This window comes from Diplotaxodon limnothrissa, linkage group LG20 (assembly GCF_057381915.1).
Source record: "Diplotaxodon limnothrissa isolate DT_005_m linkage group LG20, D_limnothrissa_male_GT1.1, whole genome shotgun sequence".
NCBI classification, from domain to species: domain Eukaryota; kingdom Metazoa; phylum Chordata; class Actinopteri; order Cichliformes; family Cichlidae; genus Diplotaxodon; species Diplotaxodon limnothrissa.
Window position 1 is genome coordinate 21,679,423 of NC_140615.1, and position 68,292 is coordinate 21,747,714.

Below are 68,292 nucleotides of genomic sequence, written 5' to 3' on the forward strand. Positions count from 1 at the left end.
TTCACTCTGCTGCCCGATGTTTTTGAGGCTGTTTGAGTTAAACGTAAATGTGTAGCTGCACAAGCTGAGCATAGACTTGTAGTAAGAGGACAAAAGCTGAAACAAAGACAATAATTTTACAGTTAAAGAAATATTACCATTTAATTCCATCTTTACTTATTAGGAACGACAAATTTCCGGTCACAGTAACCCAAATCTATTGAGCCTCCATGCCCACCGGCCTTGAATTCAAAAAGTGTAACTCCCTCTCTGTGTTTGCTCCTTCTAGCCTGACTATTATTAACAAAGTGAAATCCTGTCGAGTGTTTAAGAGGAAGACAATGCTGCCTGACAGAAGCTTACATTCCTGACATACTCAGACCTACAAACTGACTCAAGTAGAGACGGGAAGAACTCGGAGGAGAGAAAATGTCACATTTAGCGCCTTTTAGGCATCTCTGAGAAGTAGTGCAAGAGCATGATGAATACTTACTTAAAGGATTAGCTAAACATTTTGGGAAATATGCTTATTTGCTTTCTTGCCGAGAAGATCAGCACGACTTTCATGCCTGCAGAGGTTTGTAAATCCTTCTACAAGCATTTTTAAAGCTTATTAATTAGCATTTTATAACTAATTTGTTTAATTTACACAGAAAATAACAGAAGAATGAACTTGTTGTGGTTAGCAAGTCTCCAGGAAGTCGTGGTGTCCAGCTCATAAACTGATGTTACACAAACATCATGTAAATTTAGAATCTATAAACATGCTATACCCTCTCACTGAACAAATTTTAGTGTGTTATTAATTTTCTTATGTAATCATCAGAAACAAATGTTGAACTATTCCTTTACCTGCCTTTATATTTTTAAATTAAACTTCAGATTTGTCTTTTCCTTGTTTTCAGTGATGTAAAGAGCAAGAAACTAAGTACAGCCTTACTGGTTCTATAGGAATTAAGAGGGACAGTAGGAGCCAGGTGCTATTAATCAAATGTAAGTGATTGATTGATGATCAGCACGCTATAAAAGCAGAGGTTTTGATAGTTTGCTGTTCTGGACCTTACAGGTATGTTAACAAAATGCCAAAGTATTGTAGGCAAATTTCTGCCAATTTGCCGTGCAGTTGGAGGGAATTTGTTGGGACAACCAAGGTCAGACTGAGCAACGCTCATGAAACTACAAAAAACCTAGAAGCTACAGACTCTACGGGCCTCAGTTGGTATGTCAAGTTCAAGTTTGTAACAGTAAAATCAGAAAAAGGCTGAACAAGTACCGAGAGTTGCTGGGAAAAATCACCTTCTTTGTAAAAATGACACAGCAGCATGGCTTAAACTTCTGGAACAATGTGCTTTGGACAAATGAGACCAGTTTGGAGATGTTTGGTCATAATTCACAGCCAAACACAGCAGATCAGCACAAACACCTCATACCAGCTGTCAGCACAGTGGTGAGGAGCGATGACGTGAACTTGTTCTGCAGTCACTAGATCTGTGCACCATCGACCACGAACTCCTCAAACATGAGGCCACCTGTCCGACAGCTAAAACACAGAAGCACATCTACAACACACTGACTGAAGAAAAGAATCAAGGTTACGATGGCCGAGTCAGAGTCCAGACCTCAACATGACTGAAATGCTGTTGAATGTTAACGGAGCAAAAGTGAATCCCCGCAAACCTCAAAGAACTGAAGCGACTTTGTAAAGAAGAGGGGGCCAAAAGTCATGTGAGAGACATGCGAAACACCGTTACACTGTTACTTCAAGTTACTGAATGAAGTTATTGCAACCCCCACTGACCTGCTGTTCAAATCAGTCAATGAGAGGAAAGTTGGCCTGCGTTCTTTCTCATGTCCAGCAGGAGGTGACTCCCCTGGTTTTAATAAAAATAATAATAATTTTGTGTAGAAATATCTAAAAAAAATTTAAAAAGATTCTTTGGCTAACTTTCTTGATGAGTTTATGGTTTTAGTCTGTAGTTCTGTAGCCAAGTTCTTATTTAATACAGTTAGATGAATTATAAATCAGGCAAAGCTACTGTTGGAGTCAAAGGACAAAAATATGGAGCTGGAAATGTTCATCATCAATGTAATGTAGAAAAAGTTTTTTTCTTTAATATGTTTATTAAATTTCACACAGTTGTGGTTAAAACCAAAAACCAAAAGAAAGAAAGAAACATAAACACAAAGACGTCTCGATGCATTCTTAATCATCAAGGTAAGGACATTTAGTTTTGCAGACTGAAGAAGTCACTTGGATGAAGGACGAAACATTTCTCCCACTAAACAGCTACGTCCAGATGAACAGAATCGACTTTTTGGGACAAATACAAAGAAGTTCGCTCCAGAAAATCTTAACCTAGTAAACTATCACTGTTTGTCTTGTGTGTGTGATCAAACTCTTATTTTTATTTCTTAGAGCTCTTTGAAGAAGAAAAGCATCAGATCGACGGCCAGCAGGGCAGAGAAGAGGCTCTCTCAGCAGATTGAGGTTTGTATATTTGTTTCTAAACATGGCTGCATCCGTGAGTTATTTCATGTCATCATGACTGTCGTCACTGCTGTTTGATTTGCCAAAAGGATGACAGCGCCGATCTCAAGTGCCAACTCCACTTTGCCAAAGAGGAATTAGCTCTCATGTGCAAGAAGCTCACCAAATTGGTATCAGAGAGTGAGGTGATGCGCGAGGAGCTGGCCAAATACCGCTCAGCCTACGGTGACGTGGACGCCGCCCAATCACCTGAAGGCAAGCAAAGCTACGCCCACGCCAGGGAGGCGGAGGTCAAAGTTCATCTTAAACTGGTGGAAGAGGAGGCCACACTTCTGAGCCGGCGCATCGTTGAACTGGAGGTGGAGAACCGTGGTCTGCGAGCAGAAATGAGCGACCTCAGGGAGAAAATTGGAGGTGGAGGAGGAGGGGAAGAGCCAGATGAAGAGAATCGGGATGTTTCGGAGGGAAATATGACAGCGAGTGTTGCGATGAAGGACACAGATGGAAAGGAGAAAAGCATAAAAATGGGACCCGTGATGTACGAGCTGGGTCAGGATGAAGGGTCAGAGAAAAGAAAAGGCGATGAGGAGACTGAAAGGATGATCACTCGAGAGGGTCCTGTGGGAGGCGAGTGGGATCCCTCAGACAGTCAAGAGAGTGATGACAACAAAAAACTCCAAGAGATGACTTTGAAGGACTACGAAGCTCTGCTTGCTCTCAGAGACCATGCCTGCATTTTGAGTTCAGCCATACAGCTCCTGATTACATCACCCAAAAATGGCCACAGCTCGTCTCCCTCGCGCACGTTCGCCTCGCCAATAGACTGTAACGGAAAGGCACAGAAGATTTCTCTGAATGAGGCTTTGGAACTTTTAGAGGCGATGCTGTTGGCTTTCATCGGGCGGGTGGAGATGCTTCTAACAGCCAAAGATACACAGTTAAACTCAGTTAAGAAGGTCTGGGACTCCTACAGTTTCCCTTTCCTCTGTGGAAATCCTGACGTGGAGTCAGAGAGTAAGCAGGAGTGTGGAGAGCCGAAGAAGACAGAAAAACAAACGAGGAAAGCACCTTCTGTTCAATGGGGCCTCGGTGAGAAGTGCAGGGATCCAAGAACGCAGCTTTCATTGCAGATTCTTTGGATCCTCCATCAGTGGTGTCAAGTCAAAGGACCTGACATAGAAGGAAAACAGGTACAGTGAAAGATGGCATAAATAAACTCTGCTCATGCTCATTATGACACTTAAAAAAACACGCAAAGCTGTCGAATATTCAAATATATTTGGGCTTTTTTATTCAGGATAGAGAGAAAGCAATGTCAGTGCTGAAAGGATTGTTGCAAGACCTCGCTGCAGAGCTTCAGGATGAGCGGATTGAATGTGACAGTAAGGCCAAGGCCACGCCGGGCAAGCCAGCTGAGGTAAGGATGGTGTTTACGCCTCAGGCATGTGTGCCCCGCTGTGTGTGAGGCTGTGTGTGAGGTTGCGTGATACAGCGGGAAGTCCTGCCGATGATCTGTCTCCCTGGCCTTGTGTCCGCCTGACAGTCGGTTCAGCGGGCATCATGAAAACACTCATGCCAGAGTATTTAGGCTAATCTTTTGAAGGGGGCTGCAGCCAAACAGGACAGGCATTTTCAAACATGCAGCACGAAAACGCTCAAACGATTCTCTGCAGTCCTTCAAGTTCTCCTGAATGATCATTTCCATCTCCTTTGTTATTCAATAAAGAAAAGCAGTTTCGATGCACAGCATGATTTAGGATCAGATTTATTATTTCAACAGTTTTTTTCCTTCTTAACCCACTGACTGGACTGTAATCCCTATTTTACTCTTAACTCTTTTACTTAACATTTAGTTTGAAGTGATGAAAAAAATAAAGACTCTACAGGCTCTCCAGCAGCTTTATTAGGCTTTATTGAAGACTTATTGGAGCCTATATGTCTCTGGGGTTATCTCTGTTATGAGTTTACAATGCTTTGTCCAGATAACGAACAGCAAATTCAAATGTTTCTGAAGGTTTGGTTAGTTAATAACACAGACGTGCCAAAATACCAAACAACTATAGATGCGTGATATTAATTATTAAACCCTAACGTAATTGTTAGTGTTAAATTATCAAGAGCAAATAAGGGGAAGCGACGGAAACATTATTGATTTTGCAGACAATGGGCTTTAAAGCGACAGTTCACCCAAAAGAGACAGCTTAGATTTTTTTGTGTCAGCTGCCCAGTTTTGGAGCACTGACGCTCACATCGCGGCAAAACAAAGCATCAACACTTCTTTGCAGAAATCATGGCCTGGTTTCTCATAAATATCCAGGACCCTTGTTGTGAGCAGTGGTTTTTAGATGTTATATAATTTTATATTATTTCCCCCTAAAATAAGGTTTAAAAAGCTTTTTTTTTCTTGCAAGTTTCACTCTTACACCACATTCAATTAGATGACAATATAGCTTTAATAATGAGAGTGGCCACATGATCAACACCAACCACAAAAGTAAAGTTAAGTTCACCTTACATCCGGTTAGCCATGCAAGCATCAATAGAACAGTAGAATCTGACTGACAGCACAAGGTTAAAACTGTGTAAACCTCAACTGTGCAAGCATCTGTGAAACAACATGATTGGTTCTTTTGTCTCCCAGTGGTGATTGGCTATTTTGTAGAAGGATCAGGACCACTGCAACTTTCACCATTTCACATTTCTGTCTCTTTTAATCATCGTGTCAGATGCTCTGTTTGTTCTGTACAGTGACGCAGTGGCGGATGAACACACTAAAGAGAAATAGTCCCTACATAAAATTGCTTACAACAAGTTTGTGCATTTTTTTCTTGGGTTTTAGTTTCTGAAGTATCTGACGTAATGTTTGGTGACATTTTCCTTCTCTCTTGGCTCAGCGTCGTGTTGGGGGTGTTTTTCAATGTGGTCGACACCGTGAAGCTGACAGGTCTGTGTTGTTCCACAAACTGTCATATGTTTTTCATAAGTTCACTGAAGTTGTAACTCATACATCACCTGGTGTCTTTGTGGTTTTTTTACAAAAAAATCTGAACCTGCAGCTCGACAGGAAAAAGACTCAGACGGCAGTTTCCTCCGTGCAGCTCTCAGAGGAAGAACTGGTGCTATCTGAGCCAAGAGGCTGCCCAGCTTGACCGAGAGGACCCAGTTAAGACGTGGGACCATCTAATCATGCCGCTTAGCTTCCCTGATCTTGACTTTGAGCAGATGTCCTTGGACAGAAGCCATACTGCTCCAGAGAAGTCTACCGTCCGCATCTACTACAGCCCCCCGTCAGCCCGCAGAGTCCAGCTGGCTCAGCTGAAGCAAAGCCCAGACAGAGGATCCGTGGACACGCCCTCTCCCTGGTGCACGCCGCCAACCTCCTTCTCACAGCTCTGTCTGGGCTCATCTGCCAATCTGAGCGATGACATGAAGGAAATGACAGCCGGCTGGAGGCAGAAGCGTCAAGACAGCCCACAGGAAAAGAGAGAAAGATTAGCAGGCCGGGGATGGGTGGATGTGTCCTGCTCCGGTACTCAGACCCATATGAAACCACAGATGGTGAGTGTTGGTCAGCAGACAGATGCGACTCAAGGGTTGAGCACCACGAGAAGCAGTCCTTCTCGGGCCCTGAACTCCCCTCTGGTCTCTGCCCGCTCTCACCACATCTCTGCCTCACTGGAGGGCATAACAGGCCGAGGGGAGAGGTCCAGACACTCCACCTCCTCACCTAAACTGTACCGAAGACAGTCTCTCCCCTCTCCCTCCAATCTGAGCTCCCCCTCCTCTGCATCTACCTCTAGAGATCGATCTCTGTGGAACCTGGCACATCAAAATCAGTCCGGCCTCGCGTGGACTCGACAAACCAGCTCCCGAGCAGGTGCTGGGCAGAGCCACGGCTCCCTGAGCAACGCCAAGCTGCCCGCCAAGTCCACCGGAGCCAACCGGTACGGCTTGGTGACAGAGTTCCTGCGTAGGGTGAGCGGGCGGGCAGACAAACCAGTGCCGGGGTCAGGGCAGAAAGCTAAAAGTAGCACGAGGAACCTGGAACGCGTTCCAACGAGGCCTCCCGCCGCCCCGCTCAACAGGAACGACAGCGTGACCAGGATCGTTAACCAGAGGTTCATGAAGCAGAGAGAGGAGGCCACCAAAGTCCAGAAGGAGGAGAAGGGAAGCAGCCTGAACCAGGGTGTCAAAAATGGCCTGAGCACCGTCACAGCAGAGGTGAGTGGAAATTATACAAATTATATTATATAAATACAGACAGGGCTCCCACCAGTTCCTCATACATTCATCTCATTATACAAAACACAGACCATGCTTGATATTAGCATCCTCTGCCCCATCATAACAACATATTAATGACAGAATATAAGACCAGCAGGTCCAAGTCAATACGTTTCTTCTCTCCGTTTGACCAGGAGAGGAGCTACGAGTGTAGCTCCAGCAGCACGCTCACCTTCTGCTTCGCCCGTCCGTCTCGCTCCACGCAGAAACAAACATCAAACCCGACCAAACTCCAAAGGCACAGGTACTCGCCTCCGGTCAGAGCAGCTGCAGACTCCACCTGCAGCTGAACATGATGGGAAACGGCAGCTTTCACACTGACACCACAGACAAATTTAGTTTGTAGGCTCGAAAATGTAAATTCAGCTTTTCGTGGGATGTTTAGGAGAGCTTTGAGAAAACTCATAGAGCTTTTGGTGCAATTAAAGTCACTCATCTTCTTTCACAGATGGGCTTAACCCTTAATTCACTTGCTTATAATTAATTTTGTAATATCTTTACTGTATTTTGTAGATAATAACTTTATGTTATATTCAATAAACAACAAGTTGATTGTGATCTTGTGCGTGTGTTGATTTCACCCTGGTTTCATTTGAGCTTCAGAAACTGGTTGCCTCTGCAGTAACCGGCTCCTTCAGGGCAGGGCTGCTGGTTGTTACGTCACATGCTCAAAAAAGAAAACCGCTAAGATGATAATAAGATTTCCTCGCTTGTCGGGACCATGACCCAACCTCGGTTCCTCTCTCTTTAATTGACACATTAAAAAAAACTGAACTGAGCTCATCAAAGATAACTTAAAAATAAAAATGTGTGTTAGCGGCAGCAGGTCTGGCTTTCCTGGAGCAGATCAGCTGCAACACTTCCTCCTTCAGCTGGCAGCCGGCCAATGATGGTGGTGGTCAAGGACAGGGCAGAGGAGGAGGTGCGCAATCACACGGGGGTCACATTTCTGCTAACAACATGTGTTCATCCTCTGTTACCCACAGTACATACACAGCAGTGTCGGCTACGTCCCAAAAGAGTTCAGACGTAATCCACCAGACACAAAATACTCAAAAACACACATGAAAGATTTAAAAAATGCAAAAAACAAATGGTAGAATAACTGCATTTGAGTTTTTAAATGCATTTCTTGCTGTGCAAAAAACAACCCTGCTAAACTCCAATCGATTTGTCTAAGAAATTCTTCATATCCTGTCAATTTGTTTTACCTAATTTGATTACTTGCCTATTTCCTCTGGGAATTCACATTGCTTCACTACACATTATGTTCCTGCAGCAGTTTTTAGTGCTTTCTAGCTAACATTCTGGCTCCAGTGAATGCATCTGGAGCAATTTGAGGGTAAGTGTATTGCCCAAGGTTACTTTGGCATGCAGAGTAAGTAGTAGATGACTTGCTTTACCTTTGAGCCACAGCCAGCCCAACATCCAATCTCATTTACATTTTACATACACTTTACATTTTTATCATAGTCTACATATATTATACTACAGATTATTCTTAGTTACCTAGATTAAATGTGAAAGATATGTATTAAGGTTTTTTTTTCTTCCTATTTGGTTCACATATTCCTAATTTAACAACCTAACAGCAAATAAAGTGGTAAAAATTTGCATGTTGAGTTAAAATGCTTTAATCTCACAGCACTTCTGTATGTGCACTGTGTAACTGCTACCATTTGTACCTGAATAAATGATGGGAACGCCTCTTCCAGCTTTCCTTCGCCCTCATTTTGACTTTGTGGTGCAGTACTGAGACTCACCTGCAGGGGCGCTGCAGCTCATAGCCCTGTTGTTTTGGCCGGGATGTGTTCCCTCTTTGCTGACGCTTGTTGTTACCGGAGGCGGACAGGTCTGCAGCTGCAGGTGTTTTGGTGTTACTTTAGATCAGCTGAGGATGAAGAGTCGGTTATGCTGAGTGAATATGGAGCTCGTTTTTACACGGTTTGACTCGTTTGACTTTGAGGCGGATCAGCGGTTTGTGGACGGTCTGAAGTCCGTAAACAGAACCGAAACCGACCTGCTGGACCTGAAACTGTTCTTCTACAACAGGTAGGAAACACCTGGATCACCCGGTTAATCATTTATGTGTTTATCTACACCCCAGTGTGCACTGATTAGATTGATTAAAAACGAGAAAGTAAAAGCGTTTGAGATTCACGTTAAAAATGTTGTTTTCTGGTTTACTACATTACAGAATGAAAAGTGTTTTGCGCTCCATCCCAGTTTCATGGTTACTGTTAGGATTTTACATCAATGGCAGAATAAACCAGCTGCGCACATACAGCACTTTACCTTTATCTCTGTACGCCTCACATTGGATTACAAGTCAGTCAAGATGTGACTCAACTGCAGACTTTCAGCTTTAATTCAAAGTTTGTTTTTTGTAGTTTTAGCTGTTATTGAATTATGCAAAGTCCCCATTTTCCAAGGCTCAATTTGTAATTGGGCAACTGACTAAGAAGCAGTCTGTCGCCCTGATGAGGCCTGTTGTCTTATTTCATGACAAATGAAGCGAACAAAATATCTGATATTGATTCAACGTGTTTAATTAGTATTTTTATAGCTGCATTTTTAAATAAGAGTCCCAAAGAGATGTCAGTTTCCAAGTGAGAGACTCCATCATTAGGCTGGAAGACGAGATAAACCTATCAGAGAGAGCTAAAACTGTAGAAGTGGTCAAACCGAATAATCTGGGCCATTCTTTAAAAAGGAATGAAGGAATGCGTTGTCCAGCTCGGCATCACCAGAATTATTTCCATGGTTAAGATAAATAATAATATTCAAAGCAGTTCTGATGTCAGGATTATTAGAAATTAAAGAAAAGCAGGACATCCTCGCACTGGAGAAGCTGGAACTGAGAAGAGTTTGCATCTGTGCTTGAGAAACTGCAGACTAATTAATTTGGTGTTACCCAGCATGTTTAGTTTTGTTAATGCAACTCTCCAATGATTTAGTGGAGAAGTGTCTTTGAGGACCTCATGTTTCAACTTGACCCTCTAAAGCCAGAGTCATGAAACATTTGCTAGAATTTTAACCTGAGTGTTTATTGAACCCTTTGATGGATTTAGAAGAAATTAAAAAAAAAAAAAAAATCTATTTGCACAAATGAGTTTGTATTTTTTTACTACAATTTTCCAAAGCACTTTTTTTTTAAAATACAAAGAGATTAGTGTGATTTTTTTGTAACCCTAATGACGTAGAGGTCTCAAAAACTTATATCAGATACGATACACTTCCAAGGTTAAAGATGGTAATCGAGTGAATACAAGGCTCTGCTTTTCCATTGTACCTTGTTAAGATCAATAATCAGCAGTGAATGCGTTAAAGCATTTTGTGATATTTACCTTAATGCCCAAACTTTTTTTTTTTTAATGCCACCCTTCCAAAGAAACAAAATATCAAACACAAACCTCTATTCCCGTTGTCCCCTCACAGGTTTGTCGAGCCCATCGACCGAGCCGGCTACAAACAGTGGAGCTCTTCTTCCGGTATGAGAGGCTGCCCTGTTGAGAAGCTGGACCAGACGGCGTCGTCACATTCAGACTCTGAACTCACAGCAGAAACTTCTGAACCCACAGAGACAAAGCAGCTCTCCTTTGCAGAGGTGATGCAACTGGTTCAGGAGGGAAAGGAGGTTCCCGGAGTGACAAAAGTGGACATAGAGCCGAGCAACCAGAATCCCACTCCCTCTACAATGGAGCGGATGTTAAAACCCTGGGAAACCGCATCATCATCCCCGGAGTGACCTCTGACTCTTTACAGCACTGTGTAGATAAAACTCATAATAAAAAGTATGAAAGGTTGCATTGCAAACAGCCTGCTGTTGTTACAACTGCAGAGCAACAGTCATGTCCCCACAGCAGTCCAACATAAACATACGTACAGCTTGTCATACAAAACAGATCTACATGTCCTACACAGTCACCACTAGAACAGATGGAGTAAATGAAATCTGTGTCTGTTGGTGTTTTCTTTGGAGAAGCTAAACTTTCATTTAATGGAAGTAACTAGAAATCTGTGGTCTGAGGTGTCAGAATGATGGTCTGTGGCTCTGAGAGGAGCCAAATTTCATATACAGTTGTTGTTAAAAGTTTCATTTGGAGCTTTTAATGATTTATTCGAACTGTCCTTTTTCCAGAGTTGAATGATTTTACAGCAAACATCTTTAATTACTTCAAAACAAGATTGGGAGCACGCGTAACTGCAGCAGCTGTGGGTAAAATACTCTCACAGCACAACTTGACAATTTTCTAGTTTGCTCCCATTTTTAAAAACACAAAAATAATAAAAGTGGATTGGTTGGGTGGTTTTGGGTTTGAATGAACCAGCTGATCTGCCTGTGCAGGTTCTCACTCATAGTCCAAGAACCTGCTTATTGGGTTAACTGGTGACTCTAATGTGACCATGACTGGTTGTCTCTGTGATGGATTGGTGACCTTTCGAGTGTGTACCCCACCTCTCGTCTCATGACCTGTTCAGCAGTGCTTAATTGGATAAGTGGAGAAGATGGATTTAAAGATTGCTGCAATTCAGTTTGCATTAGTTGGTGTACTGCAAGCATTTCAGATTATTATGGATTTGACTATTTGAGAAAAAATATGAATGGAATAATTCATCTTTTGGTATTAAAGTTATATTTTAATTGGGTGGTGTTATTGTTTAATTGGGCATGAAACAACACAAAAATGTGTGAGGCAAAGTTTTCAAGACGTGGCTTTGGAAGTCCATCTTGAGGACATAATGGTTTCAGACCCACATTGACAGCATCTGTTATTATTAAAGAGCCCATTGTAAATGTTATGAATTCTCTTTTGCAGCTTTCCTTTACTTCACTGTGTGAAGAAAAAAGACTGGAGCAGGATATCCTGGTTTTGTTGGTCTTTATTTTGTTATCAGTAATACAGATTTTGGCTCAAGGAAAGGCATTTTTGGCTAAATTAGTTCAGACAAATGAAAATAAAAGAAACTTTTTCCTTTAACAGCACCTTTTTTTTGTAATGCCTGAGTAAAATCCCATGAACACTTTTTCATTATGCCCCAACGTTTTTTCCCCCTTCACAAAGATGATTAACTATCATGCTAATATTTTTCTACATCTGTTTCTCATTTGATTAAAACAAAGACACTTGAACATCCGAGCACACTGCAAAACAAAAACCTACACAGTTCACGTTCAACTAATGTCAGCATAAGATGAGGGAAAAAAAAAAGTGTAACAAACATGCAAAGTTAGCACCGTTGCAGTAGCACCATTAGAAATCCCAAAAGAAATGAGGTAAAAATCAACATCTTACTTTCAGCCTCTGTTGTGTGAATACGTTGACAGTACGAAATAATTATGTGATCAAACACAGTGACTCAGGATGAAGGGTGCCACCATTATCGAAATCTTCAGTAAAACTAACATAACATTACAAACTTAAACCTGACACCTGAACAGTATTTCAAAAACAGCACCAAATGTTCAGGTCTGCATCAGTGGTTTGTGTGAAGCATCAGCACTGATGTTACCTGATGTCGCTTTGAAACAGTGCATTTCTATTATTAGTCTCTCCATCATTTACCTGATTAATCAACAAGCAGTTTGGAGAACTGAAAAACGTGATTACAGTACGATTTTCTGCAGCACGACATGACGAGTGTGTTGTCCCCCCCTCGTCCTCAGTCAGCAACATCATCATAATCCCAAAAAAATTAGTGCTGGAAGTAACAATTAATCATTCTACTGATTACACTTTCAAAACAATGAACTGTAGCTTTTGAATTACAGAAAAATGTTACAGAGCATGAATACCACAGACCAGTAATTTTCCCACAAAAGCTATTCAGTTTATATTTGGTTAAAAAAGGGGAGAAAAGAGCAATTTTAGGACCTTGAAACTGAGAACGCGCTTAAAAAAAAAAACATAACTAAAATAAAATAAAAATAATTCTAAACTGTCATTATTTGATTGTTAATTATTATGAATTTATTGTCACCTCAGGGATAGAAAAGCACATTTGAGAAACTGAAACAATCACTGATGATTTCTTTTTTTTTTTTTTGCTTGACACATAACCTGAACAATAGAATTAAAAAAGATTATCATGTAATTTTTCTAGCAAATGGCTGCAGCTGTTAGGCCATGTAATTAGATCAGCAGATTAGCAGACGTTTCAGGTCCTTGTTTGAGGCTGCAGTTTTGATTAAACTTGTAAAACTTATGTCCTGGTGCAGTTTCATGTTTACTGCTTGATAAAAATCAGAAAATATGGATGCTGGACTACAAAATACATACATAAACACTATGAAATTTAAAAAATTGCCACATAATATTGAATCTAACTATGAAACAGTTAAAAGTTACATGAAAAGTTGCACTACTGTACCCCATTTTTTTCTACAATGACAGTCTTATTTTACAGTCTTACACATGAACGCGGCAGATGAATTAACAGTTTATTTTATTTTTCAAATTAAAAATTAATAATTATGCAATTTGTTAACAATGTTTGGCAGCCAGATGCCTCAAAGTACTTTTAGAACTTCCCCTCTGTGAATTTAAACTTTCACCATGAGGGGGCAGCATTTATCAGTGGGTGTGTTGAAATGTTTCTGGATGTGTACTTTGTACACACCCAGAAACATTACCAGGCCAGGACTGTAAATATTAGCAAACTTTGAATGGCCTACGTTGTTAAATAAGGGTTACACTGACCCAGTTTACCATGCTGTGGTACAATGTGGTATTACATTAAAGTCCAGTCCAGCCCCACTTCAACTCCAGTGGATATCCCTTTAACAAAATACAGATTTTGAACATAAAGTCAAAGGTTGTTCCTTCAAATGATGTTAAGGGCTTTAGTTGGTTTCAGAACCTATTAAACTATTCTTTAAAACACAGGAAATTAACTTTTTTTACTGGCCAGAAAAGAAACCACTGGAAATAAAAAGCCGTATTTCCAACTTTAGTAGACACTGCATGTTCTGACAAAGTCTGACTCGTGTGGCTTATTAAAATACTCAACTTGTCGTCAGTAAGTAGATTCAAAATATTTTTGATCTTGTGTAAGTAAAACTCCTTAAAAAAGACAGAATTGTAGCACAAATGCCCACCTGTGGGGTAAAAATCACCACTATTAGAAGCACCATGGTGGGATTCTTCAGACTGAGTTAAAAAAGTGTTTAAAGATTAAAAAATGTAAGTAAAACACAATAAAATTCATCACAGTAAGAATTAGGTCAGACTTAAAATCCCTGCCTGGAGGATTAAACAATAAAAACATGATAAAATACGGATCACGTAGAAACAAAGCAATAATGGTTTGTGTTCACCTGTAGCTGCAGATTTGAAACCATTGCTGAGGTAGTGAGGAGGCCTGCACCATGAAGGGAGTTCAGCGGCTCTCTGGGACCTTGGACCGGGCTGAGGGTCTACATATTTGTGTCTCATTTTTAAGCAAAACAGGCGAAAGAACAAATTAATCCTATAGTGACTGATTTTAGGCCAGGTAAGGCCAGAGTCAGAAAAGCTGAAGCAAAAGATGTCTTTGAAGTCTCAAAAACATGATTCAGCACTTACATAGCACCATTAGTGTTAATGAAGAGTTTATTCTATAATATAGAAAACTATAGAATGATATTGTGCAGGATTTAGTGTGTTTTGGCTCTGCTGTGGGTCCAGAGGGAAATATAATTGGCTCTTGTATACTTCACTGTAGACATGAAGTTACCACTAACCGTGCATGTTATCAGTTTGAAATCGCTGACACTGAACCATAACAGGAACACTTCCCATGCATCTTTTCACATCATACAGAGTAAAAAACCCCAAAAACCCTGACTGTAGCCTGTCAGACAAAAACATTGCAGTCATATTTAATTAAAAACCTAATTAAAATCAATATGTGGATTTGATAAGCGGCTATGATCTTTCCATTCATGATTAAGGTAAGCAAGGAGACTCCACTGATCCATAAAAGCCCAAAGATGGCTCGCAAACCACTTCAGCTCACTTCATGATGCAGGCCTGTGTTCTGAGCAACATAATTGTTTGATTACAGCAACCTTAAAAAAAAAACCAAAAAGTGTCTGTGCCTGCTGGTGGTGGAGGATCACTGATGACTGACAGATAAAACAAAAAAGAAATGAATTCATGAACAAACTATTTCTAAAAGTCAAAGCTACATTCGGTCCTCTAAAGAGAGACCAGAGAGTTTAAACTAACTAGCAAGGCGGGGCAGGATAAGGCATCAGGTTTACCGCTCCAGCTCTGATGCGAGGATTTGCTTCACAGTTGCTATTCACATTCAAAATAATCCTTCAGGGGGGCAAACAGGTGACGAATCACAGGCACACTCCAGGAGCGACCCAGGACTTTCTGCCTTTGCATCCGGCCCATGTTGTTCACGTCAGTGTAGTGTTTGGGGAAACCAAAAACCCTAAAAAAGGGAAACCACATGGATAGGCCTGTATTTTCTTAAATGTCATAACGCTGTTAATGAAAAGCCTTAATGTTAAAAATCCTCAGATTGGTGCAAATTTTTTCTGATTTGGTTTTTATCACACTGCTGTTAGAGACTGTAAAAGCAAATACAGACTAACAGAGAAGAAAACACTCCCTGCGCATTCTGCACAATAACAAGATACCCTAGTTTGATTCTCGTCATATGCAAACAACTGCACACATGATGACAGGTTGGCCTATGCAAACACAGCTGAATCCATTTCCAGTTAATGTGGGCCGACCTGTGCACACTTCCTTTTAACAGCAAAAAGGTGCAGAGTGAAACAGGGCTGTAATTTCCAGGTTTCTCTCATCCAATCAAATTCTCCCTGGTCTTACAATCGCTGATGTCACATCAACAAACTCCCAGAATTAATTTATCTTTGAACGGACTAAAGAAACACGGACTTTAAAAAAAGCATAATTTGACAACTTTGCAGCTCAGGGTCAGAATCAAAGATGCTGCCTTCTTTGAAGTTTACATCATTGCTCACCTGTCTTGTCTCAGGACCAACTACTAAGCCCAAGTTTCATGTTTAATGCTTTAGGATTTTAATATGAGTATATTAGAATTGGCATATCATATCTGGTCTAAAGTTAGGTACAAACTAGAAGTGATTTACAGTGATGTGGTGACCTGACCATAGAAAGTATCAGCAAAAAAAACAAAACTTCATTACAAAAAAACCCAAAACCCCAAACCCTGAAAACTTAGTCGGTGCTCATTTCACTTCCCGTTGGTTATTTCGCAACTACAGTCGTCTGCAAGTGACCAGCTGTCAGCTGTAAAGCGATGTGTACATGCAACTCAACTGCAGTGCATGTAGCTTAATAAACATTATATGTAACTAGCGTGTACTAGTAGCAGCAGCTACACCCATGTGACGCTGAATGGGAAGAGCTGTGTAAACTAGTGCAGCACATCAACGCTTTGTGGTGGTTTATATTGTTTTGCTTTTAGAAACCATTCAGGCATGTACTCAGTCAGATACTATCAGATGACACACATTAAACACACAAGAATGAAGTCATTATACACTGACATCGATAATGTCCCACTGGGAACAAATCGGTAAATAATTTATTATGCTTACTGTTCCATTTCAGTGCACCACAGGTAGTCTTCCTTGCCATTCATGTCGACGGGCAGCGGTCCCATCTTCCCCTGCCTTATTGAGTTAGACTTTGTTGTGATAGTACGGACTTTGTCAAACTGCAGGGAGAAATGTCAAATTAACAGTGTTGAACACAAAATAATAGTCTCACGATTACACAAAAACTAATATTTTAAATTGTTGCCACACTATTAACCTAAAACTAAATCCAAACTAAACATGACCAATAAAAATAAATAAATAAATGATGTTGACCTTTGCCTGGCGTCCGGATTCCAAACAATCCTGCAGAGTCACCTTGTCGTCTAGAGATGTAGCGAGAGGTCTATAAGAAATCCGAGACAAGAGTGTAAACTTGAGGCCAGTTAGCTTCAGGACTTTTTAGTACCACTCAAAACCAAACAATCAAAACCGAAGAAAAATAAATAAATTAAAAAGACATACAAATTATTTGATTATTGTGGGTCTGTTGAGGTTCTAGTTGCACATTAAAATCCTTGCTATGATCTGCAGTAAGTCAACACAAATATTTTAGCCTGTATTGGTACATACCTGTTCATGCCAGGCAGGTTTCCCCAAAAGTAGCGTGCTCTGTGCGCAGGACTGACTTTTATTGCATCGATAAGAATTGGATTACACTGCAATAGAAGGCAGAAAGCATACATTAGGCATTAAAACTTAATGCAGTCTGACCCTCCACCAGGCTGGTAGCTACCTTTACTTAAAGAAACATTACCTCCAGAAATCTGCAGATATCCGATTTGTCATTGGCACTCATGAAAACCACGTTTTCAAACAACCAGAAAAACGGACGGTTGTCGTCCTCTTTCGGCCTCAACAAGGTCAGTATGCGGTAGAACTCGAAAAAGAGTCTTCCAGTACCCTCTGCAGGATCAACAGGGAAACAATTTTATTTAAAAAGATGACAAATAAACCTTTACTGAGTCTTTATTTATTTATAGAAGTTTAGAAGTTGCATACCAAATAATCCTTTTCGAAGAGGGTTCACCATGGACAGGTCGTTACATGGACTGCCTCCAATCAGAAGATCGAAAGGACCCCATTCGGCCAGCTTTAACACACACAAAGAGACAAACTCACTGAGATAAATTAAGCCATCATATACACAGAACTTAAAAAACAGGAAGGAGTTAAAATACATTTTGAGCATTCACATGTGTCTTGCTTGTACTCACATGTTTCCTTGTAATGGTGCGAACGTCATTGACGTATTCAATCTTTCCCTCGTGCTTGACCATCCCTACAGCAATTGAATCGTCACAAATCTCTGAGGCAATGTAGCGCTCGATCTTAAGGCCCAGGTCTTTGAGCACCAGATATCCTGAAATGATGTTAAAGTAAATGAAATCAAGGGAACAATTAGAAATGCACACATTTTGCCAGTTCAACACTTTTCTAGCTCATTCAGGTCAAACCACTGACCTGATTGGTGGACAACCTACTATATTTTTAATTCATGTTAAATAAACCATCTCCTATTACATTAATACAGATGCCAACTGAACCTTCCAAGGCTCTTCATTAGTATGCACAGACAGAGTGTAATGGGTATTGGCTGAGTTTTCCACACAATGTCATAAACTCACCTGTTGCAATGCCATCAAAAAGCGAGAGCACCTTCATTGGCCTGCGCTGATCAGCAGAAATTGAAGGGTAAACTCTGTGAGGCTCCTGTGGTTAAAAAAATGAATTCGAGTAGCATTTAGAAAAAACGAAATGGCATAAACACACAGATTTAACTTAAATCTTCTTTGATTGGCAGAGCTTAAGAAAAACTAATTTCTCACCCTCAGAGAAAAACAAAATCTGAATATTATCTGACACTGAGGATCTGGAGCTGATCATTAAAAACCCTCAAAGAACAGACTGCTCATTCCAGTAATTAAAGGTGAAAGCAGGTCCATTATTAATAAAACTAAGACGCTTTTAATAAATAATTTCATTAAATATTTGATAAACTATGCTTACACACAGCCAAAGGCAACTGTCTAACATCAAATAATTGCCCCTCTTCCAGCCCCACTTCATGCATACAGTAATGTCCAAATACTCAGAAGTAAGAAACTCCCCAGGTGAAGATGATTAGGACTTCTGGGTCATGTGTAACATTAATTTTAACCTTCAGCAAAATCCTCAAAGGTGTCGACACATCTGACCTTTAACTACCATCTTAAAAAAAACAAACCTGCAGTCACTCAGCCTGCAATGCCTGGTTCATAATCAGTCACATAAACCAGGATTAAAAGGTTTTAACCTGAGTTTAACCAAAATACACTTTAACAATTTGCATTTCGTTGAATGCGACGGGATGTTAAAATTAAAAATAATAATAATAATAATAAAAAAAACAACCCCCACTCCCCCCAAATATCATCATATCGTGAAGGCACACACACACCACGAGGTCATTTTCATTCAAATGAGTCATCCTCTAATCTAGAACAAAATCTCAGTGCTGTTAAATTAACTTGTAATTATAGCACATGTTACCATGCTATAATTACAGTTAATATAAAAATATATATTTAAAAACGCTACATTGACTAATTTAACATCACCTGACTCTCAAATGAAGAAAAAGATCTCTGTATGTTGGGATAAGATCAGACCGTTTGCTTATGAAAACAAAAACTGCATTTCTAATTAAAGATAAGAGCAGCACGTACAAACTCCATTGCGCTGTTGTTGACAAAGAAGTCTTGGACCTTCACACTCCAGTCTGCCCTGAGTTTGAGGTTTCCTTCACACTGTGATGGCTTGCATATGTAGCAGCTCCACGGATCGACATCTTTCAGCTTATCAAAGGTTTCTGGGCCCACCAGGATGTTCAGACAGTCCTTACAGTAACATCTGGGAGACAAAAATAAGAACATCAATCTCAGAAAGTTGATTCTGGTTATTTGGATTTAACGTTTTCAGTGTGAGAAACTTTTTGCCACTCATCCAAGTGATGAAGACAGAAGAGAGACTGAAGACTTTTTTTAGAGGCTGACGAATCATAAAATGAAACTCAGGGGTTTGTAAACTGATACAAAGACCTTAAGAGAGGTGAGGGGGTAGGACATGAGATAAAGGGAGAGGTTAGTGAATGACACTTTGACGTACATCTTCTCTCATTTGGTGGACTCACAGGTTTTACTCAATAGTATATACATCCACCATATTAAAAGGCAGTGGACACAACAGACCAGCTGTTGTAAGTTGTTTTTAAAGGCCCCTGTTTTTATTTAAAGTCAGCATAGGCATATTCAGCAGACAAGTGCCACCAAGGTTCAAGGTTCTTTATTTGTCACATGCATAGTTATACAAGTATAACACACAGTGAAATGTAGCCTGACACACTCCTCGACATGTTCAAAAATGGGGGGGGGGGGGGGGGGGGGGGGGGAGTAGAGGAAGAACATTATATAAAATATATATATAGTATATACACTGGGTGAATGTGCAGTAGTAGCAGCAAGCAGGTGAATTCTGTACATTAATATGAATAGTCTGACTATTTTACAGGATAGACAATATAAACATATTTAAAATTAAAGGAATTGAAATGTACATTGTGCCTTGGTTTAGAGTGTCTGGAAGAGTCCTGTCTCAGTCAATTATAGATGATGTGAGAGGGCGGGTGTGTGTGTTTAGGGCCCAGATGGCTTGGGGATAGAAGCTCCACCAAAGACATGTCCAATATCCTCAGTTTCCATGAAAACTAGTTTGTCATACAAAAACATTACTTTTGTAATCCATCCTGATGTCATTGTGCATCACAAAAGAAAAATAAAACAACCTGACATGATGATACTCCTGGATATAGTGACTTGGCATAAAATGAATGACATCAAACTCCTTCTTATGACCACAGAAGTTAAACTTTAAAATTGATACTTTTATTTCTTTCCCACTATTAAATAATCTAGTGATATCCGTCTCTCATAAATGGATATAATAAACAGAAACTGAAAGCAGGACCTAAAGTGAACTATTCATGATGGCGTTTTAGCTGAATAACTGGGTAAAGTATCATGTGGTCAATTAAAATATAAATGACTGAAATAAGCAGTCCATACCGTAGTTGATCACTTCAGCCCTGGAAATATAGTGCACCAATGACAGACTCAAAAATCTGGATTCGCCCAGTTTCAAGTGAACCTGAAGAAGCAACCACATCAACTTAGGTGTGGATAACAGAGCCATCATTCAGGAGAAATAAAAGTGTTTATAACAATATCCATCCATCAAGCCTCCAATGAAGCTAGACTGAAGTAGCAGCAGACTAAGCAGGATATGCTATATGTCCTTCAGTCCAGCAACACTCCTAGGAGATCCTGGAGGATTCTCAGGCCAAATGTCCAATTATGGAGATACATTACCTCTCCAGTAGGGGTGGGCGGTATAAACGGTATACGGTAGAAACGATATGGATTTGGCCAATGGTAGAGATTTTGACTATACCATCTTACTGCGCCTATTTTGGTCGAAAGCATGGCAGCGGCTGCAAGCATGGAGCTTACAGGTCTGTCGACATCGGTCATATGCACCTTGTTTGGGTTTAAGCAGCCGGATGTTGAGCAGAAAAATATCATCTGCAAATTATGCCGGGTGACAGTAATAGCAAAGAGAGGATATACAAGTAATTTGTTTTATCACCTTAAAACCAAGCACGCTTTGGAATATGAGGAAAGCCAAAAACTGTGCCTTCCACAAACGCCCAGTCAGTCAAGTGCAAAGAAAAAAAAGTGGCTGTCGTGGCCCTACGACATTGATATTTTCCAAGCCTTTACCAAATGCACTCCATATGAGAAAACAAATCAGTGGTGGATATCACACATGCCATTACCGTGTACTTGTGGTGCCTTTTCTTACAGTGGAGAAAAGCGGCTTTATGATTAAGACACTTGATCCATGTTATGAGGTACCTGGTAAAAAACATTTATATATATCTATATCTATATACCCACCCAGTCTAACCAGATGCCCAAATCACCTCAGCTGGATCCATTTGACCAGCAAGAGGAGCAGTTCTGCTCCAAGCTCCCATCAAATAGCTGAGCTGCTCACCCTGATGCTGACCATTGCCACCATATACTCTTTCAGTCATTTGGATCTTGTGACCATAGATGAAGGTTTTAATAGACATGGATTCACATCAAAAGCTTTGCCTTTTGGCTCAGCTCTCTTTTTACGATGACAGCACAATACAATGTGTGCAATGTTTGTAGTAGGTAAACGGATGTACACAGAGTGGACCACAGGAAACATTAGTGAAGCCAATGTTACAGGTGAGGTGAACTTAGTGACTTTACTGCAAATATTATAAAAGCTTCCCAATGTCTAAATACCTCTCTTCTGATTATAGTTTTCTGATTCAGAAGAAGCAACAAGGGTTTATCCAGTGTGCTTCGGCCTCTGTGAAATTCTTTTTCATCTCCCCTGCCCTGCAGGAACAATGCCTTTTGTGTATTCTGAGACCACAAAACACATCGGCAGTGTCTCTGTAGCAGGATCAAACAACAAGAACAACATAATTTTGATGAGCAAATGTGAAGTTTTAGTGGTTTAATGATGCCAGGAGGAAGACTTTAAACTACTTGCATGTTTCAAAAGATTATGGAAACTTTAGCCTGATCCAGTCATCTCAAAGTTGTCTCATGGAACAGGCCAATAAAAGTCAGTTTGTCATGAGCAAGTTCATGAATCCATCATCAAGAGGTTCTCTCAGATATTTCTGTAACAGTCTGATATTAACAGCTGAACTTTGTTTTGCTTATTGAAATGTTTTTACCTAAGCGAAAGTCACATCGAGAAACCATAAATATCAATATGTTTGCATGTGAAAAAGAAAACCTGTGGAATTTTTACCTGCAGCAGCTGGGATTGCCACACAGAATGACCTCTAAGCCTGCACAGCACACAGTGCAGTACGACTGGTAGCCGTCGTCATCGTAGCGATACAACGTTTCTGTGAAGTTTGCCTGTAAAAATAAGGTTGTTTTCAGATTTTAATAGAGGACATCCTTCAGATAATGGCTAAATTTAGACACAGCAGGCTGTGGGAGAAACAGAATCTTTGTGTTATTACATTACCTTGCATCTTAGACAAAGACCACCTTTAAATAATGGGTGCTGGACGTCAATATCAGTTGATCCACAACACAAACAAAAATCTAAAAAAAAAAAAAAAAAAAAAAAAAAAAAAAAAAGAGAGAGAAGAAAGTTATGTTTATATCAGTGGTTTGAAATCAAGTGTCTTCCATATTAGCTAGAGAACTTACCTTCGATTGTTTTTCCCTTTTCTTTGACGCCTTCTATTATTGATTCTGTAATGAAATATTCACATGAAATAAAAATAATGATGGCAACAAAATCAGTTGCTTCATTTAGTAGTTTCCTTACAAATATCTCTTTACAAGCACAAAATAAAAAAAATAACATTCACCTTTGTTATAGATGATGGCGGGGACATTTCCCTTATTTTTTAAAACATATTTTCTTTTCGCCGGAGGCGGGACGTCAGACAGAGTCGAGTCAGAGGATTGACCGTGTGGAGAAGAGTCTTTAAGAGGCAGAAAACAAAGAACATTAAATAACTTGGATGTTTTTAAGAAACATATTTGGCACCAAGAAGAGGGAAGAAGGAAAATAAAATATGGTGCTTTATAAAGAAAGTAAGAAAGAATTAAAAATAAACAGACACACCAACAGGTATAAATCCATCAGGTCCTGTTGGCAGAAATCCTTCAAAAGCCCAGTCCAACATCAGTTTCAGCTCTTTTTCTTCATTGCCTTGAGCCTCAGGAAAAGACTTTCCACACCTCTCACCTGCCAACTGCAGATTATACATGTCATCAAAATCTGGAGTATGGTACAAGTACATTAAACAAGGTTCAGCAGCTTGATGCTACGACACATGAAACGGTCACTCTGTTATTTAATTTCCATTGTAATATGCCCTCCTGCTTTTAACCTCATAACATTCACTGACCTGAATATACAGTAAGTAGAGTGAAAACAGACATCATCTGAAAGTGCATCATCGAATGATTCAAACACTTAACATGAGCTCACAGCAGCGATAATTCCCCACTTTGTACCAAGATTGATTACACAGCACAACTGTTTTTAGCGACATCTACAAGGACACATATCTGAGTCCAACAAACACAAGCCTTTAGTGTTTTTGTAATAAAAGGTTGCTCAGTCAGTTTGTTCCTTTTAGCAAATGTTTTGAAATCAAGCCACGGTTTTAACAGACCTACTGAACGAGTAACTTCAATAGATAACCATTTATACCTATACTTGACTTGATGTAGTCTTTTCCTAAGAGTCCAGTCACACCAGTTTGGCGACCCAGTGGTCACTTCGTAAATATCTGCACTCCATGAGCTGTTGGCAAGCGGCTTCAAAGGGGTGCATGCTGTTGTCAGTACAAAGTGCTGCACCAAACACCAACTTTGATTGGTTTGGTCATTAGCAGGTTGATGCAGTGATTCATAATTATGTGTGGAAGATTTCGACTTGTCTGCAAACACACTCTAACTACTCCCTAAGTGGAAGCAGAACTGTGACGAGTACAAGACAAGCCACAAATAGTGACATTTCGCTTTCAAAGTAAAAGCTGTGTCTTTTGAAACGTGTTGGTTTCAGGAGGCACAACTTTCACCTTTCCAAGCTTAGTGGTTAATTAACGAGTGCTTAAAGAGAAGTTGGCGTCTTCCATGCAACTACAGGTGACTGGTGACTATGGCCATCTTCTAGTGACCAAAGCAAACACAGTTGTTTTTGGTGCAGCACCCTCTTCCACTTTCAAAAGGTGACAACCGGCAATCACTCACCAAATGGTTAGGGAATAAATAATGTTGAACCCATGGCAACAGGAGGTTGCCAGGTTGCTCTTTCATGGAGCTCATGAGCATCTGATGAACTAAACCTGAAATGTTATATCAGCCTGAGATGGATAATGAAATTAAGATTTGTGATTTCTTGAGGTTTTAAACTTTTTACCATAAGTTATTCCCCATTAGAACTACATTAGTTTGGTTTAGCAACACAAACTAATATGTCTGAAGGTTCTCAGTCATCCGGGTCATCGTAGTCTAAGGAGCTTGGAAAGAAAAGGGTCTTTGAACAGAGGCGTTGGCTTGTGACACCAAGTCTCTGCCATCTATAATCCAGTTTTGAGATCCCTTCCTAGACGCCTTAATGCCCACCCACATCCTGGGCCAGTTGACCTCAGGAAATCACATCATAGGGTGGGGCAAGGTTTCACAATGAGCTCACCCGATAGCGACCTACACCCGTCTTCACACCTTGGCTCGTGTGATAAGGTAGAGGATCATTAGGGGGTCCATTGTCCCTCTTGGGTGGACACTCCCACAGGGTGTAAATCTGGGACTCTCCACCATTTGACCCTAGAACTGAAGAAGCTTCTCGGATGAGAGGTGAAACGTCTTCAAGCAACTTAAAGAAGTAGTTCAGATGCTTTTCTTTCCAAGCTCCTTAGACAAACTAATATGAATATAATATGAAGATAAATGGAAAATGAAAGACAACACAAAACATAAAGTAGTATAAAACATTTAAGACTACCTCAAGGATTTGGTAGATTGCTTTCTTGTATATGGGCAAGCTGGCAAAGGAGTTTTTGCAGAAGCACCTAGTGAAGGCAGCAAATGGCGTAAGACCCTCAGTGTATACCTGCAACAGAAAGAAAAAATCAGATGTAAACAAAATCTGAGAATTGTTTCTGCATCATGAGCAAATAATGCTCAGCTTACAGTTGTGCATTGTAATTCTAACCTCTGAGAACATCCCATCTCCAAACCACTCCACCCTCCGCATACCCACAGGAGCACACTTGGTTTTCCATGGCACCACCATCCCAGGCCACCAGTTAAACCCCTTAACCTTACCCCACACCAGCACTCCTGTAAGAAACCCTTTACCATCCTGCAGCAAAAATACAAAAACAAAAGCAGATTCACATTTTCTTATAAACAGACACTTTATATGATTCAACTGTCAATGCCTCTGTATGCATCTGTTGTTGGGGTTTTGTGTGTTTCTTTGAAATAAAGCAGCAGTAACATTACCTGGTAGGCCGGTTTACGTCGTGCTCTGGTTGGTGTGTGTTTATTGGGCGTTGAAGAATCTTCCGACTGGAAATCAACCACATTTAGGTAAAAAAAGAAGTCAAAGAAGTAAAAGGTAATGTATATTTTTAGAGGATGAACAGCGTCTTTCTTTAAAAGAAAAACAAAGGTTGTGACTGTAATCATACTAGAATTGCATTTGTGGTACAATGTGTTAAAATGAAGGTACGGAGCAAGTGTTAAGATTCATTCATTCGTTTTGTTTCATGCATCATAATATACTCTAATATGATTACGGTAATTAAATTGTGATTGAGAGTCTTTTACTGTAATTTTAATTTCAATATTATGGAAGGTTTAATAACTGGACAACCTCATTCCCCCTTTAACCTTTTTTCTAATCTGACCTCAGGTGAACAAAGCGAATGATGAAACTGAATGAAATGAAGTTAGATGTGGGACTAGATTCTAATCAGTTTTTCCTCTCAACAATTTCTCTCCCTCAACTTTGTTAGTGCTGTGTTTTTGTTTTTAGTACTCCAAATCACAGATTTGTTTTCCTTTTTCAAATTAAGAGTCCTCTCCAAAATTAGCTGCTACTGACTGACTGACATCTAGTTTCACTGTCAGGTATCAGGAACTGCTGGTGTTCCTTTGTGCTGAAGTTAGTCATAATTGACTTCTGTGCTTTAAAACGTTTCTTTGTCTTCCTCTTCTGCTCTGACGCTGCTAAATATCTCAGTCTATGTGAACTTTACTTTACCAAAGTAAAAGTAAGACTTTTAAAAACCTTTGTAATTTAGGATTTCAAAGAATTTCATCAAATGTATGAGATATGAGTGACAAAATCAAACTTATCAAAAATGTTATAAAATGATACAGTTTTACATTTAACTGAAAATATGCAACTGTTGGGCAAAGAAAAAGAAGCAGAAGAGGCTAAAAGCATGTTTAGTGGAGAGATCATGTTAGTGAGGGCAGCTGAAATCGTTTGGACACATGCAGAGGAGGGATAGTGGATATGCTGGACAAAGGATGTTGAAGCTGGAGCTGCCAGGCAGGAGGAAAAGAGCAAGATGACAGACGAAGCTAGGGATAAAGTGAGATGGAAGCAGATGATCTGTGGTGACTCCTAAAAGGAGCAGCTGAAAAAAGAAGAAAATTATATCTTCATGCTGAAGGTGGGAAATGAATTTCCAAGTGCCCCACCATAATCTCACAATCAGCCGTGTCCGCACAGAAGTAATAAAAGCTGCATTTACACAGCTCTACTTCTGCCCCCACTATGCACCAGAACAGTTTAAGCAGCCAGGCCTAACAACTTTTCTGGCCAAAATCCCCTAACAATAACATGCATACTGAATTCCTATCTATGTCTTTGAATTAAGCAATTTGAACAAAGTCAGGAACATGAGACCAATCATGGGCGTGTATCAGTATAAGCAAGGTAAGGAGGTCCATAACAAGACATCTAGTTAGCTGGCACTAATAAGAAAAGGGATCCATTTTCTAGAATATCGGGAGTGGTTTTCCCATAAAGGATCTCATACTCTCTGTTTACATTCATCCTGTAATTTATTGCCATCTTTTGGCTATTGTCTCTGGATGGAAGCTACCATGAATTTGTTGTTCCTGTAATTTTCGTGGTCATGTCCCGTTTCCTGTTGTCAAAGGCCCATTCTCAGAAAGCTGAAAGTGGAAAGGAGCATTTTTTGCAAGTTCTGACATGCAGAGCGTAGGTAAACTTTTACGGCGGACCAATGGGAGACAAATGTGCTAGTCATACTGCCACCGGCTTAGCTTCCCTGCTCTGTCAATAGTAACACCGCATGTATCTAACGCACAGATCTCTGAGGTAATTAAGCATCTACAAGACACCAGCAGAAATCGAACAAGCAAAATTAACTTAAGGATGCAGTTTGAAGCAGATTTGTATCATTCCTTCAGCACATTAAAAAGGAAGACGCTCACATTTCAGATTAGAAGACGATCAACTCCTTGTTCAAGCGGGAACATTTTTTATTCAATATTATCAATATTCAGATAATTTCGCTCTTACTCAAGTAGATATTTTTGTCAACTAATGTCTGATGTTTTATTACTTTTGAAATTTTAAAATCAGGAAGCTCAAAGTTTTTTTGTTTTTTTTTTGTTCACTTTTAAATTCTAGCATTTTATGGCCCAGTGGTATTTTGGTAGTATACTCGAGTACACCTACCACATCATCTTGGGACCCCAGTTCATTTTTGCTGTCCTTATCAAGACCTACGGGTTTGGACCAGGTGTTATCACCAGCCTGAAACACTGTACGGGTCTTTGGCTTCTGGCGCAAGCTGCTCTCCCAGCCAAAATTCCCCCTAATGGTCCCCTGAGAGACAGCATACTCATTACACACAAAAAACATGCACATGCAAATGTTAACCAAAACACACGCACATACACGCCCTCATATAGGCAAACTCCACTTCATCTTCCTCATTTTGGAAACTATGAAGGGCAACAGGGTGTTAGTACATGACAGGGACTTAAGAGAGAAATGCAAAAATAAAACGTTCAGCTATTATGTCACATTTTAAACTTCACATAATTTACCATTCAAAGGCTGAATAGCCATATCATCTGCCCATAAGTCTAAAATGTTTTAGAGCAGTAGATCAGAAAGCAGAGGATTAACAGAGAGAAAAAAAAATCTTTTACCTCTTTCCATAAGGCACCATTCACTCCAAGTTTATTTTCATATCCATCACCTGGCTCTTTAGAAACAGTATTATATTATTGTTTTTTTTAGTGCACTGCTTTCAATCTACAAAATAAACAACATGATATTTTAAAATGTTGTACATCAGGCAGCTAGAACTGTAAAGTTTTTTTCCCTTTACCTATTTTTGTAAGGCGGACTTCACATGGTTTCACTTTCAAAGGAAGGCCATTCTGACCTAGAACATGAATGCGCAGAGTTAAATATGCAATCACTCCCACTCAACTTCTTTTACATTTAAATCAGATCATCTCAAAGCTGCAGTTGGAAAAGAATTACATCAAAACTTTAGTGTTGTTGATGTTGTTTGATTGTTTCAACTATTAGTGAGGCACCGTGTCTGGACACCAGCTGTATTTGTAAATGCTAGAAAGGTCCAGTCTGCTTTGATACCAGATCAGAAGAGTTCAAAATAAGGGGGAATGCTCATTTGTTTTTTCCTTATAATACATCTCCACCCAGCTCCCTGGAGACCATATCAGAAATACAGTGGGGCAAAAAAGTATTTAACACTTAGAGTCCCCCGAGAGCAGCAGTGCCCAGCCTTCTACCTTTCTACCTTTAAAACCCGCCTTCCAGCCAAATGGCTGGTAGGTGTTTAGCTAGGCTTTAGCTTCAGCCAAGTGGAAGCTAAATTGTCTAGTCATTCATATGTAAATTAGGTAATTAGGTAAATTCTTTACAAATCCTACCATGTGAATTCATGGATTTTTTTTCACATTCTGTCTCTCACAGTTGAAGTGTACCTCTGGTGCAAATTACCGCCCTCTGTCATCATTTTAAGTGGGGGAACTTGCATAATCGGTGGCTGACTAAATACTTTTTGCCCCACTGTATGTTGTAAAACCGGTTTGTGGATTACTCTTGTTTGTTCTTTGTATGTCCACCAGTCTACCAGAGAGAACAGGGAAGTTAAACATACGAAGAGCTGAAGTGAAACCAAATGTGGGGAAAAAGTATCCACTGCAGGCACTCTCCATACTTTCCACACTGTATGTTTTGATGTATTTTAAGACCTCTTTCATTCCTGCTAAACTCCACAAATTAAGCAAATGATTATGATCATCTCGTGCATGAAAGGTTATTTGTTTATGAGGTTATCATTTAAAACTCAAATTAGGTGGAAATTTAACACGCTCCTCTTACCTCGTGTGCGAACTTGATAGTTCTTGCTGCTGTCAGAGAAAGTGTCAGACGTAACATCCAACTCACTTTCTGTTAAGGCTTCACTGTCAGAGACTCCACAAACATGATCATTCTCCAAGGCCTTAAAAACAACATAAAGACAGCACCAAGTGGAAAAAATTAAAAGGAAACGAGTAAATTTTGCACCTTTATTATTCCAGTATGACATTGATATGCTGGCATAATAAAGGTTTTGTTTATAGGCCCTTTTAACCCAGATATTTCCCTCCTAATTCTTAACTTTTATTTATTTTAATGCTGTCAGCGTTAATCTAGTTAAAATAATGTTATCAGCTGTCAATGCATCGTACTAACACGTTGATGCCGCCCAGCCCCACCCACGAGGCGATCCGCAGCAACTCGTTAACAGAGATTTGCTGTGTTATTGCAGTTATGGCGTTAATGTCATTTTAACAAGATTAACGCTTATAGCACTAATTTATTTCTCTTCAATTTATCAATTTATCTTTTCCACCGCTATGTTTTTCAGTTCCTTCTGGGCTATCCAGAAGCATTCCTGAGCCACACAAGCTATAATCTCTCCTCAGAATTCTGGCTCTACCCTGGGATCTCCTCCCAGTTTGTCTGGAAACCTCCAAATGGAGGCTTCCTCCTGATCAGATGCATGGCTGAGTCCTTTTGTTTCAAAGGAGCAGTGATTCTACTCCTCTGAATCAAACCTTAGTTTGATTTGATACCGTTTTAATTCTTGGGGATTTTACCATTTCAACAGTTTTTTTTTTTGTCAAAGGCCCCACTCGTGAATGGGGCCACACATTGGACTGATGTTTTATCGTTTCATTTGCATCTCTGTGATATTCAAATTTGTGCTCTAAACTCTTCTCACCATATGCCTTTCAAAATTGAAACTTCTGCACCCAGAGAACCTGTCAAACCTCTTTGCCTGCATGTAGATCCCGCATGATTATTTCTGCTACGGCTGGACATTTTTATTGCGTATCAGAACACTAATCTTGCCCTGTCTTTGGACAGGTATCTCCCTCAGTTGCCTTCTGTTCATCTGTTTACTTTCCTACTCTACTTGAGTAAATATCCTGTCACTCAGGCTACTGGAAGGATTTGTAGCAGAGCTGATAGGAAATTAAGATTTCCTTTGATATGTTAAAGGAAGCTCTAACAAAAAGATCAAACTTGATTAAATATCATCTCTAACAACTGCCATACACCCCATGTTTGATTTAACACCAGTAATACCATTATCAATCCCACACCAACTAATTCCAGAGAGTCCAGCTATATGTGATATTTTTACTCTGATCTCTGGTCAGTGTTTGCTGTTTTTAAATATACCTATAAATAGTTTGAGGTGAAACTCATTTCAGCCATTTCTATTTGCTACTTTATTCTGTCACAACCCAGAGCTTATAATCACAGGCCAGCTCTACCTTCACCACAACAACAGGTACAACACCCGCATTACTGCAGTGGTGCACAGGTAAAGTGGGTGCAGCACCAGTGTGCCATTCAGTTGCTTTCACATCACTGTAAACAGGACCTTGAGATATTCAAAATCATCCCTTGAGACACCAACTCTTACCCTAAACCCACAGGAAGCAATCCACCATTTTTTCTTAATCACATATACTTTTTCAACTGATTCATGTTTACTTGTTGTGCAGAACTTCGTTAACATTTGTTGTGTGTAAATGTCTATATGAACAAACTTAACTGACTAAACATTCACATACCTGAGTAAAAACCTGCTGCGCATCCAGCGGAGGACATGGGAAAGACAAAAGGATCAAAAGAAGCTTCCTGAAGATTGAGGCTGGCTTGGTGTCATTCAGTATGTTTTCCAGTGAAACCACAGCTGCGCTGCCCTTCCCTCCATCCTCGGCCTCTCCCTCCTGAGCCTTCTGATACTCAAGGAATTCATTCGTGAGCTGTTTGACTTCCTCAGGGAAGTTGCAGATTCCCAGCTTGGTGCCCAGCTCCCCGACTGTTTCCTCTGTCACTTTCAGCCTGCTCTGTGAGTTCAGCAGCTGAGCGATGCCCTTCAGCACTGAGTCATTTAAAGGCAGCTCCTCTGCGATACAACCAGTGAGTGCAATATAAAATGATAATACATCCTCCTGTAATAGTGGCAGTGCCTCAGCAGCTTCAGATGTTTTCAGAAAGTCTTCCACAGTTTTTTTACCCAGACAGAGTTCAGAGCTTGGCAGGTGGAAATTCTTGTTCTTAAGAATTTGGACATCACGTTCAATGAGGAAACGATCAGCAGCCTGTGGACTGAGGAAGTAGGAGGTGTAAATGGAAATCAGACTATTGGCTTCTTCTAGAATAAGCTCAATATTAGTACCAAAAGCTTCCTGTGTTTTCCTCTGAAAACTGTGCAGAGGCTCTAAGGCCTGCTGCAGGAACATAAACATTGCCTTAACTTTGGGATCATTAAGCTGAGAACAGATGGACTTAGTCTTCTCATCTTCATTGCAAGAACTAAAGTACAGTGTGAGATCGGTCCACATTTCCAATATTTTTGTGACCAACAGACAAACTCTAAAGCAGCTGGTGTTGGTGTGAAGCGATGCGCTGTCATTGCTGACATCTGAGTCAAAAAGATCTTTGAGGTTTTCATTCTTTGTAGAGCAGGCAGAGTAGTGTTCATGGAGGTCTACCATCAGTTCTTGAACCTGATTGGAGAGCTCCTTGATGGCAGCACGACAAGCAGCATCAGCGATGGTGTACAGGCCTCCTAAGGTTACGATGTTTGCGTTGAGTTCCCTGAGTTTAGAACAGATTTCCTCTGTGGCTGAACCATTGCCAGTTAGATAAACAGCAGTGAGATTATCAGTGGATAGCCCAAATTTCTTCAAGCTATCCACAACTGCTGCTGCAGACTGATCTCCTGCACCGTCCCCTGCCTGAAGAGCATCCAGAAATCTGATGCAGCGACTAGAGGCTTCAACATCAAAAAACCCAACAAGCAACACAGAGACTGCTTCATCTTTTCCTACAGGTACCCCTCCATAAATGTATAAACAGTAAGGAGTGTTTTCGCAGGCAGATATGATATCTTTGGGGTACTGTGATCCCAGCTTACAACGCACAAAATGTCTATATCCCTGCTGACCTTTAGCAGATCCAGTGTAACAGTGATTGTAAATAAACTGGACAGCTTCATCACTGCAAGGCAGCGACTCAGTGACCTGTGTTCTTGCACCACATCTTTTCTTCGCAGCCCTTTTCCTGTGTTTGGTTGTTTCCACATGGCGCTTAAGTTCAAAAAAGCCTTTGTTAATAGTGCTAAGGTCAGTACCACAGGAGGAACAGTAGGTATAGTTGTCTCCGCGAGAACTGCGCTCAGCCCAAGCAAAAACATCATTCCACTTCTCGCTGTAAGGAAACCTTTTAGTCGTTTTGCTGTTTTCCTCCGTGTCAGACTCTTTAGATCTCTCTGGTAAAACAGAGAAAACAAAAACATCACAGCAGATGTCCTATAACTGTGGTCCTCAAAACACATTACAGAGACTTATTCCTTTACCAAAGTGAAAGAAAATCTTGCATGACAATTACCTGACTTAGGAGACACCAAAATAGGGCTGATATCACAGCTGTCACGAGCTTTCACAGCGTCATAATCATTACTTTTCACATTTTCTGCGTAGAAGCCCTTGAACCACTTGAGGAACTTAATGTTGCTGTTAAAATCCCCTTTTATGAGCTTCTCAACTGGAATTTTCTGTATCAGGACAAAGAAGACAAAATAACATTTATAAACACTATATTGTAAAACTCATTACTGAATAAAGTTTTCTTCAAAAGACATATATCCACTGTTATACTTACAAGGAATTGCACATTTCTTTCATAGCTAGTAATTATTATTATTATTATTAAAACTATTGATGTTTGTGGCACAAGCATGAATAAATTAACAGTTTTAAAAAATATTTTATGTTACAGATATAATATGCTAAGAATTTAGTAAATGTGTATCTTGACATTTTTGGAAAGCTAGACCTTCAATATTTCTGCATATATAAATTTTAAATTTGTAAGCAGAGTGCAAAGAAATTTAGGTAAGAAAGTAGTGATGACTTGCTGATTTGTAGACACAGTGTAAAGACATTAATAGGTAATGACAATGAGAAATTAATAACAAAATGTATTAAAACAAATGCATGAGCTAAGACACTTTAATGCTATTCTAGTAGAGAACTAATGCATACCTACCTTTGTGATACCATTTGTGCTGAAGGCCTCATGGAGTAGTCTGAAATTGTGCTTACAGTCGTCCTCACTTTGTGCATCAAACTTCACCTTGCTCATGTCAATAGATCCAGGAAAAACACAGTCCATCATCTGACAGTGGCACGCACCTATCAGATCACACACATAGACAAGTTATGTTAACAGAGGGAGAATCGTTGTTTTTTTTTTTTAAAAACTACATGGTCCACAGCAGTTATTCTAGCAGAAACAGGCTATTTTTATTTAATGAACAACACTTTATCATCAGCATCTCAGTAACCAATACATGTACACTGTGTTCTCTGGAGTTGCTTCAAAATATGACATAAGCAGTTTAACTTAAGGCCAGTAAAAGCTTGGCGGGGTTACAGAGCTGTTCAGTCTCTCATTTGCACTTAGACTTAATCTAAAGTCTAAGATTAATGTTGCAACCCAGTACCGCGGCAAAATGTGTAAAAGTCACGCCAGTCCATTATTAACACACTTACACATAAATACATATAAGCTGCAGAGCTTATTTGTTTCCAGTAATTGGAATGTACTTAACACATTTTTTGTTCATTACCGACTTCGAGGCTTTTCTCTCCACCTACTGGTAACGCAATTTCTGCATGCAGTAATGGAACTTCTGCATGCATGTCTATTTCACGTTTTTTGGAAAGGCAAAGTGTGGAATGGACACGGTGAAACGGCACATCTATTACATTTTGCTGTGATATCGTGTTGAAGGTTATTAAAGTGGGCTAAGCCAGATGCATAGAAATATATTGGACTATTCATACTGATGAATCACCTGAACCCATCTCCTCCACATTTTTGAAGTTTGTCTTCAGCAGACTGTTGATCCATTTCAAATAAAAATATTTATCAGTTGAGGAGTCTGAGGTCCTGACCACTGTGCTCTCCATCTTGCAGCTCTCTAGAAAAACAAAACAAAAAACACAAAATACATTTGGATAAAGCCAGAGAGAATATTAACACACAAAGATTAGCGCGCCAAAACTAAAACTGTTATAGTATTTCATGGCTATAATCCTTATATTCTTTCTATATACACATTTACCATATACCATAAGTAAAACCAGAGACGTAATAAGACAGAGACATGGAACTCAAAGAATCACGAGCTTAAAGCTACAGGAGAGTTTAGCAGAAGTATTCCTTCCAGAGAATAAGATTTCTTAAAAACAACAACAACAAAAACATATTAATAGGCACAATGTGATACATGTGTGTCCTTTTAATCTTCTGACTTTACTGTTGATTCTAAAAGTACAATATTTATTTTAAATTTCCATTGTTTTATGAGATATTTTGCTTCATTATATCATAACTATATTACTTTATAATTATTTAAATATATTCTTTCACTTTGTGTTTACTTTACCTTCAATTTTTAAAATACATGTGTTGTCAGACTGCACTTTATCCTACTTAAGCTATTTTGTTAGAGGCTGTTTGCCTCAATTCCGGGGAGCTGTAACAGGATCTTTTGGATTACAATACATTTTAAAAAGATGATCATGTGACTGCAGAAAACTTTCTACAGTTGTTTCTTCTCTGCTCAGATACTTGTTGCCATTTCTGTTTGTTTACTTGATCTTTGGTTGTTTCAAGCAGTTTTATTACCTCTATAGACCAGTCGTTAAAAAAAGTAGAAGTTACTTTTTCCTACACCTCTTTAGGGCTACCGGATAACTTAGCCGCTAGCTAAATTAGCAAGTTAGCCGTTAGTGGGGGTAGCCGCAGCGACAGAAGGCGCACAAATGTTTCGTGAATGCTTTGCTTCTCGCCATGTTTTTGTCGGTAGGACGTCTCGATTGTAGAGACGTGTCTGTTGGAGCACACTGTTAAGTCAATTTTAAGCCTATCCGAAGATGCAGTCATTTCATTTAATCTGACTGCAGCTGAACATGTCGGCTTCGTGTTTGAATGAGCTCACTTTCCCCTCAAAGTCCGACCCTCCACTTTCAACAAGGCGAAAGTCTGAATGACCCGGTCATAACAAGAGACACGGCGCACAATATTTAATATTCATGTAAAACAGACTTTGCTTTGACAGCAGTAGGTATGCACAGTAACATTTTATACAACTGACTCGTTTTCTTACCTACAATACAATCAACACACAACACGGGGCCAGCGTGCAACAACGTCATCTACACACAAGGGTGAGAGGGTGACCGTGTCACGTGGCTTTCAATCATTGCTAAAAAGTGATAACCTACTCCCACTGTGACGGACCGCTGACGCTAATGAGCTTAAGACTTTTGGGAAAAACAAAAACTAGGGCCACTTAACACATCATGAGAACAGACGTGTTATGAACGAAACCTAACCTCAACTAAAATTAACGAACAACGCATATGTATTGAGCCCAAGATAGTGGTTTTACAACTTGAGCACACAGGACGATGATCTTGTGATTATCCTTCAATCTACTACTGGAAATCGGAAATCGCAATGCATTCTGGGATGTCGCCCGCCGCCATGTTGTTCACGCAAAACCAAAACAAAGGTAGATGCTAACAGATTATGAAGACTTTGGTTTTTCAGTTATGTAAATCAGTTTAAATTTTTATTTCATAATTTCATAACATAACACTGCATACACATTTATAAAGCGTAAAGTTGTACACAGTACTTAATATTTACTTAATATACGTGCATGCTCTACCAGGTAGTTCTACTTAATTACACAGTGAATCTTAAAAAATAAAAGCGATTCAGACATTAAGTAGTTTTAATGCCATATTGTTTTACTATGACACTTCATTGTCTGGTGCATAAGTAGTTTCTTTGTTGAATAATGGACTGCATTGGTGACATCATGAGCCCAAGATCATGCTAGGTTCTAGTTAAATTGGAAGCCCGATGTCGGAACACTGGAGCGGAAGCACTCCGCTAGATGTCAATAGATTGCAAAATGCAGTCAACATTTCTCTTTTCTTACCCTTCCAAATTAAAGTGCATAATCCTAGCTACAGTGGCTGTTGTAGAACAAGAGATTTTTTTAAAAATGATTTTAGACTGTATCTATGCCCATCTTGTTTCTACTAAAGTATGGAAAATGTTGGGTGAAAGGTCTCCACTCTTATTTACTCAATAGGAGGCTATAAAACTTGGTGAAAGGAATCTGACACAGGTCAGTGAGTCAGAAGCTCACTAGTGACCAATGACAGTGATACTGACATGAGATGTTGAAGATTTGCTGAAATGATGGTAAACGCTGCTTTTTTGCTGTCATTAGCTGCTGTTAGTCAGTGTTAGTTAAACTATTTTTGAAGTGGATCTAACATTACGGGACTCTAACACTAATTAAAAAATAAACTTCATGCGATATGAGCATGTAATGAAACATTAACTACCATAATGTTAGCTTATAACCATCTGTTTGTTTTTTTAGCAGGATTTGTCAGCTATCCAAAGACGGTACGGACACATTCTGATTACCTGATAAAAAGTAGTTGTGACAATATCGATAATAAATGAGCATGTTTTTGTGTTGAGCAGTGACTTCAGTTAAGAAGGTGAGGTTTAAGGTGAGGAGGAAGACAATGAGACTTTCTAAGGATATCCCATCTCCAATGAAAAACATAGGTATGATCTTTCCATTACCTTGAGTCTGATGGTGCAACAAAAATGTTAATAACCCTCCATGACATAGGAACAGCTACGACTTCTCTTTGCCTTTGATATACTAAATATGTGGCCAGTCTCTAGCCACATATGTAAAACACCATGCCTTTTTAACAGATTAATTAAGTTTTGACTGCATGTTGGAAGATATATTTACACACTATGTATATTTATAAGTACAGAATCCCTTTTTCAAATTAATAACCGTGAGAAATTACTGCTTGCCCCTTTAAATCCATCGCTGATGTTAACTCACAAGCTGCAGCTTAGTTTTACCTGAAACTATCTTACCACAATAAAAATTCCTGGAAAGTTATACACACCCCTTGTTTAATATCTAAACAGGTGCAGAACCTAGTAAGATCTTTGTTGTTTTAATTCACTGCTTTTTAATGCATTTATAAAAAATGCAACAAAGCACTACAGAGAGAACAACAGCCTATTTTCTTTATCATTGATTCTTTGTAGTATATACTTTGTAATATATTATTTGTAACACTGTTTTTGTTTGTATTTGTACATCATGTATCATTTCAGCTAAATTATTTATATACTACTAACATATGGTCTGTGCGGTGATCTCAGGTTTGTTCTTCTTAAAAAAGAAAACTTTCATCATGTCATGTTAGTGCCATAGCTGGTGTTTAACCCTTGATGACAGACAGGGAAGGAGGGGGCAGTGAGTGAGACCAAGCTACTTGATTAGCTGACTAATCTTCCTATTGTCTGTCTGTGGAAGATAGAATCTGAGGCTTTCCTCACGTTTACATTTAATTGTTTTCATCTTGTCGTGTGTACATTCAAACGGTAAACGATGTACAAGCTGAGTGCTGCTGGACATTTGAGCCATGTTGCTGCTGATGCTCCCCCCACCCCTCCTTTTCTTCAATGTATAGAAGTCTCGCGTTGTTGTCCATTTTTTTTCCCCGCGAACGACCCAATGCAGAAAACTTTCAGTCTGAGAAACTTGAGCTTTAACGTGCAATCCTCTTACTTTCGCTTTATGCACTCGGAAAGCAAATATAGTCGTGTTGTGACTAACAGGCTGACCGGCTTTCGGTTCAGTAGTCTGGATTTGTTTTCTAACATTTTGGCTAAGCATGCATCGTACTGCACCAAAGGCTGGCTCATTGTTTTGTTTTATTGTAGCAAATGGTTAGGAAATAAGTTACAATCACACACAGGTGTAAGGAAAATGCAATTACAACCGAGTGTGACTACATTAACCGGAATTAAGAAAATCTAATCGGAGGAAATTTGAGCTCTGATAGGAAGTCAAAAACCTCCAAGCTGGTGTTTCCTTGGGATGGTTCAAGCCGGTCTTTGTGTTATGAGGAGCCAGAGTGCTGGATTTCCAAAAACCGAGACAATAAAGACACTAAGAGCCCTAACCTCTTTGTTCGGTAAGGTCCGAAAAGAACGGAAACGGCGTGTTTTTGTATAAATAAAACAAATTACGGGTAACTTACCTCCACCGTTCCCAGTAAGCACAGACTCACAGCGCTTTCTTCAGCATATTCTTCACATGTAGACCTGCCCTGTTGGTCGTCCATTGGCCAGCCACAGATAGGCAGTCCCGGCTAGACCCTATCAACGGGTCTGGATAGTCTTTTCCGACTTTAACGTCAACACTAGCGCCTAGCACAGGCCGAGCAAAGCGCGGAGGATTATAATTGTTCGAAATTGGACGCCATAGCAGTACCTAGCGAACACCGCCCTGTGCGCTAAAATAACTATCCCCACCTAAAGTTAAACTTAAATAAAAATTAAACTTAGACCTAGCCTTCCCCACAGGAAAATAAAGTACGATTAAAAAAAAACAAGAATGCTGGTCTCGGCTCTTCGATCTCCTTTGTTGCTTCGTCAAATTAAGGCTCGCTAGCTATACCCGATGGCCAGTGTAACCAAACAATTCAGGCCAACATCACTGAACCCTACCTACTTAAAAGTAGCACAATTTTCCTACAACTCTAGGTCAATTTAGGAATAACCGTCCTCAAGGTCAAAATCCAACGAGCTGTCCGAAAAAACCGATGTGACCGACAAAATGAGTATGCTAGCAAACATCAACGATTAGGTTTTCATTATGTTTATTTATAACTGCAGTGACAGTGGAAATGTTGTGAACTGTTACACATACCTATTTGACGTGTTCTCTTTAAAAATAAATAACTAAAAACTGTAACAGAGGTTTAAAAAAATATCTGAAACATAACACTAAATTTGGGATAAAGGTGCTTTCTTCTACATGGCCGGTAGAGCTAGCTCGACAGCGAGTTGGTTCAATCTAATATGACTGTTAAACATAAAGCAATGGCGGATGTTTAATCGCGGTTTCCCTATCCTGTCTCTTTTCACTGTGTTGAGTGACGGCGTAATGGCGGCCCAGCAGGTGGAAGAGCATAAGCGCTGCGACATGTGGTTAAGCCATTTTTTTAAATCAAGTACCAAATATATATTTTTAACCTGAACAACCCGGGGGGGGAGCCGAAGGCGCATTTTAACCGCCCGACATACTAATAAACCCACCATAATGGCACAGGCGCTTCATTTCTGCACTCACAAAGGAAGGAACATTAAATATGGCTCTGCTTGGCTCACCTCACCTCCACAGCGAGAATGTGACAATCAGCCATAAGACACGCTGTACGTGAGTTCTGCAAGTATCTACCTGTACAAAGCAGTCTAACATCACCAGGCGTATCTGTGTTTGACAGCTATAGAAGACTTAAAATGCCTTCCACTAACAACATGTGTGGCCATTTTGTTTCTTCCCGGTGGCAGATGTGAAGTCATTACACCATCTCTGCTAGTCCTAATTACCAGTTTGATGGCATATACGCCAAAAACAAAAATGGTAGTGGCCGTTTTGTTTCATCCTCATCAAGTCATATTTGCGTTAATGGGACAGAGCTAAAAAACATCATTAATGAAAAATAAATATACTTATTTACACAGTATGACTATTGTGCATGCTCTCTACATCAGTGGATCCCAAACCCTTCATGTGGGTTTCAAACACCACACAAAAAAGTTTAGGGAATAGCTCAGTTTAGTTTTTGATCTTTCTAACACTCTTTAAATCCATATGTCCATAGTATCCAGAGATTGGGCCATTTTCTACATGGTTGTAGCTGAACTAGTGATGTAGTCCCTATTCTGGGTCTGACATGGCAGCCCAAACAAAGACTGCAAACTCTGGTCTTAGCCAGTGAGGCTGGAAGTCAAGACAGACAGTACTGTGCAGAAGTTTTGAGCCACCATCGATAAATGTCAAATGTTATGAAATTCCAGGCAAAAGGGACCCAAATGCATGCAAGACAACAAAATTAACAAACCTTTATTCAGGCTGATTAGACAGTCCAGAAATTAAAAATGCAACTAACTACAACATATCATAAACAATCAGGGAACAACAGCACGTAAAACTGCTTATAATTCAAACACATTGAGGTCTAATGAGAGGAGTGGAAACACCTGGGTAACAAGACACAGGTGGAAACCGTCGAGACAATCAGGACTATCAAAGTAAAACAAGAAATGAACACAACAGAAACACCTAACACAGAGATCACCACTGGACAATGTGAAAAAAAATACAAGGGGACACTAGGAAGATAGGAGTCAACTGAAACAGAGAGAATAGAATATAAATTACAAGAAGCACTCAGAGAGGGCAGTCTTCTGCTAAAGGAGCCCACTCTAGGCAATATTTACTTGAATGTGCATGACCATACAACTAGACAACAAATTTTCACTATAGACGGTACCAGAGTTCACTTAATCTGATTGTTTTACATTTTAATTGATATCCAATGCCGCTAAATTGTTGTGTCCTAAATCCTATGCAGCCAACCGCCACCAGATCGACCATCTATCTTGAGAAACACCATAAATCTGTTAATCTATATATAATGTTAACACTATTATAATTAGTTCTTTTAAAGATCGTGGATACAAGTGGCAAAAATTAACTTTCTCTGAGGGATGGATGGGCTTTCCCATTGGGTGAAAAGTTGAGTCATTTGAAAGGGGCGGAGTAGGAAGAGTTGAGCCGCTGCTCTTCCACATCGAAAGGAGCCAGCTGATGTGGCTGGGGATGGTGTTCCGGCCGGGCACATCCTACTGGGAGGAGGACCCAGGATAGACCAAGACAAGATGGAAAGATGCTATCTCTCAACTGACCTGGGTACACCTTGATGTATCCCAGGATATGCTGGAAGGAATGTGCTGAGAGGGAAGTCTGGGCTGTTGCCCCTGTGACCCAACGTCAGATAAACAGAAGAAAAGGCTAGATGATGCGTAATTTTTTAACTGAACTTTTATTGAAGTGGTTCGAACAGTGTGCAGCATTCATAATGCATGGCACAATGTGCCACTCGTCAGTTGTAGTTTTAGTTTAGTTTTTCTAATTTGTCATATTTAATAATATGTGAACATCTTTTCTAGTAGCATATTTTCATATCATATATAACTTTGGTTTATTTTAATTGTTTTCCTTCTTTATTGTCTGTTTGGATTATAACATGCAACATTAACAATGCATGGTGCGAGGTATTATAGGCAACATGATCAGTTTTTGACATCAATATGGTTCTTAAGTAAAACTTGATATCTGAGTGTTTCATAGTTTTAGACTAGTCGGTAAGTCTAATTTTTTTTTCCTCGTTTAGTCGACTAAGAAATTACTGGCCTGGAACATCTCTACCTACTATTAATGGAAGTGTTTATTACAGTGTTTTCTTTTTAAATGTATATTAAAATGTTTATAGTGCAGTAAAAGCTTTGGTTCTTTGCTCTGTTGAAACCCATTTTATTATACTTGACATAATTTTAAGTACAACTATTTTCCATTATTTTTTTTAAATGTGGATATAGTCCATGTGTAGCATTCATTCCATTATTTAGTAAAATGTGCTTAAATGTTTACTGGAAAATATTAATTAGAAAAAGTTGTTGATCCTAAATTAAAAAAAAAAAATATTCCATTCAATTCAATTTTATTTATATAGCACCAAATTACAACAACAGTTGCCTCAAGGCGCTTTATATTGTAAGGTATACCCTACAATAATACATACAGCGAAAAACCCAACAATCATATGACCCCCTTTGAGCAGGCACTTTGGCAACAGTGGGAAGGAAAAACTCCCTTTTAACAGGAAGAAACCTCCGGAACCAGGCTCAGGGTGGGGTGGCCATGTGCCGCGACCGGTTAGGGTGAGAGAAAGAAGACAGAATAAAAGACATGCTGTGGAAGAGAGACAGAGATTAATAACAAATGTGATTCAATGCAGAGGTCTGTTAACACATAATGAGTGAGAAACGTGACTGAAAAGGAAATACTCAACTCATAATGGGAATCAAGCAGCCTACGTCTATTGCAGCATAACTAAGGGAGGATTCAGGGTCACCTGGTCCAGCCCTAACTATATGCTTTAGAAAAAAGGAAAGTTTTAAGCCTAATCTTAAAAGTAGAGATAGTGTCTGTCTCCCGAATCCAAACTGGAAGCTGGTTCCACAGAAGAGGGACCTGAAAACTGAAGGCTCTCCCTCCCATTCTACTTTTAAATACTCTAGGAACAACAAGTAAGCCTGCAGTGCGAGAGCAAATTGCTCTAATGGGGTGATATGGTACTACTATTAAGATAAGATGGGGCCTGATTAAATAAGACCTTGTATGTGAGGAGCAGGATTTTGAATTCAATTCTGGATTTAACAGGAAGCCAATGAAGGGAAGCCAATATAGGAGAAATATGCTCTCTGTTTCTAGTCCCTGTCAGTACTCTTGCTGCAGCATTTTGAATTAACTGAAGGCTTTTCAGGGAGTTTTTAGGACATCCTAATAATAATGAATTACACTAGTCCAGCCTAGAAGTAATAAATGCATTAACTAGTTTTTCAGCATCACTGTGAGACAGGATATTTCTAATTAATATAGTTTTTAATTGGCCTTTATAGCATTATTGCCACTTTAGCCTTCAGATGAATCTATTGACCTTGAAGGAGAGGTCAGAGGTCAAGTATAAAAACTGTAGTTTAAATATTTTTTGGTACCTACTATTTGTTGACAATGCACACCACACTTGTAATAATCATAGTTTCTAAGGAATAAGGCTTTTTTCAACTTTCAACCAGTTGACCATGAAGACACTGGTGGACGTTTTGATGGATTGCTAACATGACCCCACTCTACAGTTTGTTCAAAATTCACTAGAATTCTTTTAAAACTATCCTGTCTACAGTCAGAATGACAAGCACACATGCAAATTCTACCAAAGGCAATGATGCTACACAGAAATTAGGATTCCAAAATATCAAGAACTAACTCTAGCTGCAATAAAAAAAAGAAAAAATCTCAAATATGAAAAAATGAGGACTAAAAACAACAACATTCACAGACCATGACATCACACAAGTTGCAGTTTGATTGATAAATAAAATTAATTAATTAAATCTGCATGTCTCAATAATTTGTGACTATAAACTAGACCAGCAAGTTTCATAGCTGATTAAAGGATGTCTGTCTTTTATTCCTTTAAAAAAAAAAAGTGTTTCACATGAATCAGATTCAGTGTGTCATTTCATGATTTCCCTGGTAAAAAAAATAAATAAATAATGTGGCTGAACTGTTTCACACATCTTATAAACCTTCTGTAGAGCAGAGGCATATAGTCCTAACAGCACCATCTGACTGCCCAGCTTTCAGTGAGTAACCCTCTGATAGTACTAGCTGACCAGTCAACAGTAACAGCTGACTCCAACTGGCTGGCTAACAGGCACAGGCTGAGCGGCTAGCAAGGGTGACTGCAGCTCCTAGGATCTGAGAAAGGGGAAGACTGTGGGATTACAATTAAAAGCCTTTGTGCTATTTTTTTTTTTTTTTGTATAAAGAAAAAAGCCTTTGTGCCTGAAGGTGGTCCTAAAGCCTGCCTGTAATTTTGTCCAACTTCGAATAAAATAATACTAGTTAACATATTTGGGAATTAATTGTGTCAGAAGCTAACATTAGCGCGCCAGATAATTGTTAATCCAAGTTTATTCCCATCATAGCTGCAAATGCTAAACTCTAAAGCTAAGCATGCCAAATGCAAAATAAATTCAAATATAGCCAGCTAAAGCTACAGATGGCAGTATTAAATGATACATATTGATATTTAGTCATATTTTGTTCAGTCAAACATAACGGTTGATACTAACAAGAATCTCTCCTGTGTCCTTACTGGCAAAAGTGGCAAAAGCATCAAAAAGTAAAAAATAATTAATTAATTAAAAACAAAAGCAATGCTTGATGTACATGTTGAGAAGTAAAAAAAATTAAAATGATACAAAAGCAGTGTCTGTCATTTGTCATCTGTGACCTCAGATAAGAAAATGAAACACTGACCTCTGCTGCATTAAGATCACATTTGGGCTTTTGTTCTGTTCCACATTAGTTTCTCTCCCTCTTTTTTTATTTGTTTTTTAAATCAAGTTGCACAGTTCTTTACTTCTCACAGCCCAAATGTCCTGGTACTTGTAATTTTTGTGTAATACCACAGTGTAGTCTGCCACAACTAGACTAAAAGCTAACAGACTTTCCAAAATAACAATATGTGTTTTGCTGTATTTATAGACAGGTGAGCAAAAGGACCCATCATGAGTAGAGCAAAGAAATATAGACTGCTCAGGGTGATCCTTGTCATTTTAAAATGACTATAAGAGACTTTAGAGAGCCTGGTTGGAGCTTTTCTGTTTTTATCCCATGTCCCACCACTGGGGCACACAAACCATGGAAACATATAGATTCAACATAACTATGTTAAGATGAAATGTAATTGACATTTAAAGCACAGCATGAAGAAAATATGTCCACCTAACAAAGCAAGGGTTCTAAATCCAGGATAAACACATGCAACCACTGTATTCTGCTGTTATCACCAGGATAGTTTGCATATTGGTGAAGCAGAAAATGTTAATACACTTTACTCCCAGCAATTAGCAAAAAAGGACATGAGTACAATCAAACTAGTTGATGTAACAACCCTGTTTCCCTGCTTTGTAACAGAGCTTAAATGAAAAACTTAAGATTAAAATAGAGTTTTTCCTCTGTTATAACTGATGCACTGTTATTGAATATTGTACTATAAAAGGCATTAATATGACACAATAATGAGTGAAAGAGTTCTTTTATTCTTACATTATTCTTATATTCACAGTTTAAAACTTTAAATATTACAAATGCACTTTGTAAAATTGAAATGAAAGTCCCAATTTTAATAGACTCACACTATTATGCACTGTTTGGATACAATATTGTGGTGATTAATGAGTGTTTTCATATTTTATAGATTTCAAACAATTTTAAAACAATGCTCAGGAGGAAATATCTCAGAGTTACCCCAGTGCGTGTGCTTCATGTGGTCCATGGTGAGTTAAACAGGAATTATTGGCGCCACCGGAGAAATCGGTTGGCCTCACTTCCTCTTTTGCTGCTGTGTCACATGACCTCTTAGTTTCTTGTTCCTTCATGTTGTTTCCTTGCACCATTAGTTTTATTTTGGTTTTGGTTTTGGTCATGTATTTACAACAATGTGAACTAGAAAGCACACTCTCCGGACACAATAAAATATTATCCGGAACTCAGCAGGTTCTAAAATTAGGTAAATAAAACCTCAGACAAAGGTTTTATGACACATGACATATTACAAGGTGGCATTATTCATTTAACAAAAACATGTAGGCAAAGTTCAAAAGGAGTGTGAAAAACTAAGTACATCCGTACTTATACCAAATGACGGTAAGCATCAGCCAGACAATGTTGCACTTGATAAACTGATCAACAGGAGGAAGACGTTTTGTCAGTTTGCTGGTCTGAAGCAGTCAGGTGAGTCTTAACACCTTGACAAGGATGAAAGACAAGAAAATGTTGCTGCTCATGAATCTGAGAAGGTATAAGTAATTTCCAAACAACTGCAAGTCCACAGTTTCCAGTCTTCCCAGGAGTGGATGACCCAACAACTCCACCCCAAGGTTAGACCGCAATGCTCAGAGAAACTGAGGCAGATGAGTAAATCTACAACAGAATGGCTGAAAAACAAAAGAACCAAAGTGTTGCAATGCCCCGGTCAAAGTCCATAAATGCTATGGTGGGACCTCAAGAGAGCAGTGCATAAACGAACGTCAGCAAACCTCAATAAACTGAAGCAATGCTGCCAGGCTTCCTCCACAACAATGTGAGAGACCAATCATTTTAGAACTTGCTAAGGACCAGCTGATTTTTTTTTTTACCTTATCCTGATAAAACAGGGGGGAAAAACCCTTAAAACCCTTTTTCTTTTTCACATAACTGTAAGTTGCTTTTGCTTTTGTATTAACTGATTATTGATAAAATACAGGAAAAACAATTTGTCTTGCCCTTTTGTTATAGCCTTATGAGCCACATTGTGACAGAAGGTAATAAACAAAATAGGGATTAGGATTAAAAACTGCATTTAATGAGAATTTTTACTGCTTAAAGACTGAAAAAAGGCTGTCAGTAAAATAGTCAGGTGACACCACTTGGTGTCTGGTAGAGTAGGACGTTCACATCATTACCATGATGCATTGTTTTTCCAAAATGTCCATTATAGCTCAGTCAATGAAAAGTTGATCTGGTGCTACCATGATCATAGTTTATTCGGTATTGCCTTTTTAGACTTTTAGACTGTAACTGATTGAGTTTTTGGAGGTTGTTTAAGGTGGAAGTTTTGTCCAGAGGTTAATTTCTGTGTCTGATTTTTTGTTGCAATAAATATAAATCAAGTAAAAGGCATAAAGCTAAGGCAGTGTGCCCATGCCGTGTTTTCCGTGGAGCAACAAAATGCTCCTAGTAGCATGTCTTGCCACTTGAGAGGCAACTTAATACTTACTTGTGTTGTTATTTTGAGACTTTTTTCTATATTAATTTTTATTTCATTGGTCACAGGGACATAAAAAGTCCATGTCTAGGATCACCTGTCAAATTTGATTTAAAGAAGGCATAAAAAGGTCTGCTAAAAAGCACATTTTTTCCACCTTAAAATACTCCCAGCACCACCTTTGCAGTTACATATTTCTCCCACAGATTTAAATTCATGATTCTTTGTGTGCCATGGCTCTCTACTATAAAATCTATGTAAAACGCTCTTAAAATGCGAAATATTGTTTTAGTAAGTGAAAACAAGAAATTACCCCTGAAGGGCTTTTTATGAAGGTCTTTGTTGCACCATCTGTGGTGAGCTGTATCCCACAGTGGGGTCACGGGGTCAGGGTAGGCTTTGTTTGTCTTACAACCTCACGGCTAGCCCATCCTCCCAAAGTCGGGGGTTATCGCAGTGGAGAGAAGGAAATCACGGCATTTTCACTTTTCTTTATGTGGTTAATGTCTTAGCAATGTGTTAAATGAGAAGAATGATAAAATGTGAGTTAAAGATGAGCTCATTTGGAGATTTCTTTGTGTATTCACTGTTTGCTGGGTCAAAACAAAGGAAGAGTGTTGATTATAACCGTTCCCACAAAAGGAGCAAAAAGTACCACAAACCCAACAAAAACTACTCAAATATTTCATGGGATGCATGATCAGAGGCGATAGATTTGCTAATCTGATCTAAGAGAAGCATGCTAACAGCAGCTCTTACCTAAATAACATTCCAGCATTTCTGTTTCTTCACACTGTTCCAGCTAATTTATTTTGGCCCTCAAAAGGAAAAAATGTCCCTGCTGCAACTGTTTCGTGACAAGAGTAATTGTAAAAAAGCAAAACAGCACATGTGGAAAAAAGAAGTGGTGTAGGAACAGAAGAAGAGAGGGATTGGTTATCGCTTTCAGCATAGGTTTTAATTTTTGAAAAGTATCTTTTACCCCATGAAAGCGCTCAGAGGTCAGAGACATGTTCCCTGACTTATTCTATTTTTTGTCCGAATAAAAAAAGGAAACTTCAGAATCCTGATTTGTTCGCTTTTCTACATTGCAGCCATCACATACTCCCTTAAAGGCTTATAGACACAACCTCACTCATTCATGTGTACACTTACACATGCAGACACACACACATGCACAAAAACATGAACACACACCAAATGTACCGCCTTCGATTAGATTGCATATACATCTTATTTTAATTTACACTGAACTTTGACTGTACTTGAGATTGTTCATATATTTTTGCATTTAAGAAAATGTTTTCTTTAAAAAATAACATTTTAATATGACATGTAAATGCAATCACAAAGTTTAGTTGTTTTTTATTTTAGTGTTGCTGTATGAAGAAAAACTTTAAAACACTTCAATTTCTAACATTTCTAAAATTCACATTTAATTTTCACTGGAAAACACAGCCAATGTTTATCTTCAGTCTATACATTGTAACCATATTCACACATATACGGAACATCATATCATATTAATGTCATTAATCATGTATATAGATTATTTTAGGGTGTTAAATAATTATCTTATATTTATTTTATTGCTTTAAAACACCTTTTACATTTACAAACATCATTATGTCCATAATCCTGTCATAGTAATGTTCAAATCTGTGACAAACTAGTTAAACTGCTGGACTGAATGATTTGAAGCCTTTGAACCCTGAAAAAAAAAATCTAAATTCAGTCAGTAATAGCTGTGGGTCAAAGTGAATTTATCTCTTGGTTTATCCTACAGTAAAACATTTCTGCCCAATCAGTGCCAAAGATTACTGGAGCTGTTATGGCATATGGCAGCCCAGCACCTTACTAAAGCTTATTCACTGTAGCTATGAGTTTCAGACATTACCATTGCATTAAAGGGTCTTTAACCTGACTAATACAAAATCTGTAATGTAAGATTTGTCCCATGTGAGAAGAGTGCAGGTCATTGTTTGGAGAATTCAGAGCAAGCGAATGGGTGTCTTGTCTGGTCTGCTCTCTGTTTAACCCAGGCTGTACCCTAGCAGACTATTTAATGTAGTGAAAAAACATCTGAAGTAGATTATGTGTTGCTGCATGCTACATGTGAGGAAGGGCAGGACCTACTTGGAGTTAATGCCAAAACGAGCTAAGATTAAAATCAATAAGAATAACTTTAATCATCCCAGAAGGAAATTCATAAAGTTTTAGCTCCTCCCTTAAGCCAGCATTGCTCTGACTGTCTGGGATGAGCATATTAGGGATCTCGCTGACATCATGCAAAGTTAGAAGTAAAAAAAAAAAACTTTTTTAGAGGAGTCTGAAGTGTGAGCTTTTGGCTCATACCGATTATTTATATTCATAAGAGAAAAAATTATCACTTGTTAAATGATCCGGTTTTACAAAACAAAACAAAAAGAAAAAAAAGTGGAAATTGGACCGTTAATATACAGCACCATATTTGGTAAAACAACACAAAGCAACAACAAATAAAACACGGAGCAAATCATATGAGTACAAACACCTCGCACAAACTGTGAAGCACAGTGATTTGGGCTTGTTTTGGGCACCTTGCAGCCACTGAGTTGCCCGTGAACACCTCTGTGGACCGAAGTATTGTGGAATCAGATATAAGGTTGTCTGCCTGACACCTGAAGCTTGGCTCAAACTGGGCTCGGGGGTAAATCTGTAACACAATGGCTGAAAAGGAAAATAGTCAAGGTGTCAAAGTCCAAACCCTAACCCGACTGAAATGCAGTGGTGGGACCTTAAGATCAATACCTGCAAACCTCAGTGAACTGAAACAGCTGTAACAAAGTGGGAGACTGATAAAGTCATACAGAAAACAATTAGCTCAAGCATTTTTTTTTTTTTGCCTTAGTTATTGTTAGAAAAATAACGGCATGGTGTAATGTATCTTATGTAGGTTAAACAATTTGAAGACTTCCAGATGACCAGATATTTTTTTAAATTTTGTCCTGATATGAAGAAACCCAGAATTAAAAAACGGTACACTTTCTTTTTCACATGACTCTACTATGCCACCTACATGATTTCAGATTTTGTCCATGAGCAGCCACCATCATAATCATATGCAGAAAAAAACAAGCAAGCTTATTGGTTGACTTTAAGCTAATTTATATTGTTTTTTTTTAACTGCAGTTTGTTAGCATCTGTAGTTAAATAGTTGAATTTCAATGTGAAAAACACAGTAGGTGAAGGAACTTCAGACACCATATTGTGATGATTTGCTCCGCAGAAATGGACTCCTGCTGTTTCGTGAATAAAATAGCAATACCGACAGAGCGCATGAACTATTACATGCAATCAACAGTCATTACAATAATAATCACTTAATATCAACATGTTTCAGGGGGGATGCTCAAAAGATCTCTCAGAAGAATGTGGGCAGAGAAGAGGGAGTAACAAGTGGTCTGAGAACGAGGAGGAAAAATCTGAAAAGGGGAAGAAAACAGAGACAAAGGTCAGCGGGAGCATTTAGGGGATAAGGCTTAAAAGGACAGAGCCTGACAGGTGCAATCAGATGTGCCACACAGCCGTTGTAAAGTGGATGTCAGTGGAGCTACAGGGGGCCGCCGTAAGCATGTCACAGCCAATCAAGAGGGCTGAATAAGAGCTGTGGAGTGTCTGGGCAACAGGGAGTGTTTGTGCCTCTCCACACTGAGCCTATTACAGCTGAGAAGTATCAGCGTGATCAAGGAACCAAATCCAGGTGGTGCTGATGGATCCCACACATGTTAGAGGGCAGTGGTTGAGTGCCTTGGCCACATGAAAATCGAGGTTTTTGACTGTTCAGATCACGCTTCGGGGGCTTTGCTGTGATGACTGTTGGCTTTTTGACACCCTGTGCTTGTTTATGGCTCGACTTGCAGACTTTGAAGCCACTTTGTTCGTGCCTGTCAATTTAGTAAGCAGATGTTGTGTCACAGATAAAGCTTTAGTTTATGAGCAGTGGTTAGGTCATGCACACAATGTGGCTTTGTGAGGTGATAACAGGCTTCCTCTGGGGCCCCTCGCAGCAGACAGGGAAGTCGCCTGAAAGGGAGGGACAGCGGGTACATAGCTTAAAGACTGTTGTGTAAAAGGGAGCAAGTCATAAATACACAGTTAACTTTTACTTCCTATTAACTGCCACATTTAAACCTGCAGTGAGAAGTTTTTGGGTGGGGCCACTTGGGGGCAGCAGAAACAAGAAAAGATTAATAACTCCAGAACAAACTCTTCTTTTAATCTGTTTTTGGTCTCAACCACCCCCTGATGAAATATCTGGCTCTTTAGCTGCTATGGGTGGTAGCATGTTGTAATGTGGTGGCCTGTGTGTAAAAATGGATGTTCTTCCTAAACATTATTTATGCAGTGGCTTTGTTTACCCTCATTTAATGCTAACAGCCTGCATTCAGTCCCATCCTGACTGATCTACTGACAAAATTACAAAGAAACATTAAAAGCCCACTGTAATTGTCCAAAAACGTATGGGTCTATCTGGAAAAGACAATAAGTTTTGGTGCAGAACAAGAGTTTTCAATTCTCTGTTAGCCTGTTATTGATTATAGCTGTTTAAACACGAACACACACACACACACACACACACACACACACACACACACACACACACACACACACACACACACACACACACACACACACAGAGAGAGAGAGAGAGAGAGAGAGAGAGAGAGAGAGAGAGAAAAGGAAGTTTAATGGCTGCTACTCGCCTCATTTCTCCTCTCCTCGTGCAGTGTGCTCATCCACACCCCCTCATGGATTTGAACAGAAAATGACAGTGAGGAAAGTGTGGACACCCCCCACCCCGCTCCCCTCCAGCTCTCTAATTCCGTGTCAACCCGGCGCACGTGGGGAGGGAGCGAGCTCGCACTTCAGAGCAGAGAGGTCTGCAGAGAGCCAGGGCCCGTCATTGTCCCTCCCTCCTCCCCTCATGATTAGCCACAATCATCCACCCTGCATGGCCCATCGTTTCCTGTTACTTAGTTACCAGTTGCCATGATTTGCCGGGGCCGCTTGTGTTTCCATGGTGCCCGTTCTGCCGTCTCCTGGCTACCTCGCGGCTGCGCTGTCCCGATGGCCTGCCGCCACCCCGGACCCCCGACCCACTGCTCCCTGCCTCACCGCCTCATGGTCCCATAAGGACTGTCAGTGTGACCGTCACCACGCCAGGCTGGTAATGCAACTTCTGGCTTCTGTTCCATGTGGCGGCACACTGAGCAGACAAAGAGGGAATTGATATAATAGAGAGTACATGCAGACAGCCGGCTCCCTCTCTCCTTTACACAGCTTAATCTCATCCCATCTCAGCAGCGTATGAGAAGAATTAGAGACAAAACACTCAAAAAGTATAATGACTGAAGGAATAAATAAATCTTAGTCTTATCCGCTTTCAATAAAATCCCTTTTGAGATCCCTAATTTTTTGGTTTGAATAATACTTTTTATAGTAGCACTACTTGTCCCAGGAATCCATCTCAATGTAAAATATTGTGAGAAATTTGGATTAGGCTTTTTTGTTTGGTTATGTGATTTTTGTCATGCAGGTGTGTTTCCTGGATTCCCCCATCCCTCAAATAAATACACCCAAATAAATATTTTCTGGGTGTATTTATTTTTGATCATTCTTTTAGTCTAGGCTTTTTTTTCTCTTTTCTTTTCTTTTTTTGAAAAACGCAACCAATAGAAAGCATCAGAAATATCCAATCAGCTAATCACATGGAAGCAGCTCAGTCTATTTATGCCTGTCAAGATAACATTCTGATATTCAAACCGAGCATCAGGATGGGAAAGAAAGGTAATTTATGTGACTTTAAACATGAGATGGTTGTTAGTGATGCACAGGCTGGTCTGAGTATTTCAGTAAATACTGCCACTCACTGGAAAAAGCCCATGAGCATGTCTGAAAAAGCCAGAGGAGAATTGCCAGACTGCTTCAGGCTCATACTAAGGCAACAGTAACTCAAATAACCATTCATTAGACACAAGGTATGCATAAGAGCATCTCTGCACAACACTGAAAAAGATGCGGTACATCAGCAGAAGACCACACCAGGTACACGCCAAAATCACCAGTCTTGCCCAGGACATCTTTCTAGCACAGGGATTTTTTAATATTACCCTTTTACCTCAGTTGTGGTGAGAAGAATAAAAATGACAGTAGAGTTTCAACCCTACTTTTTACTTTTAAATCTACTCCATAAACAGTTTGCACCACAGGTTTATGATGCTAACACTGCAGGGGGGTAGAGCGCTGATGGCTGTGACATTTCAAACAATTACATTCAGCATGCAACACACAATGAGACTGAAGTTAAAATAGGTAAAGTAAAAAACTTTCTGTTTATTTAGGAAGCGACTGGTACGATCTGTGTATGTGGTGTCATGATCGGCTTATTTTGAGTTTTCCTTTATTCATTATTCTCTATGGTTTTGTACTGCCTGGTGTTTATTTGAGTTTCACCCTCCCATGTCAAGTCGTTAGATGTTTCCCTGTTTAGTTACTTTGTGTTTTATTTTATTATATTTTATCATTTGCTTCTTGAATCTTGTGTTTAGTTTAACTTCGTTTTGTCATTGCATTGATTAATTTCAGCTGCATCTCGTTTCCCTGGTGTTTCCCTGATTGCCTCTTACGTGCATTTATAGCCTTACTTTCCCTTCAGTCTTTGTCAGAGTGTCTGTTATCCCTCCTTGTGTGTGTTACCAGCCAGTTTCTGGATTCTGTTTGTCTGCCCTTGTGTTTCCCAGTTTATGTCTTCGATTCAGTGGACTGTAGTTGCTTTCTTTGTGGATTTTTTTTCTCATCTTACAGATTTTGGTTTCCAGTTTAAATTAAAGATCAGTTATATGTTTACCTGTTCTGCCTGATAATCCTGCATCTGTGTCCTGTTTCTCACTGAACCATGACATGTAGAGAGGATATTACGTGGCTGTGTGGTCACAAGCATTGCGTAATCAAATAAGGTGTCAATTAAATGCATTAAAAATATGTGAGCAATTCACTTCTTGATTGTGATAATATTTCTTACTTTGTAAAGAGGGCCTGACCTGATCTCCGTGGTATGTGGAAAAAATGATGAACTGTGAAACAACATTGATGATTTAACCATGTTTACTAACATTAAAATTATTTTACAGTAAAAGTACACATATTGAGTATCATATTGAGTCGTCTTAAGAGAAAGTCCACCATTTTCCATTTCTAAGGTTTTACATTTAAGGGTATAATAAATTATATCATTAGTTATTTAACAAAAATTATAACTCAGAAGCAGTGTGTGAAAATCTTCATACACTTTTACTGCTACCATAGGAATTAAGCAGGTAAGTAGCAGCAAAGCGCTGCTAATAATTGATTAACTAATCATCAGCCAGCATGAGCACCTCTATAAAAGTAAAGTCTGGTAGTTGGGTCTGGAGCATTCAGGTGTGTGTTAACACAGCGCTGTGGAGTAAAGACATCAACAGCATCTTAAAGCAGCTGCTGCTGTCCATCAGTCTGGGAAGGGTTATAAGGTCACTTCCAAACAATTTGAAGTTCATCTTTCTAAAGGGAGAAATTATTCACAAGTGGAAAACACTCAAGACAGTTGCCAATCTTCCCAGAAGTGGACGTCCCAGCAAATTCACTCCAAGGTCAGACTGTGCAGTGGTCAGTGAAACTGCAAAAACCCCAGAGAGCAGCTGTTTATTTTAATGCAGATCAAAGTTATTGATTCATTAATGCATTGCTTTAATGTTGCTTTTGGAGATTATTTTGATTCTTTTATCGATTTATTTATAATAATAAAGTGTGCATAATAGTTAAAAAGATTTATATTTTAATAACGATGAAATTATAAGTAAGGATTCCCCTACGGTGTTTAATGCAGAAGTATAAATCCCCAAGTACATCATGTAAGTGGGCCTACTTACTTTAGAAGAAGTGTACAGACCACGATCCAAAAGCTTATGGAACCATTTTCAGCAGTAATAAATCTGAAGTCATTGTTTTCTGTATGATTTTTATCGCTCTCTCACATAATTTTGGCAGAGTTTTGGCCCACTCTTCTTTACAATGTTGCTTCAGTTCATTGGGGTTTGTAGGCGTTTGTTTATGTACAGCTCTCTTCAGGTCCCACCACAGCAATAACAGTCAGGTTGAGGTCTAGACTTTGACTTGATCACTGCGAGACTTAATTATTTTCTTTATGAGACATTCTGCTGTAGATGTGCTGCCGTGCTTAGGATCGTTGTCCTGTTTTACAAGCTCAGTTTATGCCAGGCTTTAGCTGGATTATCAGAAATCAATCTTATGTTAGAGTAAAGGAAACTTTAATTAAGAAAGACAGTGATTTTCTTTTGGCTCAGGCTAAAAAAATCTTTGGTGGAGCTTTAAAAATATATCCATGCATGATATTCATAATACATTTAACAGAAAATATTTTTTACAATAACATACAATTACAAAACGATTATAGTGCAAATGTTTAAATCCAGAGGAATAAATGATCCAAACATTTGATTATCACATTTGTGCAGTTAGAGTCTTATAATTGTAAAGTTCATGGTATATGTTGTATTGTGGATCTCAAACAATTTAGGAAATATTCAATTTGATTTGATCATTCACACAATAATTTGGGACATTCTCACTTGCTGCTAATGTAAAAAGTGCAGTTTAATTGTTCCACCTCATTACAATAGACATGAGTTTTATCCTATTTTATTAGTTTTATTATTAAAGCTTCATCGTTGTGATTCCTCGTGTGCGTTTATCTCACTGTTCTTCTCATGCTGGCTTAATCTTAGTTTTTAATGCACTTTGAATCTGTCATGGTCCTGGGTCGGTGACCCAGTGTTTTTGGTTATGTACTTTTACTTTTGATAGTTTTGTATTTTCTAGCATTTAGTGGTGTTCCCTCTGGTTGATGTCTTCCCTGCTTGTGCATTTCCTTAGTGTAGTAAGTCTCTGTGTTTAGTCCGCGTCTCTGAGTCTGTGTCATTACGTGTATGTGTTTCCTGTTTTACTTTGAAGGGCTCTGTCTTATGTCAGTGTGTTCTGTTTACGTTTCCCCTGCCTTGTCAGTTATCATGTATTCCAGGTGTGTTCCCCTCCTGTTTCCCATCCCCTGATTCCTGGCATGTGTATTTATAGTGTGTGTTACCGTGTCCTCGTTGCTGGTTCGTCTGTGTTGTTTCCCCTCGGTCTCCCTGTATGTATTTCCCCGGACCTCCCTGCACCGTCATTCTTGGTTTGTGTTGTTAGTTTACCCAGTTTAGGTTTCAGTTTCATGTTCCTAGCACCTTTGTTGTTTGCATTTTTGTTGTTAATAAACCCTCACCTGCACCAGAGCTGCCGCCTTTTGGTCCTATATATATTCCACACGGCTTGCCCCTGCAAACCGTGACAGAACGAACCAGCCACCATGGACCCAGCGGCTGTAAATCCGTCCGAGGAGCTCCAGGACGACATCACGTACAATGTGGAGATCCTTCTCAGCCTATGGCTGGAACATCCCCCGGAAGAGCTTCGCCGCGCAACAGAAGACCGGCTGCAACGGCTCTTTTCCGGCCTGCCATGGCTATTGAACTCGCTTCCTCCGACTATGCAGGCTTTTCTCCGGCTCACACCGCACCTTCTCTCGGCCACTCCTGCCTCGCTGCCCGACTCGCCGGATGTGATCTTGCCCGGCCCGTCGGAGCCGTCTGCGGGGAGGAGACGCCAATCGCGCCGCAAGCGCGCCACCCCACAGCTGGACGTTCGGACTTCTAATTCGCCGGCTGTGCCACTCTCAGCCACTCCTGCCTCGCTGCCCGACTCGCCGGATGTGATCTTGCCCGGCCCGTCGGAGCCGTCTGCGGGGAGGAGACGCCAATCGCGCCGCAAGCGCGCCACACCACAGCTGGACGTTTGGACTTCTAATTCGCCGGCTGTGGTGAGTGAGGACTGTTTTCCATTTGCGGACTATATGACGGTTCATTCAGGGGCGGTGTTCTGTGCGGCAGATGACTTTGTGAACAGCATATCACCTCCCGCGCAGCCACTCTCAGCCCAGTTAGCTCCCCCGCAGCCTGTGCCACCCTCAGTTCAGTCTCCAGTGCCACCCTCAGTTCAGTCTCCAGTGCCACCCTCAGTTCAGTCTCCAGTGCCACCCTCAGTTCAGTCTCCAGTGCCGCCCTCAGTTCAGTCTCCTGTGCCGCCCTCAGTTCAGTCTCCTGTGCCGCCCTCAGTTCAGTCTCCTGTGCCGCCCTCAGTTCAGTCTCCTGTGCCGCCCTCAGTTCAGTCTCCTGTGCCGCCCTCAGTTCAGTCTCCTGTGCCGCCCTCAGTTCAGTCTCCTGTGCCGCCCTCAGTTCAGTCTCCTGTGCCGCCCTCAGTTCAGTCTCCTGTGCCGCCCTCAGTTCAGTCTCCTGTGCCGCCCTCAGTTCAGTCTCCTGTGCCGCCCTCAGTTCAGTCTCCTGTGCCGCCCTCAGTTCAGTCTCCTGTGCCGCCCTCAGTTCAGTCTCCTGTGCCGCCCTCAGTTCAGTCTCCTGTGCCGCCCTCAGTTCAGTCTCCTGTGCCGCCCTCAGTTCAGTCTCCTGTGCCGCCCTCAGTTCAGTCTCCTGTGCCGCCCTCAGTTCAGTCTCCTGTGCCGCCTGTAGCGCAGGCCCCAGTAGCTCCAGTGCCGCCTGTAGCGCAGGCCCCAGTAGCTCCAGTGCCGCCTGTAGCGCAGGCCCCAGTAGCTCCAGTGCCGCCTGTAGCGCAGGCCCCAGTAGCTCCAGTGCCGCCTGTAGCGCAGGCCCCAGTAGCTCCAGTGCCGCCTGTAGCGCAGGCCCCAGTAGCTCCAGTGCCGCCTGTAGCGCAGGCCCCAGTAGCTCCAGTGCCGCCTGTAGCGCAGGCCCCAGTAGCTCCAGTGCCGCCTGTAGCGCAGGCCCCAGTAGCTCTGGCTCCAGTATCATTGGCTTCACTCATTCACTCCGTGCAGGGAGAAAGTTTAATTTCACCTCAAGGTGCTTTTCCTGGTTCAGCCGCCATTGGCACTGTTTGCCGCTCCAGGGCTTCCCCAGAGGCTAGGTCCCAGTCCTCAGCTGATTCTGGACCCCTGGAGTTTAAGCAGCCACCTGGGAAGTGCCCCGTGTCAGTGCTGTCTGAGCAGGGCCAGTGCTCAGCACAGCACCCATTTCCTTCATGTCTGCCAGTGGACTCCATGCCTGCGGGCTTTGTGATGGCTTCTGCTGGAGGGTCCAAGGGGCCCGTCCAGCCTTCGTCTCGTGTCTCCGCTGGAGGGTCCGACGGACCGCTCCGGCCTTTGTTTCCTGTTTCCGCTGGAGGGTCCGAGGGACCGCTCCGGCCTTTGTCTCCTGTTTCAGCTGGGGGGCCCGAGGAGCCCGTCCAGCAGCCTTCCTCGTCAGCTGGTGGTTCCGGAGAACCACACCAGCCTCATGCCTCGTCGGCTGGAGGGTCCGAGGGGCCCGTTCAGCCTCCTGTCTCCGCTGGAGGGTCCGAGGGGCCCGTTCAGCAACCTTCCTCGTCAGCTGGGCACCAGCACCATGCTACATCAGCTGGGGGGCCCGAGGAGCCCGTCCAGCAGCCTTCCTCGTCAGCTGGTGGTTCCGGAGAACCACACCAGCCTCATGCCTCGTCGGCTGGAGGGTCCGAGGGGCCCGTTCAGCCTCCTGTCTCCGCTGGAGGGTCCGAGGGGCCCGTTCAGCAACCTTCCTCGTCAGCTGCAGCTCCAGCCTGTGCTTCGTCAGCTGCAGCTCCAGCCTGTGCTTCGTCAGCTGCAGCTCCAGCCTGTGCTTCGTCAGCTGCAGCTCCAGCCTGTGCTTCGTCAGCTGCAGCTCCAGCCTGTGCTTCGTCAGCTGCAGCTCCAGCCTGTGCTTCGTCAGCTGCAGCTCCAGCCTGTGCTTCGTCAGCTGCAGCTCCAGCCTGTGCTTCGTCAGCTGCAGCTCCAGCCTGTGCTTCGTCAGCTGCGGCCTCAGCCTGTGCTTCGTCAGCTGCGGCCTCAGCCTGTGCTTCGTCAGCTGCGGCCTCAGCCTGTGCTTCGTCAGCTGCGGCCTCAGCCTGTGCTTCGTCAGCTGCGGCCTCAGCCTGTGCTTCGTCAGCTGCGGCCTCAGCCTGTGCTTCGTCAGCTGCGGCCTCATCAGAGTCTTCGTCCTCGTCTGGTCCGGCCTCATCAGAGTCTTCGTCCTCGTCTGGTCCAGCTGCCTGTGCTCCTGTTACGCCTGGTCCTGCCTCTGCTTCAGCGTCGCCTGGTCCTGCCTCTGCTTCAGCGTCGCCTGGTCCTGCCTCTGCTTCAGCGTCGCCTGGTCCTGCCTCTGCTTCAGCGTCGCCTGGTCCTGCCTCTGCTTCAGCGTCGCCTGGTCCTGTGCCCTCCAAGCCTCGGCCGGTGCGCCTGACACTTGGGCGCCGCCGCTGCCTTCCGCGCGGCCAGCCCCCGGATCGCCATCGCCTGAGTGGCCGCCGCTGCCTTCCGCACGGCCGGCCCCCGGACCGCCATCGCCTGAGTGGCCGCCGCTGCCTTCCGCACGGCCGGCCCCCGGACCGCCATCGCCTGAGTGGCCGCCGCTGCCTTCCGCACGGTCGGCCCCCCGAACCGTTTTGGACTCCTGTGCTGTCGGCCCCCTGGCCGGCCCCCTGAACTGTTTTGGACTCCTGTGCTGTCGGCCCCCTGGACTCTTCTGTTTTGGACTGTTTTTTTTTTTTTTTTTCCTGTGTTTTGGTGTGCTTCGTTTCTTTTGGTTTTGGGCTCGTTTTTTGTTTTTGGTCTTTTGGCCTTCTGGTGCTCCGGTTTTGTTTTGCTTCGGGCCCTCCTTCCTGGGCCCCCGCCGCCCGCCCTGGTCGGGTTGTTTTCTGTTTTTTCTGGCTGTTTTTGTTTCTTGTTGGGCTGTCTGGAGCCAGCCTTTGAGGGGGGGGTACTGTCATGGTCCTGGGTCGGTGACCCAGTGTTTTTGGTTATGTACTTTTACTTTTGATAGTTTTGTATTTTCTAGCATTTAGTGGTGTTCCCTCTGGTTGATGTCTTCCCTGCTTGTGCATTTCCTTAGTGTAGTAAGTCTCTGTGTTTAGTCCGCGTCTCTGAGTCTGTGTCATTACGTGTATGTGTTTCCTGTTTTACTTTGAAGGGCTCTGTCTTATGTCAGTGTGTTCTGTTTACGTTTCCCCTGCCTTGTCAGTTATCATGTATTCCAGGTGTGTTCCCCTCCTGTTTCCCATCCCCTGATTCCTGGCATGTGTATTTATAGTGTGTGTTACCGTGTCCTCGTTGCTGGTTCGTCTGTGTTGTTTCCCCTCGGTCTCCCTGTATGTATTTCCCCGGACCTCCCTGCACCGTCATTCTTGGTTTGTGTTGTTAGTTTACCCAGTTTAGGTTTCAGTTTCATGTTCCTAGCACCTTTGTTGTTTGCATTTTTGTTGTTAATAAACCCTCACCTGCACCAGAGCTGCCGCCTTTTGGTCCTATATATATTCCACACGGCTTGCCCCTGCAAACCGTGACAGAATCAGAGTTATTTTCTATTTTTCATCAAATTTCTTTCTATTTTGTTTTACAGTTAAGTTTCCTTTCTGGTTTAGTTTCTTTTTTTTTCTAGGGTGGGGTTTGTAATCACTTTAGCTCCAAACCAATCACCAATCTTGCTTTATATTACACTAACCTGTCTGCAAGGTGTGGTTAAAAACTCATTACAACCAGATGAGTTTCTGTGAGTGTGCAAACAGCCTACAGCAGCAGAAGACCGCACCGAGTGCCATCAGCTGAAAACAGGAAAGTGAGGCTACAATTCACAGGAGCTCATCAAAACTGGACAACAGAAGACTGAAAAAACTGATGACTTTGCGACATTCAGATGAATAACACCATATCACAAAGCTCAGTTAATCTCAAACTGGTATCCCGGACATGAAAATGAGTCCACTGGACTCAAATGGCCTTCACGGTCATCGGATCTGAGTCCAACAGAGCACCTTTGGGATATGGTGGAGCGGGAGATTCACATCATGGATGTGCAGCTGACAAATCTCCAGCAACTGTGTGAAGCAATCATGTCAATATGATCAAAATCTTAGAAGAATGTTGAATCTGCGCCATGAAAACTAAAGCGAGCTCTGAAGGATCAAGGGGTCCAACCCAGTACTAGCAAGGTTTGCCTAATAAGTAGGTGGTATAAACTAGTCCTGGTAAAACTGACTAAGCTATTTTCAGTACTTAAACCACCGAAAATAACGAAAACGAAATAACATTAATTATTTCCTTCAGTTTATTGTGCATGAGTGGAAACGCTAACCATTTATTCTGAAAGGGAACATAAAACATAAGAGTGATTCAATACAAAACAAAAACAATATATGATGATCAAGACACACAAATGAAGCAGTTGATCATTTGCGTGCATTTTTTTCTTTAACGTTTACATCTTATGTAGGACAGGTACGCTTCAGAATGGGCGACACAAAGAAGGTGCAGTTTTCAGCTCCTCCATCAGGAGGCACTAGCCATCAAATTGTCACTCAGACTTAATCACGCACGCAGATCAACACCGGCGGAGCAGGGTAAACTTGTCATCCTAACTGAGGCTGATTCACCATCACTCCCCCTCAGTGCGCCTGCCTCTCATCCTCTTATTCAGTCTCACACTCTCAGCTCTGTGCCGCTGTCTGTCTCCCCGTCTCTGTTTACTGTGAGGCCGCCCCCTGTATGTCCTCCCTTAAGCTCTGCTCAGGTTCATCCAAGACAGATTTTGTTTGTTTACGCTACAACTACACAAGAAATCTTGTTAGCAGTGCAAATACCCCCGAGGAGAAAACCTTGAATGTAGCATTCAGAGATACCATCAGTGCTTGCGATACCTCTGCTTACATGTTGTAGTGAATTAGAGTTTCCGTGTTCTCAACTTGAATATTTATATGAGTGGTGTAGCGTGAAAATCCGGGCTCCCTGAGTGGGCTCCCTTCTTTTTAAGTACATCTAGTGGCACATATGAAGAAGCTGTAACACCTCAACAGTCACATACCCCGTTTTTACTCAAGAAAAACCCAGATGAAGCATTTTGTTTTATGAAAACAACAGAAAAGATAAGAAATCCCTGGATACAGTAAACACACTTTTATTAAAAATAAGGATCTGTTTGTTGAAAGTCTAAAAGTGCTTACACCTGAAGCATGTCTGCTCTTTGAAAATCAATGGTCTCCTTTAAGACTGACATACCAGAAATAGCTTAACTAAGACTTTTTTTTTTAAAACCTTTTTATTTAAAATCTTCTTCTGCACAGACAAATTAAGGGAACACTCAATCCTCACAGTATAACACAAAGTCAGTAAAACTTTAGGTTTTATCTATCTGAGGAAGCAGAATTAGCTTCACGTGTTTTAGTGCAAATGAAAGTGACACCAGGTGCACTGGAGAGGCAACAAGGTGGTGGCTAAGGACAACTGCTCTCTCCTTATCCCGCTTGAGCAATTTGCCTTTAGTTTTACTTTTTGCTAGTGTCCTTATCTCAGGTAGCCCAGCTCCTCCATGATGGCACATCCACATGTGTCTTGCTGTGTCTTCCAGCACAGTCTCGAGAGTATGGAGAGATATCACGAGAGGGGCCATTACACGAGGAGAGCTGGAAAGGTCATGAACCCAGCAGCAGGACCGGGATCTGCTCCTTTGTGTGAGAAGGAAGAGGAGGAGCATACTAAATGACCTCCAGCAGGCTATTCGTGCGTGTTTCTAGTCAAACTGTCAGGAACAGACTCCATGAGGGTGGAATAAGGGCCTGACGTACTTTAGTGGGACCTGTGCTCACAGACCAGTGCCATGCAGCTCTGTTTATGACATGATACGATTACAATATAGACTGGATCTGTAGTGTTATGTTTTCTTATGAAAAACAAATGACTAGAACAATGACCCTCCAATAAATTCTGACAATCGTCTTCTAGGATGAGTTCTTACCACTTACAGCCATCTTGGTCACACAGCTGGATACATAAAAGCTGGATTTACGGAATCACCAGTCACATCAGATAAAAACTGCTTTAAATAGTTTGCTGACCTTGCTCCAGAATAAGGTTTTAAAAAGCTTTTCCCCTTGAAAATTAGAGGACCCCATCAAAAAAAGGTGTGTAAAAAACATGGATGCAATGGATTTCAAATGTCATAAACCTATATTTTATTCACAACAGAGGATAAAAGACATGCCAAATGTTTAAATCAAGACATTTTACTATTTAATGAAAAATGTTAGCTCATTATGAATTTCATGCCAGCAAAATCTTTTAAGAAAGTTAAGATAGGAGGCAAGAAAAGGCTGGAAAAGTAAGTGGTACTAAAGAGAAACCGCGGGAGAAGTTGGTAATATTGCTGGGTATAAAAACAGAATCTTAGAGAAGCACACTTTCTCAGAAGTAAAGTTGGGCAGAGGTTCACCAATCTGGAACAAAATGCACCTGCAAAGTGTGGAACAATTTTGGAATGCAAAGACTGAATATTTCATCACCTACAGTTCATGATATGATCAAAAGATTCAGACAATCTGGAGAAATCTCTGTGTGTGAGGGACAAGTGTGAAATTTAATACTGGATGCCTGTGATCTTCGGGCCCTAAGGTGGTCCTGCATGATAAACCATAATTTAATCACTGCATGGGCTCAGGAACACGTCCAGAAAGTGTCTGTGAACATGATTCATCCACAAATACAGATTAAAGCTCTGTGATGCAAAGAAAAATCAATATGTGAATATGATCCAGGCCAAAGCAAAGTGGAAAACTGTTCTGAGGTTCGATGACTCAAAATCGGACATTCTTTTGGAAAACATGGATGCTGCATCCAAATAAAGAGGACAGCAACCATTCAGATTGTTATCAGCGCTCAGTTCAAAAGCCTGCATCTTTGATTCTATGGAGGTGCATTAGTGCCCAAAAAAATCTTTAGCTTGCACATCTGGACTTGCACCAGAAAAGCAAGGTGCCAAAACGTATAAACAGGTTTCAGAGTGACATATGCTCCCATCCAGACAATGTCTTTTTCAGGGAAGGTGTCCCATGTTTGAGCAGAACAACGCTAAACTGCTGCTGTTACTACAGCATGGCTTCATATTAGAAGACTGCTGCTGAACTGGCCTGCCTGCAGTTAGTCCTCTTACCAACATTTGGAAACCAAAAACAGGACAAAGAAGACCCAGGACTGTTGAGAGGCTGGAAGTATCTATCAGACAATAATGGGACTACATTCCTCTCCCAAATGTCCAGCAGCTGGTCTCCTCAGTTCCCAGATGTCTGTGGACTGTTGTTAAAAGAAGAGGGAATTTTACTTGGTGTTGCTGCCACCAAATGTTTGGACTTGAATTCCACCACCGCCTTAGCAGTTACATACCTCTCACATAGATTTCAATTCATGGTCCTTTGAGTGCCATTTCTTTCTATTATAATGTCTCTGATTGTGAATCCTGCCTCCACCAGCGGATAGCACGCTGACAACATCGCGAGGGGCATTAGCAGGAAAGACTAATTTAATAGAGACAGCGCTGCGTGTGGACAGTGAGGTCGATAAAAGAGTCGAGTTGAAGCAGCAGTTATTGAGGTTCAAGCAAGGGTGTGAAAATGCTGTCATCCTGCCTGTGTGTCGAAAACTTGGGTTTTATTTTTGAACGTGAGGTATCTCAGCGCGAGACAGCCCTTGCTGTGGCCCCCCAGGACAGCAGCAGTCCACCTCATGGTGAACAGAAAGCGCTCAGTGGGAGATTGTGAGCATAATTACAGCAGTTTTGCCTCATTAGGAGTGAGGAGGCATGACCCTGCCCAGAGGTCCAACAGCTGACGCGCACGGATGGTGGCGCTGAGAGATGTTCTTGGCTCACAGGAAGCTACGAGGGCAATCTGAGTCCTGAATCCTTTAATATGTGCGAATTCTGCAGTCCTTTTTGTCACGCTGTAAAATTACAAGCTGTGCATTCATTATGTTACATATGAGTACAGATCTACCAACAGTTTTACCAAAAGAGCTCGAAATATAAACAGCAAGTACTCATTTGGACTTCCTGTGAGATAAAGCTACGTGTTTACCACTGTTTGCTCTTTCACCCTTTTAGTTTCCAAGAATCTTTAAAGTATGTTACATACTAGATGATTTCAGCTCTCCAGGGCTCAAAACATCCTTCAGATAAGAAAAATCCAATATGGTAAAATCACAGGGTAATAACATGCCCTGTGTGGCTTAGCACAACACCGATGTGATTTATGGGTTAACAACCGGTCAGCTGTTTCTACAATAGAAGCTCGAGTTTAACCTCAAAACAATAAAAATGATGGTAAAGTTCTGCAAATATGTGCAGATGTGGAACTAAAACCTGTGAATGACACATAAGACAACATTCAGAGATAAAGCAGAGAATAACACACAGGCAAAGCAACCACATGTCCCTGTTTTTTATCCACAGGTGAACCAGCCTTGTTGCCTGAGCCCCTTTCGACCCAGGTTAATCTAATGCATGATAATATGAAAGGTTGGAACCAGTTATATTACTGGGATCAAGATGACCCAGATTCTTACTAATGTATGTACTAATGTACTAAAGCATCACATTTGATAGCATAAACAGAGACAAACACATGGCCTGCAGGGACAAATTGTGCCTCTGATGGTTTTGTAAAGTGTGATGAAAGGAAAGTGGGGAGAATTTTTTGTCTTTCGCTCTATTTTGCAGTTAAGGACGGTTTGTCTTCCAGTTTGTTCTTTTCATAAAAGCCAGAGATCTGAATTATTGTCAGTTTTACAGACATTACCTAAAGCCAGACATGTGAGACAGAAATAAAAGTTTTCTTTGTGATGACAGCACAGTGTGAGAATTTGTCTTTGCTTGTTGACATTAAATGAAGGGAAACATTTTGAAAGTGTTTTATCTCAACACCTCAGGTGAAATATAAAACATTACCATATTCAAAGTGGTGCAAAAAACATTAAGTTTAAATGAATCAAAAGAAAATAAATGCAGATATTTTGATAACTCAGTAATTGTTTTAGTAATTTTTAAGCAGATAAATAAAAAAATACCTGTGCTCATTTGTCTCACATGATAGGAAAAAATATTTCCTTTGTGACCTCTGATTCACCAGAATAAATATATTTGAAGATGTTCACCTAAACGGTGAAAATCTAGAAGTCTCACTGTTCTATAAAATATTTCTATTATTTTATTCTATAAAAAACTATTTTATAGACAGAATAATTAATTTAAAAAGAAAACCAGATTGTGGTAGATTAAAGTGACTGTTGCAGTCTCATGAAACAGCATAAAAATGGGGTGTAAGATAGTTTTCCACATTAAACTCACCTGTACAATACCAGCTGTTCATTGGTAACTGAAAAAAGCATACCTCTGCTATGCTTCTTTTCTTTTGTGTCTGTTTCGAGCAGGTTTAATAACATCACAGCCTGCTGATAAGATCATTTATAAAGATTTTACTCTCTCAGTTCTGATTAGGATGAAGTAAAAATTACACTTTTTGCTGGAGTTTCTCAAAACGCACTCCTTGTGATGGGGACAGAGTGGCTTCACTCCTTTGTCCACTCTCACAACACCCTTTAATGTTGATGGATCTTTCCTTTGCAACATAAAGCACAATCAAGCCACTGTTGCTATGAATCTGTGCTATATATATACATATATATAAAAAACTGTGCTGAAGAAGTGCTGCAGAATTTCTCAGAAAGTTGCACATAAGAACCTCCACTCCCGGAGAACACCAATTTACTCCCTGAGTGCAAGTTTTAAGTAATAACAAACTGAATGTTTCTGTCCTAAACTCAGCATTTCAAAATAAAAGCCTGTGTTGAGACGTGGCGTCTCCCCTGAGGGATGGATGGGCAGCTCCCAGAGCGTATCCTGCATGCAGGCCAGTCCTGATAGAAGACACAGCACGAGACCACATGATGAAACGAAATGAAAGCTGGCGAAAGCCTCGGTCACTCAACACGCATGCATTCACTCACACACACACACACACACACACACACACACACACACACACACACACACACACACACACACACACACACACACACACACACACACACACAACATGTGAGTGAGCTCGTTTTTCTTTCTTTCCCTGTATCTGACAATCTGAGCTTCTCGTCATTCAGTCGTGGTGTGGCTTCTCGGCCCATGCAGCACACCGTTGTCTGAGTCAGGATGGAAAGATGAGGACGGGGCATCCCACTCACCCTCCGCACGGCCGGAGACACTGCTGCGCTGCTGTCATGGCAACAGCAGCAGTCACCACCGCCAGCATGGGCCTGTAATGCACAGGCCAGGAGGAGTCACACACAAGCGCGCGCGCGCGCGCACACACACACACACACACACACACACACACACACACACACACACACACACACACACACACACACACACACACACAAAGAGAGCACGACACACGGTAGAAAACTGCACCGAGGAGGAAACCACTGATCCTAAATGAGCCTGTTTTTCCTCTAACATCTGTAGACACGCGCAAGCTGGGTTGTTCAAACACTGTCACTAAACATAAAAGTCACAAATAATCTCATTATTCTTTGTTCGGAACACATTTTTCTTTCTTTTTATTGTTTTTGAAGATTTCATCGTGAATATAAATAATGTTCTTAAGCTGACTTCCAAAACATACATTGATATTTTATTCAGATTTAACGCCCATTTAAAAAAAAAAAGAACAAAAAAAAGCACTTTATACATTATTGGAATCTCACTCTGCGTAAAGTATTTCCTATTTAAAATCCTTCATCGGTGTTTTTTTAAAGAATGATTTCTGCCTCCACCCTCTTCCATCCTCCGTGTCTCCAAATCGGACATTTTCTCTGCGGCTGGGCAACATAAAGCTACTTGTAAACCGCAGGCTTTGCAGCAAATTACCAGTGTAATGCAGATTTGAGTGTGTGTTGTTTTTTCCCCCTTTACGTGGTAGAAAAAGCCCACAATGCAAAAGCTAATCCCATTCAAACAGGTGTTAGGAGCAGAAACAGTCCCAGGTGGCGCATGTTGATCGGATGCATGGCCATACAGGGGTACACTCTGAGCATCTTTGCGCTTTTTTCGAGGGGTTGAGCAACCCGCATCCGAAAATAGTGTTGTCTGTTAGAAAGTAGGTCGATAGGAACTGAGAGAGACGTTTGTTTCCAC

The 68,292-nt window shown here is 40.8% G+C and overlaps 3 protein-coding genes across 3 annotated transcripts in view; 2 read left to right on the forward strand and 1 right to left on the reverse strand.

Moving 5' to 3' along the window:
* The window catches only part of LOC146610854 (uncharacterized), a 13,528-nt gene extending 6,487 nt beyond the window's left edge, over positions 1–7,041 (forward strand). The window contains exons 4-9 of the mRNA XM_085344954.1: positions 2,396–2,467; positions 2,557–3,657; positions 3,765–3,884; positions 5,362–5,411; positions 5,524–6,688; positions 6,886–7,041. Coding sequence (XP_085201080.1) covers positions 2,396–2,467; positions 2,557–3,657; positions 3,765–3,884; positions 5,362–5,411; positions 5,524–6,688; positions 6,886–7,041 — 2,664 coding nt within the window. The remainder of the gene's footprint in view (positions 1–2,395; positions 2,468–2,556; positions 3,658–3,764; positions 3,885–5,361; positions 5,412–5,523; positions 6,689–6,885) is intronic.
* Positions 7,042–8,606: 1,565 nt separating this feature from the next.
* Positions 8,607–10,772, forward strand: LOC146610855 (uncharacterized). Its single transcript, XM_085345249.1, has 2 exons — positions 8,607–8,803; positions 10,190–10,772. The coding sequence occupies exons 1-2, from the start codon at positions 8,676–8,678 to the stop codon at positions 10,497–10,499; spliced, it is 438 nt and encodes a 145-aa protein (XP_085201375.1). The 5' UTR covers positions 8,607–8,675; the 3' UTR covers positions 10,500–10,772.
* A 4,261-nt stretch (positions 10,773–15,033) lies between these two features.
* dnmt3ba (DNA (cytosine-5-)-methyltransferase 3 beta, duplicate a) lies at positions 15,034–35,773 on the reverse strand. Its single transcript, XM_085345046.1, has 26 exons — positions 35,725–35,773; positions 34,408–34,533; positions 33,597–33,742; positions 32,937–33,102; positions 31,112–32,817; positions 29,364–29,484; positions 28,339–28,395; positions 28,157–28,212; positions 27,678–27,827; positions 25,460–25,525; positions 25,167–25,316; positions 24,957–25,064; positions 23,067–23,196; positions 22,807–22,923; positions 22,643–22,687; positions 22,455–22,534; positions 22,230–22,342; positions 19,043–19,226; positions 17,963–18,047; positions 17,552–17,697; positions 17,337–17,427; positions 17,092–17,240; positions 16,908–16,993; positions 16,611–16,680; positions 16,335–16,453; positions 15,034–15,175 (listed from the first exon to the last, which is right to left on the reverse strand). Exons 1-26 carry the CDS (start codon positions 35,771–35,773, stop codon positions 15,034–15,036), a joined length of 4,458 nt encoding a protein of 1,485 aa, XP_085201172.1.
* Positions 35,774–68,292: the final 32,519 nt, after the last annotated feature.

Bases quoted from the DNA above. Each gene is read 5' to 3' on its own strand.
- LOC146610855 (XM_085345249.1), top strand. From the start codon at position 8,676: ATGGAGCTCGTTTTTACACGGTTTGACTCGTTTGACTTTGAGGCGGAT. The intron at 8,804-10,189 runs GTAGGAAACACC...GTCCCCTCACAG, and splicing joins AAACTGTTCTTCTACAACAG to GTTTGTCGAGCCCATCGACC.
- dnmt3ba (XM_085345046.1), bottom strand. From the start codon at position 35,773: ATGACGTTGTTGCACGCTGGCCCCGTGTTGTGTGTTGATTGTATTGTA. The intron at 32,818-32,936 runs GTAATTGTCATG...CTGTTTTACCAG, and splicing joins TTTGGTGTCTCCTAAGTCAG to AGAGATCTAAAGAGTCTGAC. The intron at 25,065-25,166 runs GTTAGAATTACA...TTTCTGTTGCAG, and splicing joins GAGATGGGATGTTCTCAGAG to GTATACACTGAGGGTCTTAC.